Raw genomic sequence first — 59,640 nt, 5'->3', positions numbered from 1 at the left:
ACACAGAATGCACACAGAATAGATATAATAACAGTCTTACATGTTCAGTAACTCCAGTAATGACATGATGACACTTACCCAGAACAGCTAAAAGCACAAGTAGATAACAAAGAGAAATCATGTTTACACTGAAACAAAGTGAAAGAATGTATCAGAAATAAATGTCAGTCAAGCTCCACCCACATCTCAATGTTACCTCACACACACACATTTCCCACATAGCAAACAAACATTTAATCAATGTTAAAATTTGTAATTACATTGAATTAATATCACTTTGCACCCACAATGAATTTCGAAAAGATGCTTAAATTTCATCAAACCACCATTATAGTAAAGTTTATAGGAATCATTGTGTACCTGTTGAGAGGGAAATGAACCACAAACTAAATATCAAAACCATGTCTGACAGGATCTAATAAGCAACTAGTTTATTAAAACTTCTACACACATGCAGTTATGAATTCTCCACCTTTTTTTGACTTTGTAAGATTTCATTGTAAGAATCATTTATAAGGTGAATTCTGCCCTCTTGTGGTTATGTATTGTGATGACATCAAAAATATCCATAAACCAAAGCTTCCTAACTCCAGTCCTGTGAAACATTGTGTGAGGAGGCTAATAATGTACCTCAGGTGTTTTATAGGGAGACATCTGAAGCTGTTCTAGGAGAGGGTGACCTGAGGAATGGACTAGAGAACTACTGCCTCAAACTGCGTCTATAATTATACTGGAGGTTTTTCTCTTTTAGTAAAATAACCAAATACTGTGAGTGTTTTAAGTTACTTCACCTCTGTAATACTTTCAGTTCCATACATGTCAATAACTCCTTCAATATATAACACAGAGATGTCTTCCCATGAAACGCTGCTTTCATTTAGCTACAGTTATTCACAAAATAAGTAACTGAGACAAAATATTGCTTAAGTTTACAAAGTGTATTTTATTACATTGAATAATGCATTTTATATACAATAAATTATTAATATAATTTATTCAGTAAGAAACGACGAGTGAACGTCAAGTTAAACATTTATTGGAAATAGTGATTTTATATAAAAAGCATTTATTTCTTGCTGAGAAATATAAAAAATGACACCGATGACCATATAAAGTGTATTAATATATTCATGGAGGTTTTTGTAGAGTGTTGTTGTGTTTTGTGTCACTGTGGGCCTCAGGGCGCAGTAATACAGAGCAGAGTCTGATAGAGACACAGAGGAGATCTCCAGATACACATGATTATCTGTCATATTCACTTCACCATCCAGTCTGGGGACACGAGGATCTGCGTACATTACATTTCTTGTTTTTGACTCAAAGATAAGAAGCAGAAATGTAGGTTTGACTCCAGGATACTGTCGATACCAGTGTAAACTATCTGCACTGACATCATATCTGCATGAGAGATTGACAGTCTTCCCCTCAATGACACATTCATCCGTTTGTAGTTGTTTTATTGACTGAGCAAAACATGAATCTGCATATTGAAAAGAAAACTATTCAGTTAGAAGTCAAGATCATATGATGTTAAAATGTCAATCAAACAACAGATGAAGAAAAAGTTACATACACTATAAAAGCTTGTTGTTAAAGTAAAATAATATATCAGGTGTTCAGTATATCACTTACCGTATGTTACTAACACAAGCAGACAGCACAGAAACATCATCTCTGAACCTCATACAGCACATGAATGCTGGAGACACGTGTGTGTTTGTGTTTATGTGATTCTTTACAGCTCCACCCATAAACCCCATGTGTACCGTAACGCTTACATACAGAGAAATGATCAGAGATATCACAGACTGTGTGTTTCACTGCTGAAATATTTATCTGAAGTAAAAGTGTGTTATTATATGATCAACTGTGTGTTATTTCAGTAATATAAGATTACAGTCATACAGAAGATAAACACAGAGATGATGTGCTGCTCTCTTCTATGTTTTCCTGTATGTTTTTGTACAGTGTGTCTGCTCTTTCAGTCACTGTGGGCACCAGTGAACAGTAGTATAATGCTGAATCTGTGACTGAAGCAGAGGAGATGATCAGATCCACTTGATTCTCCTTCACTGAAGCGTTCAGTCTTGGGAAAGGAGGATCTGCATGTGTGACACTGTTTGACTTATAAACAAGCAGCAGAAATTCAGGTCTGGATCCTGGATATTGTCGATACCATTGTAAATTGGTTACTTGTCCTTCATATTTGCATGAGAGAATGACTGAGTCTCCTTCAGTGAAATTTGTTTTGTTCTGCAATGGTTTTATTGTCTGTCCTGAAGATTTCTCTGAATTAGAGAATAAAATACATACAAACATTAACACAGAATGCACACAGAATAGATATAATAACAGTCTTACATGTTCAGTAACTCCAGTAATGACATGATCACACTTACCCAGAACAGCTAAAAGCACAAGTAGATAACAAAGAGAAATCATGTTTACACTGAAACAAAGTGAAAGAATGTATCAGAAATAAATGTCAGTCAAGCTCCACCCACATCTCAATGTTACCTCACACACACACATTTCCCACATAGCAAACAACCATTTAATCAATGTTAAAATTTGTAATTACATTGAATTAATGTCACTTTGCACCCACAATTAATTCCGAAAAGATGCTTAAATTTCATTATTATGAACAGTGTTTGATTTATTTGGACTCTTGACTCTTGTTTTGATAGCAGTTTTCTATAACTGACCAATAATCTTCAAACTTTAAAACAGTAATGACATGTGCTTGCATATTTTATTTTGTTTAATAACATGTATCGGGGGGGGGGCACGGTGGCTTAGTGGTTAGCACGTTCGCCTCACACCTCCAGGGTTGGGGATTCGATTCCCGCTTCCGACTTGTGTGTGTGGAGTTTGCATGTTCTCCCCGTGCCTCAGGGGTTTCCTCCGGGTACTCCGGTTTCCTCCCCTGATCCAAAGACATGCATGGTAGGTTGATTGGCATCTCTGGAAAAATTGTCCGTAGGGTGTGAGTGTGTGAGTGAATGAGTGAGTGTGTGTGCCCTGCGATGGGTTGGCACTCCATGACTCCTGAGATAGGCGCAGGCTCCCCGTGACCCGAGGTAGTTCGGATAAGCGGTAGAAAATGGAATGGAATGGAACATGTATCGGATCACAATTCAACATTTGAATGTCAAAGTTTGCGCAAGTTCATTGCAGAGACTTTAAACTAGAGGTACTTGAGTATTTTATTCTTGGGGATCAAGAATCTTAACTTCGTTTTTACTTTGGAAATATTTAGTTCTATACATAATGAGGCATATAACTCATCAACATTTGAAAAATACAGAAAAATTAAAAGTACTTTCTTACTTTTACGCAAGTAAGTTACTCAAAAATTATTTAACTTAAATAAAAGTAAGATTGTAGATGTACTTAAGTATTAAAGGTTAAAAATAAATAAAAAAATGCATGCTTCATAATCTCTTAAATAAACTTTTCCCAAAGTAAAACACTCAAGATACTCAATAAATGTCATATAAAATACTCAAGTATTATACACCTCTGCATTAAACCAACACTATAGTTATACTATAGCTATATTTGTTGTTCATGAGTTTTTGTGCATCATGTTTCTGTTTTGTGTGACTGTGGGCCTCAGAGCGCAGAAATAAAGAGCAGAATCAGTGAATACAGTGGAGGAGATCTCCAGAGAAACACCAGTTTTCTCTTCATTTACTTTAGCAGAAACTCCAGGAATTACAGGATCAGCCGGCTGCTTAAAATCAGCTTCATTTACCAGAAACATGAACTCTGGTCTGGATGTTGAGTACTGACGGTACCACAGAAGAGTATCTACACCACCTGATCTATTATAAATACAGGACAGAGTGACTGAATCTCCTTCTGAGATAAATTCATCATGAGATACAGCTGCTATTCCCACACTAGAGACATCACCTGATAGAAGAAAGAAAGAAGAGAGAGAGAGAGAGAGAGAGAGAGGAAAAAATAGTGAAGAAGAGAAAAAATACTTAACAAAAGACAAGTAAGATATTATTTCTATCAACAACATGTTGCATTACCAGCCAAGTTTATCTTATTTATTGTCTTACCTGTTGTGAGAGAAATAAGCCACAAACTTAACAGCAAAATCATATCTGTCAAGGAACTAAGTGAACAAAAGTCTGTATCTTACTAACCTTCCTCCTCCCCTTACATGACTGAAGATCTTCATTTTATTTTTGTCAAATTTGGGTGAAGTCTGACCTCTTGTGGATTGTTTCAGCTGTTACATCAAAAGTGTCACAAGGAATTTCCCATTTGGCTGGTAAAAAAGAAATTTCAGTAAAATAGCCTATTCAATACTATGAGGATGAATAATGTTTTGAGAGACAAGAACACACAACATTTCAAACTATCTAGACTTTCTTATCATGCTGGTTCATCATTTATACATTTCATAACAGTACATTAAATTATAGAGTAAATATTAAATATAATGTGTATTTGATCATTCAGACATACAGTGCGTTTGAATATTTGGGATAGTTATTCATTTCCTTTACATTTATTTTTATGTATTTGGCAGAAGCTTTTATCCATAGCGACTTACATTGCATTATCCTATGCATTTGTTTTTTAATTTTTTGCAATCCCCTGGGATCAAACCCACAACCTTGCGCTCTTAACACAATGCTCTTACCACTGAGCTACAAGAAATCTCAGGAGTAAGTATTATGACTCATTTAGAATTTTGTGTGTTATATAGTAGTACACATATAGCCTATAATACAGTTTTACTGAGTTTTTAATTTAATACAATGTAAACAAATTAAATAACCCTGAACTTTCGAACAGTTTCATGCAAGACACATGCAATTTAGATGTAAATGTTTGATTAAAACAGTAATAAACTTATATACTGATGGCCATAGTGTATTGATATATTCATGGAGGTTTTTGTTCAGTGTTGTTGTGTTTTGTGTCACTGTGGGCCTCAGGGCGCAGTAATACAGAGCAGAGTCTGATAGAGAAACAGAGGAGATCTCCAGATACACATGATTAGCTGTCATATTCACTTCACCATCCAGTCTGGGGACACGAGGATCTGAGTGTATTACACTTTTAGTGGATGAAGGATAAACAAGAAGCAGAAATTCAGGTCTGGATCCTGGATATTGTCGGTACCACAGTAAATTATCTACACTGCCTTCATATTTGCATGACAGAATGACTGAGTCTCCTTCAGTGAAATATGTTTTGTTCTGCAATGGTTTTATTTTCTGTCCGGAAGATTTCTCTGAATTTGAGAATAAAATACATACAAACATTAACACAGAATGCACACAGAATAGATCTAATAACAGTCTTACATGTTCAGTAACTCCAGTAATGACATGATGACACTTACCCAGAACAGCTAAAAGCACAAGTAGATAACAAAGAGAAATCATGTTTACACTGAAACAAAGTGAAAGAATGTATCAGAAATAAATGTCAGTCAAGCTCCACCCACATCTCAATGTTACCTCACACACACACATTTCCCACATAGCAAACAACCATTTAATCAATGTTAAAATTTGTAATTACATTGAATTAATATCACTTTGCACCCACAATGAATTTAGAAAAGATGCTTAAATTTCATCAAACCATCATTACAGTAAAGTTTATAGGAATCATTGTGTACCTGTTGAGAGGGAAATGAACCACAAACTAAATATCAAAACCATGTCTGACAGGATCTAATAAGCAACTAGTTTATTAAAACTTCTACACACATGCAGTTATGAATTCTCCACCTATTTATGACTTTGTAAGATTTCATTGTAAGAATCATTTATAAGGTGAATTCTGCCCTCTTGTGGTTATGTATTGTGATGACATCAAAAATATCCATAAACCAAAGCTTCCTAACTCCAGTCCTGTGAAACATTGTGTGAGGAGGCTAATAATGTACCTCAGGTGTTTTATAGGGAGACATCTGAAGCTGTTCTAGGAGAGGGTGACGTGAGGAATGGACTAGAGAACAACTGCCTCAAACTGCGTCTATAATTATACTGGAGGTTTTTCTCTTTTAGTAAAATAACCAAATACTGTGAGTGTTTTAAGTTACTTCACCTCTGTAATACTTTCAGTTCCATACATGTCAATAACTCCTTCAATATATAACACAGAGATGTCTTCCCATGAAACGCTCCTTTCATTTAGCTACAGTTATTCACAAAATAAGTAACTGAGACAAAATATTGCTTAAGTTTACAAACTGTATTTTATTACATTGAATAATGCATTTTATATACAATAAATTATTAATATAATTTATTCAGTAAGAAACGACGAGTGAACGTCAAGTTAAACATTTACTGGAAATAGTGATTTTATATAAAAAACATTTATTTCTTGCTGAGAAATATAAAAAATGACACAGATGACCATATAAAGTGTATTACTATATTCATGGAGGTTTTTGTATAGTGTTGTTGTGTTTTGTGTCACTGTGGGCCTCAGGGCGCAGTAATACAGAGCAGAGTCTGATAGAGAAACAGAGGAGATCTCCAGATACACATGTTTATCTTTCTCTTCACCATCCAGTCTGGGGACACGAGGATCTGCGTATATTACACTCTTAGTTGATGATTGAATAACAAGAAGCAGAAATTCAGGTCTGGATCCAGAATACTGTCGGTACCACAGCAAATTCTGTACATTGCCTTCATATTTGCATGAGAGAAGAACTGAATCCCCTTCAGTAGTGTTTACAGTGTTCTGCAATGGTGTTATTGTCTGAGCGAGACATTTATCTGAAATAATGTGTGAAAGAAAAATGAAATAAACAAATCTGTTGATGTGAAAGATGCAAATATACTAAAAAACTCTCACAAAATTGATTCTTAAAATTACAGGTGAAAATAACAGATCACATTTAAAAATAGTCAAACAGTAAAGGATTGTTAAAAACAGTCTTACCTTGTGTTACTGAGAGCAGAAGCAGAAAACACAGTAACATCATGATTGTACAGTAAAAAAACACAAATGAAGATCATGATGAAGTCTTCATGTGTTTCGTATTAAAGCTCCACCTACAGTACATTTCTTGTTGTGTTACAGATCGTGTCTGAATGAAGTTCACCAATATTACTATTGTTATTTACTATTGAAATTATCTTTCAAATATTGAAATATTGCACAAAAGTGGATTTTGTAATGTAGAATGATCAACAAATGCTTTTAAACAATTTTTTAAGTTTCTGTGCACAATAATAAGTGAACTCTGTCACTGCTGCTTTGTTGAAATCTCCATATTTTGCTGTTTTTTATTGTTTTGTCAGAGTTCTTTTACATTTGTGAACCAGAGTATTTTCATCAGTCATAAAAGACGTCCTCAACATTATTCAAAGTAACTTCTTGTTTTAATATAATTTTATAGTATGAAATATTCTAGTATTATAATAGTATGACGTACTCAAACTTATTTTTTCCAATTCATCTCTTTGTTTATTAATGCATAGAAGTGCATCTGTGTTTAAATCTTTCTCACTCAGCGGTTATGAGCCAGTGACCACTGAAACCTCCACAATTGTCTTCTTTCTTCTGGACAGCCCAGAATTGTGAAGTCTGAACCCAGCTTCAGTCAATGGTATTTATAGTCTTTTATATAACCTCATCCTCATTATAACATTTATTAGTCTGTGTAAATACTCAGTGTTTATTATTGTCCTGCAATGTTTTTTTGTGGTGGTATAATTTCACATGGATTTTGCTGCGTGGTTTGGAAATAAAGTTTAATCAATGTCCCAATAAATAGCTGAAAACCTAAAAGCCAATGGACAGAAAACAGTAATCACACATCTGCTAAATGCATTGATGAGCTTTAATGTTTCTCATGTGTAGCTCACCCACAGTCTCGTGCAAGTTTTTATTATTTTTAAATATGACATTTCTTGAAAGTACGGCGAAATGGCCATAACATTAACAGATGATTATGATTAATAAATAGGGAAATAATAAAATAAATATTTGTTTCTTTACTTAATATTTACATTATTAATTATAAACATAATAATAAGCATTTATTAAATCTTGTTTCTATAAATTCTCATCTCTAAAATCAATTTCTGTAAATGTAATGTACAACATTTAAAAATATCAAGGTAAAATTTAAGGTGTAGTTTACAAAATGGTGGGAATGGACGGTGAAAGCGTGAGAACAATTTATATTTGTGGTACAGATTAAAACAATCAATGGTACTACAAAACTGAGACAAGGATTAGAAAATCATGGTTATGGTTTATTGATCTATATAGACACGATTTATTAGTTTTCCTGTAGCTTAGTGGTTATTGGATGGGGCTAGCAGCGCTGAGGTCATGGGTTCGATCACAGGGATTGTATGTCCTCAGAATCAAATGTACCGTCTCATGCAATGTAAGTCACTTTGGATAAAAGTGTCTGTCAAATGCGTAAATGTAGTATAATTTATTAATACAGTAAAGTATGGTTAGGATATAAGACATTCAAAACAAAACCTATGGCTGTAATGAACCGACAGGTATTCACTTTAAGTTTTGTCTCTTGATGGAGGTTTTTGTTTAGTGTTGTTGTGTTTTGTGTCACTGTGGGCCTCAGGGCGCAGTAATACAGAGCAGAGTCTGATAGAGAAACAGAGGAGATCTCCAGATACACATGATTATCTGTCATATTCACTTCACCATCCAGTCTGGGGACACGAGGATCTGCGTACATTACATTTCTTGTTTTTGACTCAAAGATAAGAAGCAGAAATGTAGGTTTGACTCCAGGATACTGTCTATACCAGTGTAAACTATCTGCACTGACATCATATCTGCATGAGAGATTGACAGTCTTCCCCTCAATGACACGTTCATCAGTTTGTAGTTGTTTTATTGACTGAGCAAAACATGAATCTGCATATTGAAAAGAAAACTATTCAGTTAGAAGTCAAGATCATATGATGTTAAAATGTCAATCAAACAACAGATGAAGAAAAAGTTACATACACTATAAAAGCTTGTTGTTAAAGTAAAATAATATATCAGGTGTTCAGTATATCACTTACCGTATGTTACTAACACAAGCAGACAGCACAGAAACATCATCTCTGAACCTCATACAGCACATGAATGCTGGAGACACGTGTGTGTTTGTGTTTATGTGATTCTTTACAGCTCCACCCATAAACCCCATGTGTACCGTAACGCTTACATACAGAGAAATGATCAGAGATATCACAGACTGTGTGTTTCACTGCTGAAATATTTATCTGAAGTAAAAGTGTGTTATTATATGATCAACTGTGTGTTATTTCAGTAATATAAGATTACAGTCATACAGAAGATAAACACAGAGATGATGTGCTGCTCTCTTCTATGTTTTCCTGTATGTTTTTGTACAGTGTGTCTGCTCTTTCAGTCACTGTGGGCTCCAGTGAACAGTAGTATAATGCTGAATCTGTGACTGAAGCAGAGGAGATGATCAGATCCACTTGATTGTCCTTCACTGAAGCGTTCAGTCTTGGGAAAGGAGGATCTGCATGTGTGACACTGTTTGACTTATAAACAAGCAGCAGAAATTCAGGTCTGGATCCTGGATATTGTCGATACCATTGTAAATTGGTTACTTGTCCTTCATATTTGCATGAGAGAATGACTGAGTCTCCTTCAGTGAAATTTGTTTTGTTCTGCAATGGTTTTATTGTCTGTCCTGAAGATTTCTCTGAATTAGAGAATAAAATACATACAAACATTAACACAGAATGCACACAGAATAGATATAATAACAGTCTTACATGTTCAGTAACTTCAGTATTGACATGATAACACTTACCCAGAACAGCTAAAAGCACAAGTAGATAACAAAGAGAAATCATGTTTACACTGAAACAAAGTGAAAGAATGTATCAGAAATAAATGTCAGTCAAGCTCCACCCACATCTCAATGTTACCTCACACACACACATTTCCCACATAGCAAACAACCATTTAATCAATGTTAAAATTTGTAATTACATTGAATTAATGTCACTTTGCACCCACAATTAATTCCGAAAAGATGCTTAAATTTCATTATTATGAACAGTGTTTGATTTATTTGGACTCTTGACTCTTGTTTTGATAGCAGTTTTCTATAACTGACCAATAATCTTCAAACTTTAAAACAGTAATGACATGTGCTTGCATATTTTATTTTGTTTAATAACATGTATCGGGGGGGGGGCACGGTGGCTTAGTGGTTAGCACGTTCGCCTCACACCTCCAGGGTTGGGGATTCGATTCCCGCTTCCGACTTGTGTGTGTGGAGTTTGCATGTTCTCCCCGTGCCTCAGGGGTTTCCTCCGGGTACTCCGGTTTCCTCCCCTGATCCAAAGACATGCATGGTAGGTTGATTGGCATCTCTGGAAAAATTGTCCGTAGGGTGTGAGTGTGTGAGTGAATGAGTGAGTGTGTGTGCCCTGCGATGGGTTGGCACTCCATGACTCCTGAGATAGGCGCAGGCTCCCCGTGACCCGAGGTAGTTCGGATAAGCGGTAGAAAATGGAATGGAATGGAACATGTATCGGATCACAATTCAACATTTGAATGTCAAAGTTTGCGCAAGTTCATTGCAGAGACTTTAAACTAGAGGTACTTGAGTATTTTATTCTTGGGGATCAAGAATCTTAACTTTGTTTTTACTTTGGAAATATTTAGTTCTATACATAATGAGGCATATAACTCATCAACATTTGAAAAATACAGAAAAATTAAAAGTACTTTCTTACTTTTACGCGAGTAAGTTACTCAAAAATTATTTAACTTAAATAAAAGTAAGATTGTAGATGTACTTAAGTATTAAAGGTTAAACATAAATAAAAAAATGCATGCTTCATAATCTCTTAAATAAACTTTTGCCAAAGTAAAACACTCAAGATACTCAATAAATGTCATATAAAATACTCAAGTATTATACACCTCTGCATTAAACCAACACTATAGTTATACTATAGCTATATTTGTTGTTCATGAGTTTTTGAGCATCATGTTTCTGTTTTGTGTGACTGTGGGCCTCAGAGCGCAGTAATAAAGAGCAGAATCAGTGAATACAGTGGAGGAGATCTCCAGAGAAACACCAGTTTTCTCTTCATTTACTTTAGCAGAAACTCCAGGAATTACAGGATCAGCCGGCTGCTTAAAATCAGCTTCATTTACCAGAAACATGAACTCTGGTCTGGATGTTGAGTACTGACGGTACCACAGAAGAGTATCTACACCACCTGATCTATTATAAATACAGGACAGAGTGACTGAATCTCCTTCTGAGATAAATTCATCATGAGATACAGCTGCTATTCCCACACTAGAGACATCACCTGATAGAAGAAAGAAAGAAGAGAGAGAGAGAGAGAGAGAGAGAGAGAGGAAAAAATAGTGAAGAAGAGATAAAATACTTAACAAAAGACAAGTAAGATATTATTTCTATCAACAACATGTTGCATTACCAGCCAAGTTTATCTGATTTATTGTCTTACCTGTTGTGAGAGAAATAAGCCACAAACTTAACAGCAAAATCATATCTGTCAAGGAACTAAGTGAACAAAAGTCTGTATCTTACTAACCTTCCTCTCCCCCTTACATGACTGAAGATTTTCATTTTATTTTTGTCATATTTGGGTGAAGTCTGACCTCTTGTGGGTTGTTTCAGCTATTACATCAAAAGTGTCAAATGTAATTTCCCATTTGGCTGGTAAAAAAGACATTTCAGAAAAAAAAACTTTTCAATACTATGAGGATGAATAATGTTTTGAGAGACAAGAACACACAAAATTTCAAACTATCTAGACTTTCTTATCATGCTGGTTCATCAGTTATACATTTCATAACATTACATTAAATTATAGAGTAAATATTAAATATAATGTGTATTTGATCATTCAGACATACAGTGCGTTTGAATATTTGGGATAGTTATTCATTTCCTTTACATTTATTTTTATGTATTTGGCAGAAGCTTTTATCCAAAGCCACTTACATTGCATTATCCTATGCATTTGTTTTTTAATTTTTTGCAATCCCCTGGGACTTTTAGTGGATGAAGGATAAACAAGAAGCAGAAATTCAGGTCTGGATCCTGGATATTGTCGGTACCACAGCAAATTATCTACACTGCCTTCATATTTGCATGAGAGAAGAACTGAGTCTCCTTCAGTGAAATGTGTTTTGTTCTGCAATGGTTTTATTTTCTGTCCGGAAGATTTCTCTGAATTTGAGAACAAAATACAAACAGACATTAACACAGAATGAACACAGAATAGATATAATAACAGTCTTACATGTTCAGTAACTCCAGTATTGACATGATGACACTTACCCAGAACAGCTAAAAGCACAAGTAGATAACAAAGAGAAATCATGTTTACACTGAAACAAAGTGAAAGAATGAATCAGAAATAAATGTCAGTCAAGCTCCACCCACATCTCAATGTTAACTCACACACACACATTTCCCACATAGTAAACAAACATTGAATCAATCTTAAAATTTGTAATTACATTGAATTAATATCACTTTTCACCCACAATTGATGTAGAAAAGATGTCGAAATTTCATCAAACCACGATTATGGTAAAGTTTATAGGAATCATTGTGTACCTGTTGAGAGGGAAATGAGCCACAAACTAAATATCAAAACCATGTCTGACAGGATCTAATAAGCAACTAGTTTATTAAAACTTCTACACACATGCAGTTATGAATTCTCCACCTGTTTATGACTTTGTGAGATTTCATTGTAAGAGTCATTTATAAGGTGAATTCTGCCCTCTTGTGGATATGTGTTGTGATGACATCAAAAATATCAATAAACCAAATCTCCGTAACTCCAGTCCTGTGAAACATTGTGTGAGGAGGCTAATAATGTACCTCAGGTGTTTTATAGGGAGACATCTGAAGCTGTTCTAGGAGAGGGTGACGTGAGGAATGGAGTAGAGAACTACTGCCTCAAACTGCGTCTATAATTATACTGGAGGTTTTTCTCTTTTAGTAAAATAACCAAATACTGTTAGTGTTTGAAGTACTTCACCTCTGTAATACTTTCAGTTACATACATGTCAATAACTCCTTCAATATATAACACTGAGATGTCTTCCCATGACACACTGCTTTCATTTAGCTACAGTTATTCACAAAACAAGTAACTGAGACAAAATATTCCTTATGTTTACAAAGTGTATTTTATTACATTGAATAATGCCTTTTATATACAATATATTTACCAGTATATTTATCTATATATTTATTTTATATACAATATATATATCAGTTTCATTTATTCAGTAAGAAATGAAGAGTGAACTGGAAGTTATACATTTACTGGAAATAGTGATTTTATGTAAAAAGCATTTGTTTATTGCTGAGAAATATTAAAAATTTCACTGATGACCATATAAAGTGTATTAATATATTAATGGAGGTTTTTGTTCAGTGTTGTTATGTTTTGTGTCACTGTGGGCCTCAGGGCGCAGTAATACAGAGCAGAGTCTGATAGAGAAACAGAGGAGATCTCCAGATACACTTGTTTAGCTGTCACATTCACTTCACCATCCAGTCTGGGGACACGAGGATCTGCGTATATTACACTCTTAGTTGATGATCGAATAACAAGAAGCAGAAATTCAGGTCTGGATCCAGAATACTGTCGGTACCACATCAAATTATCTACATTGCCTTCTTATTTGCATGAGAGAAGAATTGAATCCCCTTCAGTTGTGTTTACAGTGTTCTGCAATGGTGTTATTGTCTGAGCGAGACAGTGATCTGAAATAATGTGTAAAAGAAAAATGAAAATAAATAAATCAGTTGATGTGAAAGATGCAAATATACCAACAAACTCTTACAAAATAGTTTCTTAAAATTACATGTGAAAATAACAGAGCACATTTATAAATAGTCAAACAGTAAAGGATTGTTAAAAACAGTCTTACCTTGTGTTACTGAGAGCAGAAGCAGAAAACACAGTAACATCATGATTGTACAGTAAAAAAACACAAATGAAGATCATGATGAAGTCTTCATGTGTTTCATATTAAAGCTCCACCTACAGTACATTTCTTGTTGTGTTACAGATCATGTCTGAATGAAGTTCACCAATATTACTATTGTTATTTAATATTGAAATGATCTATCAAACAATATTGAAATATTGCACAAAAGTGGTTTGTCACTGCAGCTTCAGTATTTTTAATCTCCATGTTTAGCTAATTTTCTTATTGTTTTGTCAGAGTTCTTTTACATGTGAACCAGAGCATTTTCATCAGTTGTAAAAGACCATCGTCAACATTATTCAAAGAACCTTCTTGTTTTAACACAATTTGATAGCTGTTTTAAAAAACAATGTCCTCAAACTGATTGTTTCCAATTCATCTCTCAGTTTATTAATGCATAAACTGTGTCCGTCCTTAAATCTTTCTCACTGTACGAACAACAGATAGGAACCAGTGACCATAGAAACCTACACATTTGTCATCTTTTGTCTGGACAGCCCAGAATTTAAAGTCTTTAGTTTCATGTCGTGTTTTTAGCTCATGGTTTAGTAGTCTTTTATGTTACCTCATCCTTATTGTTACACTGATTAGTCTGTGTAAATACTCAGTGTTTACAATTGTCTTTTTATAACGTGTTTACTCATTGTCTCATGTATATAATTTTAGGAACTGTGGCCGTTGATGCTTTTAGCACAACTCAAGCTTATTGTTCCTTGTTCTTTTGAGTTTCATCTTAATGAAAAACATGTGGAAGATCAGCGGAAGGCAGCTGGAAAGGCTGATAAGGATGTCCTGGTCCACCATGAGCCCTAGAAGAGTAGGCCCTTTGCAATAGAGAGGACACAGATTCATACACAGGTCAAATAAAGTCTCTATGTCAACTATTTGTAAAGAGGGCCCACAAACCTCCTACTGAAGCTGAGTTGTGTTCAACAATGGTTGGAGTTAACTCTGAGATTTAACGCAAATAAATCTTCCAGATGTCAAAAAAACTGAGGTAGTTAAAAATGGAGGTAGGAGGTAGCTGCAAATGGGCGAGTCAGCTGCAACTGATGGGACTTTAGCTGAACCTTTTACAATGACCCATACACAATGTGTTACTGCCCCCCGCTGGACAAAGGTCAATATCCACATACAAGTGTTGGTGGCAGAATATTTTGTTTTTGCATAAAAAAATACAAGTCTTACCCCTTTCCCAAACCTTACTCAAGTGAGAAGGCAGCACAATCTGATGGTAACAAAAAATGTCAGAATAGCAGCGAAATATCGTTTTAATAATGGACCTTTTTCACAAACCTGTGATAATGTATTCAATGGCCATCACCTTCGTAAATACGTAATCGTAAATTATATTTCATTTTTTTATTTAAATGTATTAATTTGGCAAACACTTTTATCCAAAGCGACTTACAAGTAGGAGAGCATATACACTTTTTTTATCTTGCCAAGACATTAAACGGTACCTGTACAGTAAAACATGTAGTTTATAACACTATACTTGGTATTATATTACATTTGCATCAAATTACAAAAAAAGAAAATCCGCTAATGCGCAATGTTTTTTATGCAGCGTCTCATTCACTGCTATGGAAGTTTACCCAACTTCGATGACTTCCGTTTCTGAGAAACATGGAAACGTGAAAAAGGTCCATTAGTGACACAAATAGAAACTGTCACTGCGTGAAAATCCAGCCTTCTTGTGGCCTGAGCTCATCTCACTTGCAGTTTGTGGCATTAATATGGAAGCAAATAAGAGACATAATGTTTTGAAATTTAACAGCCTATGAATACTTGATTGTGAATTATTTTACTTTGGAAACCATGTATCTGAATTTATTTGTTTCAAATTTACCTCTATGAAATTTAAATATGAAAATTCTTGATTTCCAATTTAAAAACCTGAATTTAATGCTCAAAAATTCAGATACAAAAAAATCAACTTACAGAATTTCAGATAAAATACATTCAGATTGATCAAATTTGATTGCTCTTATTCAGATCTCAAATTTCAAGTTAATACTTTTCAAAGAAAACATATGTCCAATTCGACTGCTCAAATTCAGATCGAAAAATTCAAGTTAAATATTCACATGGTAATATCCGGGCTACCCAGGATAGGAAAAACAATGGTTCGGTTCAATGGTTCGGTTCAATTACAGACGGGCTCTTGGCTCAACTGTTTTTCCTATCCTGGGTAGCCCGGATGTTACCATGTGAATATTTAACTTTAATTTTTCGATCTGAATTTGAGCAGTCGAATTAGACATATGTTTTCTTTGAAAAGTATTAACTTGAAATTTGAGATCTGAAGAAGAGCAATCAAATTTGATCAATCTGAATGTATTTTATCTGAAATTTTTTTGTATCTGAATTTGTGAGCATTAAATTCAGCTTTTTAAATTTGAAATCAAGAATTTTCATATTTAAATTTCATAGAGGTAATCCATCCATCCATCCATTTTCTACCGCTTATCCGGAGCCGGGTCGCGGGGGCAGCAGTCTAAGCAGGGATGCCCAGATGTCCCTCTCCCTAGACACTTCCTCCAGCTCTTCCGGGGGGACACCGAGGCGTTCCCAGGCCAGCCGGGAGACATAGTCCCTCCAGCGTGTCCTAGGTCTTCCCCGGGTCTCCTCCCGATGGGACATGCCCGGAACACCTTCCCGGGAAGGCGTCCAGGGGGCATCAAGAAAAGATGCCCGAGCCACCTAAGCTGGCCCCTCTCGATGTGGAGGAGCAGCGGATCTACTCTGAGCTCCTCCCGAGTGACCGAGCTTCTCACCCTATCTCTAAGGGATCGCCCAGCCACCCTGCGGAGAAAGCTCATTTTGGCCGCCTGTATCCGGGATCTTGTCCTTTCGGTCATGACTCACAGCTCATGACCATAGGTGAGAGTGGGAACGTAGATTGACCGGTAAATCGAGAGCTTCACCTTGCGGCTCAGCTCCTTCACCACGACAGATCGGTACAGCGACCGCATTACTGCAGAAGCTACACCGATCCGTCTGTCAATCTCCCGTTCCATCCTTCCCTCACTCGTGAACAAGACCCCCAGATACTTGAACTCCTCCACTTGAGGCAGAAACTCTCCACCTACCTGAAGTGAGCAAGCCACCCTTTTCCGACTGAGAACCATGGCCTCAGATTCGGAGGTGTTGATTCTCATCCCAGCCGCTTCGCACTCGGCTGCAAACCAGTGCATGCTGAAGGTCATGGTCTGATGGGGCCAGCACGACGACATCATCCGCAAAGAGCAGAGATGAAATTGTGTGGTCCCCAAACACAATGCCCTCCGGCCCCTGGCTGCGGCTAAAAATTCTGTCCATAAAAATTATGAACAGAACCGGCGACAAAGGGCAGCCCTGCCGGAGTCCAACATGCATCGGAAACAAGTCTGGCTTACTGCCGGCAATGCGAACCAAGCTCCTGCTCCGGTCGTACAGGGACTGGATGGCCCTTAGCAAAGGGTCCCGAATCCCATACTCCCGGAGCACCCTCCTGAATCCGAGGTTCTACCATCGGCCGGATTCTCCTCTCCAGTACCCTGGCATAGACTTTCCCGGGGAGGCTGAGAAGTGTGATCCCCGATAGTTAGAGCACACCCTCCGGTCCCCCTTCTTAAAAAGAGGGACCACCACCCCTGTCCAGCTTCCTCCCCCGCCATCGGATCCAACTCACCACCAGGTGGTGATCAGTTGACAGCTCCGCCCCTCTCTTCACCCGAGTCTCCAAGACATACGACCGTAGGTCAGATGAAACAACCACAAAGTCGATCATTGACCTCCGGCCAAGGGTGTCCTGGTGCCATGTGCACTGATGGACACCCTTATGATTGAACATGGTGTTCGTTATGGCCAAACTGGGACTAGAACAGAAGTCCAATAACAGAACACCACTCGGGTTCAGATCAGGGGGGCCGTTCTTCCCAAACACACCCCTCCAGGTGTCACTGTCATTGCCCACATGGGTGTTGAAGTCCCCCAGCAGAACGACAGAGTCCCCAGTCGGGGCGCTTTCCAGCACCCCTCCCAGATTCTCCAAGAAGGCCGGGTACTCTACACTGCCATTTGGCCCATAGGCGCACACGACAGTGAGAGACCTATCCCCGACCCGAAGGCGCAGGGAAGCGACCCTCTCGTTCACCGGGGTAAACTCCAACACATTGCGGCTGAACTTGGGGGCTATAAGCAAGCCCACACCAGCCCGCCGCCTCTCACCATGGGCAACTCCAGAGTGGTGAAGAGTCCATCCTCCCTCGAGAAGAGTGGTTCCAGAGCCCAAGCTGTGCATAGAGGTGATCCCGACTATTTCTAGTCGGAATCTCTCAACCTCACGCACAATCTCAGGCTCCTTCCCCGTCAGAGAGGTGACGTTCCATGTCCCTAGAGCTAGATTCCGCGTCCAGGGATCGGGTTGTCGAGGCCCCCGCCTTCGACTGCCGCCCGATCCACTTTGCACCGGCCCCTTACGGTCCCTCCTGCAGGTGGTGGGTCCACGGGAGGGTGGCCCCACGTCGCTCCTTCGGGCTGAGCCCGGCCGGACCCCATGGGGGAAGGCCCGACCACCAGGCGCTCGCATACGAGCCCCAACCCCGGGCCAGGGTGGGGCCCCGGCTGCGCCATACCGGGCGACGTCACTGTCTTCCAATTCCTTGTATTCATAAGGGTTTTTTGAGAGGTAAATTCGAAACAAATAAATTCAGATACATGGTTTCCAAAGTAAAATAATTCAAAATCAAGTATTCATAGGCTGTTCAATTTCAAAACATTATGTCTCTTATTTGCTTCCATACATTAACTCCTCCCATTTGTAGTTCCCAGGGCTGCACAACCACTACACTGCAAAAAATTGACAGGAAATAGCTGGCAAAAAAGTTTTTAATAAAGTCCTGTAAAAATTCCTTTTCATTTTTATAAAATGATTTGCAATATAATACTGTACAGTAATTTACAGTTAATTGTTGTCAGTTAATGATGAACTGCATGAGATTTGAGTTAAGTGTCTGATGTTTCATAAATTAAAAATATATATTTTAAGTGGACTCAAATGAATAAAATTCACAATACTACACATTACTGCCTTTAGGTAAAGCAACATTCAGCAGAACACCAATGACTGTCTACTAGAGGTCTTCTCGGGTCAAAAGATCTTTACCTGACTAAATTATGCATGTAGTTACATATATCTATGGGCTCTTCACCCTGATTATGTGAAACAGCATTTTTAGAAAATGTGATCAGATGAATCTGACTTTCAGTTACAATAGAGTAGGTGAATGAGCAACTCGTTTTCTCACACCCTTCAGGACTTCATTGGTCTTTGTAACAATATTAATGAGCTTCAGCTTGAAAATCAGCTTTGTTTCAACAGTTTTTATACACATTTTCTGAACATGTGTTCAAGATTTAATCACATGGACAACAAGTGTTCAGTGTGTTTTTACAGTGTAGAAAATACATTTAAGTAATGCTTAGAAATATTGTGTTAGTCAATCAAAAGGCTTGACTTTGGTGACTGTATGATTTGCAGGTGTTTCCTCATAATGTACCGCACTGTACAAGTGGTTTTAGATAATACATTTTGGTTTGGCTGATGCTTGAATGTTTTTAAGTTCAAAGTCAATAGTTAATGTGTGAGTTTTTGTACAGCTGTTATGAAACTTTGTATCACTGGGTCTATCCAAAGAGCACAGTAATAAAGAGCTGAATCTTTCAGAGCAGATTTTTTAATGATCAGTTGTGTGGATGTTCTGGATGTAGAGGAATCAAATTCATTAGGATTTGGTATGTCTTTCTCGCCATCTCTTGATCGGGCACCTTTCCACAGTATATACTGAGGTTCATGGTCTGGATACTGTCTGTACCAGTAAAGGTCAATATCAAAGCTGTCTGTTTCATATGTGCAGGTCAGTGTGACAGAATCTCCTTCACGACTGATTATATACGTGTCTCCTTCTGGTCGGATTGTATCTGCAAATGAGCCTGAAATGAAACAAATTATATTTTTTACTAAACACTGTAATCAGAATTGTTTTAATGAAACATATTACAATTAAGTCTGATAAATATATCAAGTGATTTAGTGATTATTACTTTTTATGTAAAATGTGGTAATTGTTTGTTTAATCTGCTACTTTGTAACGTAAGAATATATTTACCTGAAACTGCAGTGAAGATCATGAGTAAAGTCATCCGTGTCTCCATTTTGACAGACCAGACCAAATAAAATACAATTTGAATTGTTTACCACTTATGTCTTAGAATGTGAATTAACTGTAGATTATGAAATGCGAAATGAAATTCTAGTGGTTTGTAGAATACTAAAGTAATTGAAGATATGTTGCAGATTATGATGTAGGTGGGTGTGGTTAATGAAATTACACTCAACACCCTTATTCACTTTCTTAAACCACAACTGACTTAAATTCACAGCCTTATTTAAATGTACAGGATCTCCCAACAACCTCATCTTTATATTTATTTATTATTTTATTTTCTTATGCAACTACAATAAATCAACATATTTTGCAGTGGTACAGTGAGTACTCAACAAAGACTACCCATCAAGTAAACTGTTAGACTTTATCAGCCATTTTTACAGTAATATATTGGCCAGCTAGTTACTGTAGGTCAGATCTAGTCAACTCGGCTCCTGAAGGGCCGATGTCCTGTAGAGTTTAGTTTCAACCCTTGTCAAATACACATGACCAAGATAATCAAAGTATTCAGGACAACTTGAAAATGAAGACCAGGGCCGTTTCTCAATATGTGTTCTTTTGTGGTCTTGTGTCCTTGTGTTCTCAATAACCGTCAAAAACTGGTTCCAATTCTAAAGAACAGAGAACGCATGAATGTACCCGAATGTGTTCTACATATCAAGGAGGCATATTGAATGCAGTCTTGAAGGCCCACGAAATCCACTTGAAGTCCAAGAAGAAAAAAAAAACACTTAGGTCCACAATTCAAATTTCTACAGTTACTAACCGTTTTAATGAAAAACTGATAGAAAATAGTTGGCCGATATTACTTGTCTTATTAGATATCAAAAATATAAATGAAACTTTATTGAAATATTGCCTAGTGTACTTTGCAAGTTAGCGTCACATCATGTTTTTGTACGTTGTCAAAGGGTTTCCTGTCACTTCAGTGTTAGAGATCTCCAGGTCCAGCTGTTTCTCGTCCGTTTGAGCTTTAGAAAGATGACGGCCCTTCTGATGTGGAGCCACATTCTCAACAGTTTGCAAAAGAAATTCAGGTGCAGTGTTGACATACTGTCTGTACCACTGTAAACTTCTTATATCAATTCCACTGAAGTTACATGAAAGAGTGACTGTTTCTCCTTCCAGCACATGCTTTTCATCAGATACAGGTGTTATTGCATTTGCAAAAACATTTTCTGAAAAAACCCAAGAATAATTGTTTTTCTTCACTGTAAGTTTATGCAAAATATTTTGTAACAAAGTTCTTATTGACAAGATATATATTAACAAGTAAACATTCTATTTAAATACCTATGAGAAGCAACAAAACTGTGATGCAGAAGAACATTATTCTGACTGAAGCTCATGAAATAAAATGTGAAGTGATGTCCTGTAGTCTCGTGTGAGGTTGTGTTAACTGTTCTGTATGTTCTCTCAGAGCTCCTCCTCAAAGATCAAAACACTCTTTTAGAAGGTTAGAAGCAAAGCTCACAGCTCAACAATGTCAACAGTTTTTTCTCTTGTTTTTGTTCAGTGTTGTTGTGTTTTGTGTCACTGTGGGCTTCAGGGCGCAGTAATACAGAGCAGAGTCTGATAGAGAAACAGAGGAGATCTCCAGATACACATGAGTTTTCCCTTCATTTAGTTTAGCAGATATTCCATGTATTGGAGGATCAGCTGGCTGTTTAAAGTTGTTTTCACTAATGAGAAACAGAAACTCTGGTCTGGAGCTGAAGTATTGACGATACCACAGGAGATTATCATTGTTATAAGAGCTGGTGAAGTTACAGGACAGGGTGACAGAGTCGCCACTGACAGCAATTTCAACAGAAGAGAGAGAAGTTATTCCTTCTCCACTCACAGCACCTGAAACAGACTAAAAACATTGCTTTTGTTATTATTTTAAATCATTCAACAAACTTTGATTCATGTCTGATTTGTGATTGAGAAATATTTACTTCTACCACATGTAGGTCTAAGTCGTGTATCTAACCTGCAAGTTAAGAATGAGCCAAACACTGCAAAGAAACATCATGACTGATCGTCTTCAGTAGTTTAACCACCATAAATATCTTGTGTGACCTACTGCTTCACATATACTGAAGGGTTAGAATCAATGAAACAAACAATTTCTGTGTTAACACTGCCCTCTAGTGCACATTTACATCACATTTACTTCATCACATTAACTGTGCATCTGTCAAATTACTGCTATAGTACAAATTTGGGATCATCTCTTAACAAGAAATATCAGGCCTATTATTATGTATGTTTTCGTTAAAGTCACTTTCACTGCATCTTTAAAGGTACATTTACATTTGATTTACTTGTTTAGCAGACGCTTTTCTAAACAACGACACTCGAGGAGCAGTGTTCATTAAAAAGCATTTTTGAGTATTTGTGTTCTTTTCAAAACACACCAAATATCTGTGAAGACAAAGGATTGTTTTATTATGTACAATATAAGTGATGGTCTTTCATCACTTTTAAGACTATTATCATGCCTTTCTATCTGTCTTATACAGTATACTACATAAAATATAGGATGCATAAGACACAAAACATGATGCTATGATAAACAGACATATTCACTTATGTTTTGTGTCTTCATTGAGGTTTTTGTATAGTGTTGTTGTGTTTTGTGTCAATGTGGGCTCCAGGGCGCAGTAATACAGAGCAGAGTCTGTGACTTTAACAGAGGAGATCTCCAGATACACTTGTTTATCATGAAGTCTGATGCTCATATGTGCTTGAGGTGGAGTGGCAAGTATTACAGTTTGAGAAGACTCAACAATAAGCACTAGAAACTCTGGTGTTGATCCAGACGTCTGCCAGTACCAGTGAAGACTGATAGCTGATCCATCATATGTACAGGACAGAGTGATGTTGTGTCCTTCAGTTATAGACACAGATGTGTGGTCTGGTCTGATGGGATTCACATTAGCATCACCTGATAAACAACATAAAGAGAAGTAATGTAATCAATTGAAATTTCGAATTGAACATGGAAATTAGATTTCTGAGATGCACAATATGAATAGTACTTACCATACCATAGGATCAGTGTAAAAATGAAGCAGAGTAACAAGTCTATGGTTTTCCTGTAGAATGGTGCTATTTTTAAATTGGGTTTGTGTTGTTGTTTTATTTGCATGTCAGAAGTGAAAGTTTCTTTTTTTTACATTTATGCATTTGGCAGACGCTTTTATCCAAAGCAACTTACATTGCATTATCCTATACATTTATACTTAGGCATATGCAATCGCCTGGGATCGAACCCACAACCTTGCATTGTTAACAAAAGGCTCATACCACTGAGCTACAGGAAAGCTTTTGTTTACCTGTTAATATTATAATTATTGTATTTAGCAGAATTTGTTATATTATTTGACTAGAGAGACATTAGGCTCGTGATAAATGATTTTGTTTCAGATTGGCAACCCTGCCAATCCAGTCTTTTTAACTCTTCAGAGCAAGCTGATATATACAATTTCTGAATATGTGTTCATGATAAAACCACATGGACAATAAGAGATCAGTGTGAGAGATCAGTGTGTTCTTACAGTGTAGAAAATACATTTAAATAATGCTTAGAAATATTGTGTTAGTCAATCAAAAGGCTTGACTTTGGCTACTGTATGATTTGCAGGTGTTTCCTCATAATGTACCGCACTGTACAAGTGGTTTTAGATAATACATTTTGGTTTGGCTGATGCTTAAATGTATTTTAGTTCAAAGTCAATAGTTAATGTGTGAGTTTTTGTACAGCTGTTATGAAACTTTGTATCACTGGGTCTATCCAAAGAGCACAGTAATAAAGAGCTGAATCTTTCAGAGCAGATTTTTTTATGATCAGTTGTGTGGATGTTCTGGATGTAGAGGAATCAAATTCATTAGGATTTGGTATGTCTTTCCTGCCATCTCTTGATCGGGCACCTTTCCACAGTATAAACTGAGGTTCTGTGTTAGGAAACTGTCTGTACCAGTAAAGATCAACATATTGATTGTCTGCTTCATATTTGCAGGTCAGTGTGACAGAATCTCCGTCACGTCTGATTATATACGTGTCTCCTTCTGGTCGGATTGTATCTGCAAATGAGCCTGAAATGAAACAAACTATATTTTTTACTAAACACTGTAATCAGATATATCAGAAACATATTACAATTAATTCTGATAAATATATCAAGTGATTTAGTGATTATTACTTTTGCTGTAAAATGTAGTAATTGTTTGTTTAATCTGCTACTTTGTAACATAAGAATATATTTACCTGAAACTGCAGTGAAGATCATGAGTAAAGTCATCCGTGTCTCCATTTTGACAGATCAGACCAAATAAAATACCATTTGCATTGTTTCTTTTTGATATATAAAATCTTTACCACTTATGTCTTAGAATGTGAATTAACTGTAGATTATGAAATGCGAAATGAAATTCTAGTTGTTTGTAGAATACTAAAGTAATTGAAGATATGTTGCAGATTATGATGTAGGTGGGTGTGGTTAATGAAATTACACTCAACACCCTTATTCACTTCCATAAACCACAACTGACAGACATTCACAGCTTTATTTAAATGTCTAGTGTCTGCTATCAACCTCATATTTATATTTATTTATTATTTTATTTTCTTATGCATCTACAATAAAAGTAACATATTTTGCAGTGGTACAGTGAGTACTCAACAAAGACTACCCATCAAGTAAACTGTTAGACTTTATCAGCCATTTTTACAGTAATATATTGGTCAGCTAGTTACTGTAGGACAGAGCTAGTCAACTCAGCTCCTGAAGGGCCGATGTCCTGTAGAGTTTAGTTTCAACCCTAAACAAATACACATGACCAAACTATTGGAAGTATTCAGGACTTGTGTCTTCGTGTTCTCCATAACCGTCAAAAACCACATGAATGTACCCGGATGTGTTCTCCATATCAAATCGAATGCAGTCTTTGATTTTTGTAACCATAGTTGAGATTTGTGTGAATCTTTTATATGTGAATCATCTCGGGTCGAATCTCTGTGTTTTGGATCTAAGTGGACCTGTGAAGATATCTAACCATCAGAAACAGTCGACTGTTTTACAGTACAATGTTATTTCACAAAAAAACACCGGCAACAGAGTTGCCAATACATTACTGTTTTCCTTTAACATTTATTCATTTGACAGACGCTTTTATCCAAAGTGACTTAACAAGCAGTGTTGCCAAGTCCGCTTATTATAAGTGGCTTTGGGCTGTTTTTCTGTAAAGTCACTCATAGATATTGGAAGTAATATACAGGAAGAAATATAACAAAGACTGGGAGATAGAGAGAGGAGTAAATAATGAATTCAACCCGTCATGGGGGGATGACTTTTAGACCAAAGCCTCATCCTCACGTGTTCAAATGGTTTTGAATTGAATGTTTTTTTAGTCTAGTTTATTTAAGTCTTTTCTAACTCACTCATTTCTTTATCAGAGCAGGAGCCACGTTATTGCTGCACACTAAGATTGTCAATAATGTTCCTGATTCTGGGTTATAGTTATTTAAAAATGGGATATTCCACAGTCCCTAAAATAATAAATCAAGAATTTATGAATTCAGGATGATATTTATTTGTGTGTACAAATTTTTATAATCCGAGGTTTACTGTGTAGCGTACATAATGCACTTGTTACATCAGTTTTCTAATGTTAAATAATGTTAAAAGGTGGTTTAACTCTCTCTTGTAGTCATTGTCCTGAAGCTCAGGGGGGAGAAAAATAAATAAACTCTAGCGTGTCTACAGTTTTTCAAAACTGCGCACAGTCCACATGGATGTAAATTGACAATCTGTACCCAGAGTTTAAAATCCGTCCCCAGGGATTCTAAAATCGTGCACACAGTTTATTTATTTTTCTCTTCCCGGAAAAAGTTGCTTGTTTTGGGCTTGTTTTCACAGGCCTGGTTGCTTTTTTGACAGACAGACAGACATTCAGAGTTATTGGTTACTCAAATAAATGCAGAACAGGTATGTTTTGAGCTGTTTTTTGAAGATTCTGAAGGATGCTGTAGTTCAGATGGAGGCTGGTAGTTCATTCCACCAAAGGGATGTAAAGTATAAGTAAAGGTTTTTGCAAGCGATTTAGTGCCTCACAGTAATGAAACAACCAGACGTCGCTGAATTTCAGAACGAAGATGACGGGAGGAGATGTAGACCTGGAGCATTGAGTTAAGGTAGATGGGCGAACTTGCCGTTGTCGTTTGATTTGACAGTTTATTATTGTTAAAACTTAGTTTTCCTGTGTGCTTTTCATCTTTTTCAATAATTTTTTTACAGTTTATTACTGTTTAATTGAAATGCTGTAGTAAACTGTCCCTTCTCTGCCATTTTCTTTGTTTTTACAGCATTCTTTTACAGGTCATGATTGTAGAATGAAGATCATGATGAAGTCTTTATGTGTTTCTCTATTAAAGCTCCACTCACACTCTCTATCTGAATATCTAAGTCTTACAGAAAGTGTGTGAAGTTGATCCACATAACTTCTCTTATTAAACAATAGAAGTTATTCCTTCTCCACTCACAGCACCTGAAACAGACTAAAAACATTGCTTTTGTTATTATTTTAAATCATTCAACAAACTTTGATTCATGTCTGATTTGTGATTGACAAATATTTACTTCTACCACATGTAGGTCTAAATCATGAATCTTACCTGCAAGTTAAGAATGAGCCAAACACTGCAAAGAAACATCATGACTGATCATCTTCAGTAGTTTAACCACCATAAATATCTTGTGTCACCTACTGCTTCACATATACTGAAGGGTTAGAATCAATGAAACAAACAATTTCTGTGTTAACACTGCCCTCTAGTGCACATTTACATCTATCACATTTACAGCTATCACATTTACATCTATCACATTTACAGCTATGACATTTACATCTATCACATTTACAGCTATGACATTTACATCTATCACATTTACAGCTATGACATTTACATCTATCACATTTACATCTATCACATTTACATCTATCACATTTACGTCTATCACATTCACATCTATCACATTAACTTTACATCTAATACATTTACATCTATCAAATTACAACTTTAGTACAAATTTGGGATCATCTCTAGCAAGAAAATAAGGCCTATTATTTATTATGTTTTTCGTTAAAGTCACTTTCACTGCATCTTTAAAGGCACATTTACAATTAATTTTCTCATTTAGCAGATGCTTTTCTAAACCATGACACTGGAGGAGCAGTGTTCATTAAAAATGCATTTTGGTGTATATGTGTTCTTTTCAAAACACCAAATATCTCTGAAGACAAAGGATTGTTTTAATATGTACAATATAAGTGAGGGTCTTTCATCACTTTTAAGACTATTATTATGCCTTTCTATCTGTCTTATACAGTATACTACATAAAATGTAGGATGCATAAGACACAAAACATGATGCTAAGATAAACAGACATATTCACTTATGTTTTGTGTCTTCATTGAGGTTTTTGTAGAGTGTTGTTGTGTTTTGTGTCACTGTGGGCTGCAGGGCGCAGTAATACAGAGCAGAGTCTGTGACTTTAACAGAGGAGATCTCCAGATACACTTGTTTATCATGAAGTCTGATGCTCATATGTGCTTGAGGTGGAGTAGATTTGGTGATATATTTATCGGACTCCCTAATAAGCACTAGAAACTCTGGTGTTGATCCAGACGTCTGCCGGTACCAGTGAAGACTGTAAGCTGATCCATCATATGTACAGGACAGAGTGATGTTGTGTCCTTCAGTTATAGACACAGATGTGTTGTCTGGTCTGATAGGATTCTCATTAGCATCACCTGATAAACAACATAAAGAGAAGTAATGTAATCAATTAAAATTTCGAACTGAACATGGATATTAGATTTCTGAGATGCAAAATATGAATAGTACTTACCATACAATAGGAAAAGTGTAAAAATGAAGCAAATGAATAACATAGTTTTTTATTATTTAGAATACAGGATCATCAGTTGTGTACATGAACGTGTAAGTAATGAACTGTAATGTGTCGTAGATTTTCTTCAGCTAGAGTCTAGAGTAACAAAACTCCACCTACACAAACACACATACACACCTCACTCATCATATTCACACAGAGGCTTTTGTGACCTTAATTCTCTTTACATTGACTGAAGAAATTGATGTTATAAATTATTTTCTCATTTATGTGTCTAAATTAAAGTTTTTAAAAGTGCTTAATTGATGGTGAGAATAATTTAAGTTCATGCATGAAGACAACGAAAACACAATAACACCGTGCTTTAAAATTATGGAAGTTATGTTAAATGTTTTTACTGTTCTTTCGTTTATATACATGACTGTAGATGTATAGTGGTCACATAACTATATTTCGTCTGTGAGAGGAGTAGAACCCAAAACATTTCGCCCAATCAAACATTCTGGCCGAACGCTGTGACTGGACACATCACACGAGGAAAAACTCAAATTTTCATCGGTTCAGCTTTTACATGATGAACACAGCTCCGGCAGGGAAAGGCTCTGAAAGACGATACCATGGTTACTCGCTTTCTTTTAGACAGATATGAACATGCTTCGAGAAGAATTTAATGGATTTAGTTTGTAATTCATTACGTGGATTTGTTTGGAGGATGCGTGGCTTTGAAAAGCGAATGGCACATATAGGGTGGAAATATTTCAATGCTAGCAGGCCAAAGTTAGCACCTTTCCAATTCAATCACACCACCTTCAAGACAGATAAACCAAGTGTGTATATAGTAAAGATAAAATGAGAGCGTATACATAGATGCCTGCGTGTACTAACAGTGGCAAACGTTATCAAATGCATTTACTTGAACACAAACCTGACACATAACATGAGCCTTAACACTGTTCCCTCTTCCTTTATACTAATGAACATGTGAGGAACTGTTTCCTTTATGTCTAGTTTTCTGGACGATATTTGACTGCTAGTTGTATAACTAACAAAGTTAGCTACAATACCCAATGCCTTCAAAAGTTAACTCTACCTGAAAAATAATCTTGTACCCCAGTTTCTGATATGAGCATAAGTGAGATATTTTTAGAAACATACTCCAAATCATCATCCACACCAACAAAAGACAGAAGTTTTTTTATCTTAAATGTTATGAAGTGAAACGCGAGTATTTTTGATGATCGTTATTGTTCAGTCTGCAAGTTTTATTGAGTTAAACTAAAGCTTTCATCAGTGTTTTTGTTTGGCAATAACATATTATAATGATTTTATTTGTCAACATTAGGTTCTATTATTTGACCAAAGGGACATTTGGCTCCTGATAAATTATTTTGTTTTAGATTTGCAACCCTGTAATCCAGTCTGTTAACTCTTCAGAGCAAGCTGACTGTGTGTTTGCAATTGTAGTTACACGAGTGTATGGTCATGAAACATATTTTTCAGGAATTTAAATTTTCACAGATATGGCTGCGCAGTGTTGAGGAATTCTAGCAAAGACCGTTCCAGGACAGCGTACACATCTAATTGTCTGAAGCACTTAAATTATGCATCTAGTACAATTATATCTATAGGCTCTTCACCCGGATTATTTGAAACAGCATTTTTAGAAAATGTGATCAGATGAATCTGACTTTCAGTTACAGTAGAGTAGTTGAATGAGCAACTCATTTTCTCACATCCTTCAGGATTGAGCTTCAGCTTGAAAATCATCTTTGTTTCAACAGTTTTCATACACATTTTTTGAACATATGTGTTCAGTGTGTTTTTACAGTGTAGAAAATACATTTAAATAATGCTTAGAAGTATTATGTTAGTTAGTCAATCAAAAGGCTTGATTTTGGCGACTGTATGATTTGCAGGTGTTTCCTCATAATGTACCGCACTGTACAAGTGGTTTTAGATAATACATTTTGGTTTGGCTGATGCTTAAATGTATTTTAGTTCAAAGTCAATAGTTAATGTGTGAGTTTTTGTACAGCTGTTATGAAACTTTGTATCACTGGGTCTGTCCAAAGAGCACAGTAATAAAGAGCTGAATCTTTCAGAGCAGATTTTTTAATGATCAGTTGTGTAGATGTTCTGGATGTAGAGGAATCAAATTCATTAGGATTTGGTATGTTTTTCTTGCCATCTTCTGCTCGGGCACCTTTCCACATTATAAACTGAGGTTCTGTGTTAGGAAACTGTCTGTACCAGTAAAGCCAAACATAATTGCTGTCTGCTTCATATTTGCAATTCAGTGTGACAGAATCTCCTTCATGACCGATTATATACGTGTCTCCTTCTGGTCCAATTGTATCTGCAAATGAGCCTGAAATGAAACAAATTATATTCTTTTTAACAAAAAACTGTAATCAGAATTGTTTTAATGAAACATATTACAATTAAGTCTGATAAATACATCAAGTGATTTAGTGATTATTACTTTTGCTGTAAAATGTGGTAATTGTTTGTTTAATCTGCTACTTTGTAACGTAAGAATATATTTACCTGAAACTGCAGTGAAGATCATGAGTAAAATCATCCGTGTCTCCATTTTGACAGACCAGATAAAATACAGACGAGTTTGTATTTCTTCTTTTTTATATATAAAATGTTTACCACTTTTGTCATAAAATGTGAATTAATTGTAGATTGTGAAATGTGAAATGAAGTTCTAGTGGTTTGTAGAATACTAAAATAATTGAAGATATGTTGCAGATTATGATGTAGGTGGGTGTGGTTAATGAAATTACACTCAACACCCTTATTCACTTCCATAAACCACAACTGACTTACATTCACAGCTATATTTAAATGTCTAGTGTCTGCTAACAACCTCATCTTTACATTTATTCATTATTTTCTTTTCTTATGCATCTACAATAAAAGCAACATATTTTGCAGTGGTACAGTGAGTATCTCAACAAATACTACCCATCAAGTAAACTGTTAGACTTTATCAGCAATTTTTACAGTAATATATTGACCAGCTAGTTACTGTAGGTCAGAGCTAGTGAACTCGGCTCCTGAAGGGCCGATGTCCTGTAGAGTTTCAACCCTTATCTAATACACATGACCAAACTATTGGAAGTATTCAGGACAACTTGAAAATGAAGACCAGGGCCGGTTCTCAATTCTTAAGCGGTCTTGAGTTCTCGCTCTACGTCATCATTAACTGTCAAAATCCGCTTGCAATTCAAAGACCAGAGAACACATGAATGTACCCGGATGTGTTCTCGATATCAAGGATGCATATCGAATGCACTTGTGTGTGCCTATGGAATCCGCTCAAAGTCCTAGAAGTCACTGCGGCCCGTCCATACAAGTTTTGTTCTTACAAAGCTGCCTTGCAAGACCGGTCTCCACAAGAACACAAACCCGTTCTTTGCGTTCTTGAAATTGAGAAAAGGCCCAGGTGTGTTGGATTTGGGTTCCCTGATAATAAGAAACAATTGATTCAATGTATAAAATGTATGAGTTGTCAATGTTAATACAAATTAGTGAGATTAAAGTGGTGGTATTCCTGACTTCTATGAACTAACAGAAAATACTCAAAAGTCATTAAACTATTAAATAAGACATCAAGAATCAATGTATGAACTTTGACAAGGGTGACAATTAACAACAGACAACTTCTATGTGCAGAGCATGCTGGGTAACAACATACAACAAAGCTCATAAATGACTCCCAGCATGCATTGCAGTTTGTTTATCAGAACTACTTGATGTTTGTCACCATTTTTGAGATCTGTGTGAATCTTTTAGATGCTGTGAATCGTTTAGATCCGAACCATCTCTGGTCGGACCTCAATTTTTTTATCTTAGGAACATGTGAAGATCTACTCTCTAAATATATCTACACATCAGAAACAGTCAAGTGTTTTACAGTACATTGTCATTTTATATAAATCTACTGTCAACAGAGTTGCCAATACATTATTGTTTTACATTTACATTTATTCATTTGACAGACGCTTTCATCCAAAGTGACTTACAAGTAGGAGAGCATATAAACCTTCTGTCAACACGCTTAACAGTACCATTAGTTTACAAGGCCATGCTACTAGGAGGATTAAAGCTGGAGTTAGCAAAGGAGAGAATGAACAACAAGGTTTTTTTCTGACAGACAGACATACAGAGTTATTGGTTTGTCAAATAAATGCAGAACAGGTATGTTTGAGCTGTTTTTTGAAGATTGTGAAGGATGCTGTAGTTCAGATGGAGGCTTGTAGTTCATTCCACCAAAGGGCAAGTAAAGTATAAGTGCCTCGATTTAGTGCCTCGCAGTAATGAAACAACCAGACGTCGCTGAATTTCAGAATGAAGATGACGGGAGGAGATGTAGACCTGGAGCACTCAGTTAAGGTAGATGGGCGAACTTGCCGTTGTCGTTCTGAACGATCGTTCTGTTTAACAACATTCTCTTGCTATAAATTGAATTGACAGTTTATTACTGTTAAAACTAAGTTTCCCTTTGTGCTTGTCATCATTTTTGTGTAATGAAATTCAGAATTCTTATTTCTGCAGTTTATTTTACTGTTTTAATGAAAAACTCTAGTAAACTTTACCTTTTCTGCCATTTGCTTTGTTTTTACAGCAATCTTTTGCAGGGCAAGATTTTGGAATGAAGATCATGATGAAGTATTTATGTGTTTCTCTATTAAATTTCTCTATCTGAATATCTAAGTCTTACAGAAAGTGTTTGAAGTTGACCCACATTAAACTTCATTGAAATATTGCACAGTGTACTTTGCAGGTTAATGACACACCAAGTTTTTGTATCTTGTCAAAGGGTTTCCTGTCACTTCAGTGTTAGAGATCTCCAGGTCCAGCTGTTTCTCGTCTGTTTGAGCTTTAGCAAGATGACGGCCCTTCTGATGTGGAGCCACATCCTCAAAAGTTTGCAAGAGAAATTCAGGTGCAGTGTTGACATACTGTCTGTACCACTGTAAACTTCTTATATCAATTCCACTGAAGTTACATGAAAGAGTGACTGTTTCTCCTTCCAGCACATGCTTTTCATCAGAGAGAGGTGATATTGCATTTGCAAATTGGTGTAAAAGGTGTAAGAACATTTTCTATAAAAAAAACAAAATAGTTGTTTTTCTTCACTGTTAGTATTCTTGTATTTGACAAGATATACTGTATATATTAACATGTAAAAATTCAATTGAAATACCTATGAGAAGCACCAAAACTGCGATCCAAAATAACATTAAGCTCATATGAAGCTCATATGAAGTAATGTCCAGTCTCGTGTGAGGTTTTGTTAACTGTTCTGTATGTTCTCTCAGAGCTCCTCCTCAAAGATCAAAACACTCTTTTAGAAGGTTAGAAGCACAACTCACAGCTCAACAATGCCAACTGATTTTTCTCTTGTTTTTGTACAGTGTTGTTGTGTTTTGTGTCACTGTGGGCTGCAGAGCGCAGTAATACAGAGCAGAGTCTGATAGAGAAACAGAGGAGATCTCCAGATGAGTTTTCTCTTCATTTAGTTTAGCAGATATTCCATTTATTGGAGGATCAGCTGGCTGTTTAAAGTTGTTTTCACTAATGAGAAACAGAAACTCTGGTCTGGAGCTGAAGTATTGACGATACCACAGGAGATTATCATTGTTATAAGAGCCGGTGTAATTACAGGACAGGGTGACAGAGTCGCCACTGACAGCAAATGCAAAAGAAACAATAGAAGTTATTCCTTCTCCACTCACAGCACCTGAAACAGACTAAAAACATTGCTGTTGGTTATTATTCTAACTCATTAAACAAACTTTGATTCATGTCTGATTTGTGATTGAGAAATATTTACTTCTTCAACATGTAGGTCAAAGTCGTGTTTCTTACCTGCAAGTTAAGAATGAGCCAAACACTGCAAAGAAACATCATGACTGATCGTCTTCAGTGGTTTAACCACCATAAATATCTTGTGTCACCTACTGCTTCACATATACTGAAGGGTTAGAATCAATGAAAAAAACAATTTCTGTGTTAACACTGCCCTCTAGTGCACATTTACATCTATCACATTTACAGCTATCACATTTACAGCTATCACATTTACAGCTATGACATTTACATCTATCACATTTACAGCTATGACATTTACATCTATCACATTTACAGCTATGACATTTACATCTATCACATTTACAGCTATCACATTTACATCTATCACATTTACATCCATCACATTTACATATATCACATTTACAGCTATCACATTTACATATATCACATTAACTTTACATCTATCACATTTACAGCTATTATTTCGTATGTTGTCGTTCAAGTCACTTTCACTGCATCTTTAAAGGTACATTTACATTTTATTTTACTCATTTAGCAGATGCTTTTCTAAACAATGACTAAACAAAGCATTTTTGAGTATTTGTGTTCTTTTCAAAACACACCAAATATCTGTGAAGACACATGATGGTTTTATTATGAACAATATAAGTGAGGGTCTTTCATCACTTTTAAGACTATTATTATGCCTTTCTATCTGTCCATGTCTTTCAATATGTACTCCATATTGGATGCATAAGACACAAAACATGATGCTATGATAAACAGACATATTCACTTATGTTTTGTGTCTTCATTGAGGTTTTTGTAGAGTGTTGTTGTGTTTTGTGTCACTGTGGGCTGCAGGGCGCAGTAATACAGAGCAGAGTCTGTGACTTTAACAGAGGAGATCTCCAGATACACGTGTTTATCATGAAGTCTGATGCTCATATGTGCTTGAGGTGGAGTAGATTTGGTGATATGTTTAGTGGACTCCATTATAAGCACTAGAAACTCTGGTGTTGATCCAGACGTCTGCCGGTACCAGTGAAGACTGATAGCTGATCCATCATATTTACAGGACAGAGTGATGTTGTGTCCTTCAGTTATAGACACAGATGTGTTGTCTGGTCTGATAGGATTCACATTAGCTTCACCTGATAAACAACATAAAGAGATGTAAATGTAATCAATTGAAGATTGAAACTGAAAATGGATATTAGATTTCTGAGATGCAAAATATGAATAGTACTTACCATACCATAGGATCTGTGTAAAAATGAAGCAAATGAGTAACATAGTTTTTTATTTAGACTACAGGACCATTAGTTGTGTACATGAATGTGTAAGTAATGTACTGTAATGTGTCGTTGATTTTCTTCAGCTCGAGTCTAGAGTAACAAAACTCCACCCTCACACACATACACACCTCACTCATCATATTCACACAGAGGCTTTTGTGACCTTAACACAATCTCTTTACATTAACTGAGGAAATTGATGTTACAAATTATGATCTCATTTATGTGTCTACATTAAAGTTTTTTACTGTTCTACTGTTGATATAAATGACTGTAGATATAGAAAAGTGTAATATTATTAAAAATATTATAAAACTTTGATAAACATTTATGTAACTATATGCTGCATTAGCGGCTGTTTCTGTAGGCCACTAAAGATGCCTTTACTGTTAATAAACATTGTGATGTGTATACCCAATGCATTCAAAAGTTAACGGTAAATTAAAAATAATCTCGTACCCCAGTTTCTTATTGAGATATTTTTAGACACATACTACAATATCATAATCCACACCAACAAAAAACTGACGTTTTTGATGATTGTTTTTGTTCAGTCTGCATGTTTTATTGTGTTTAACTAAAGCTGTCGTCAGTTATTTGTTTGGGAATAGCAGCAGGAATGTGTGACAATATCACATTGTAGACTGTATTTTGTCGACTGTGGCACTAAACAACACAACATGATGACAGTTTTCCTTCCAGCTAATGCCATGATGTAAGCGTTACGTAGGTGCAAAAGAGGTTGTTATTGTCCCTCATATTGTAATGTTGTGAGCCAGTCTGTGTTGCCAAGTCTATGGTTTTCCTGTACAATGGTGCTATTTTTAAATTGGGTTTGTGGAGTCTTTTTATTTGCATGTCAGAGGTGAAAGTTTCTTTTTATTTACATTTATGCATTTGGCAGACGCTTTTATCCAAAGCGACTTTGTAATATCCTATACATTTATACTTAGGCATTTGCAATCGCCTGGGATCGAACCCACAACCTTGCGTTGTTATTGCAATGCTCATACCACTGCTACAGGAAAGCTGTCGTTTATCTGTTAATCTTATAATTATTGTTTTTATCAACATTTGGTTCTATTATTTGACGAGAGACATTAGGCTTGTGATAAATGATTTTGTTTCAGATTGGCAACCCTGCTATCCAGTCCTGTTAACTCAGAGCAAGCTTGTCAGGAGACTCAGGTGGAGACATGGCGTGGGAACCCAATTGCAGGCAGACACAGACGGTAGTGGTAACAAAGGTTGTTTATTAAATAATAAATACAAAACAAGACTTGATAAAAGCTAAACTAAAACACTTACTGAGACGAGGGAACAGAAACAGGAACAAGGTAACAAGTAACAGGAACAACGGCTTAGCTTAGAGCTACAGGTACACTGAACAGGATACAGGCAAGACGTACAAGAACAAGAACAATGCACGAACACGAGGGTGTTTTAAAGGGAACAAACACAGGATCATAACGAGGAACAGGTGCTGGGGATTAGCACTGAGGAGAGGCTGACGAGGAACGAGATGTAGGGAACAATGACGAGACACGAGAAAGAATTATTCAATCTCACATAAAACCATAGGTTATGCCATGACTCCACTCAAATAACACGAATTAACATGACATGATAGTGGAATCATGAGATAAGCCCCCCCCCCCAAATGAACACCTCCAGGTGTTCATCAAGGGGTAACTAACAAGACAAGACTGACTGGGAAACAGACAAAAACCAGACAGACAAGGTGAACATGAAAAGAGGCATACATGACAAAATAATCAATGGGTTAGGGTGAGATAATAAAAATAACAAACATAGGGAGAAGTCCAGAAAGGACAGGGCTTGGCGCCAGGGGGAAGTCCAGAAGGGGCAGGGCTTGGCCCCAGGGGGAAGTCCAGAAGGGGCAGGGCTTGGCGCCGGTCGGAAGGCCGGCTGGACAGGGCTTGGCGCCGGTCGAGAGGCCGGCTGGACAGGGCTTGGCGCCGGTCGAAAGGCCGGCAGGACAGGGCTGAATGCCTGCTGGGATGCCAGACTTGACAGTGGCTGGGCAGCGCTCTCTGGCGGCTGGGCAGCGATGTCTGACGGCAGCTGGGCAGCGCTCTGTGGTGCCAGTTACTGGGAGGAATCTGCGGTCGGGCTGTCCGCTCGGACCGACACCTCTCCAGGGCGCCCCCCCAAAAAATATATGGGGTTAGACACCTCCGGAACTGTTGCCAGTTGCTGCACTGACTTGCAGGACAGCAACTTCGGCCTGGAACGTCCTCCACGTGCCCTTCTCCTCCCTCTATAGTTGGTCTGGACCACGACTGCTTCAGCCGGGCCAGAGGAGAACCGAGGGAGAACTTGGAGGGAGGTTTCCAGCGACGTCGCCCCAGAGTCTCTAGCCACCCACTAATCTCGGACTCCACCAGAAGGACCGGCAGCCGTGGAGCTCGAGCCAGAGGGTACTGAGCCCCCCCAGGCAGCGGCGGCCAGGACAAGATCATCCGCAGCGCTCGACCGTGGGGTGAAAGTCCCATGTGGAAACCTCACCGTAAGGATTGCTCCGGTTGATCACTTACCTGACCATGTCCGCAGACCCTGGGGGGGGGCAAGGAGCCTCTTCTCCGACGGTGTGAGGCGCCGAGTGAGGCAGCAGCTGAAGATGGTCTTCAACTCCGCCTCACCAAACTCGGTCACCTCCGCCACCGCCGAGAATGCCCTGGCGAACTCCTGGTCACCGAAAGTCCCCTGGCGGAATCCAAGCAGCAAGTGGGCCTGGCGAGACCGCAAGGGTACTGGGTTCGTTTGTGGTTTGTGCATTCTGTCATGAGACTCAGGTGGAGACATGGCGTGGGAACCCAATTGCAGGCAGACACAGACGGTAGTGGTAACAAAGGTTGTTTATTAAATAATAAACACAAAACAAAGACCCACGATGGGGTAAAACCAAACAAACAGAATAAGGGTACAAGACTAACTAACACAATACTGAACTACACAACACTTGATAAAAACTAAACTAAAACACTTACTAAGACGAGGGAACAGGAACAGGAACGAGGTAACAAGTAACAGGAACAACGGCATAGCATAAAGCTACAGGTACACTGAACAGGATACAGGCAAGACGTACAAGAACAAGAACAATGCACGAACACGAGGGTGTTTTAAAGGGAACAAACACAGGATCATAACGAGGAACAGGTGCTGGGGATTAGCACTGAGGAGAGGCTGACGAGGAACGAGATGTAGGGAACAATGACGAGACACGAGAAAGACTCATTCAATCTCACATAAAACCATAGGTTATGCCATGACTCCACTCAAATAACACGAATAAACATGACATGATAGTGGAATTATGACAAAGCTGATATATATAATTTCTGAACATATGTTCATGATAAAATCACATGGACAATAAGAGATCAGTGTGTTCTTACAGTGTAGAAAATACATTTAAGTAATGCTTAGAAATATTGTGTTAGTCAATCAAAAGGCTTGATTTTGGCGACTGTATGATTTGCAGGTGTTTCCTCATAATGTACCGCACTGTACAAGTGGTTTTAGATAATACATTTTGGTTTGGCTGATGCATGAATGTTTTTAAGTTCAAAGTCAATAGTTAATGTTTGAGTTTTTGTACAGCTGTTATGAAACTTTGTATCACTGGGTCTATCCAAAGAGCACAGTAATAAAGAGCTGAATCTTTCAGAGCAGATTTTTTAATGATCAGTTGTGTGGATGTTCTGGATGTAGAGGAATCAAATTCATTAGGATTTGGTATGTCTTTCTCGTCATCTCTTGATCGGGCACCTTTCCACAGTATATACTGAGGTTCATGGTCTGGATACTGTCTGTACCAGTAAAGATCAATATTATTGCTGTCTGTTTCATATGTGCAGGTCAGTGTGACAGAATCTCCTTCACGACTGATTATATACGTGTCTCCTTCTGGTCCTATTGTATCTGCAAATGAGCCTGAAATGAAACATATTATATATTTTTTTCCAGATTTTTTTATGAAACATATTACAATTAAGTCTGATAGATACATCATACATTAAGTGATCTAGTGATTATTGCTTTTTCTGTAAAATGTGTTAGTTGTTTGTTTAATCTGCTACTTTGTAACCTGAATATTGTATATTTACCTGAAACTGCAGTGAAGATCATGAGTAAAGTCATCCGTGTCTCCATTTTGACAGACCAGACCGATACAGAAGAGTTTATATTGTTTCTTTTTGATCTATAATATGTTTACCACTTATGTCTTAAAATGTAAATTAACTGTATATTGTGAAATATTGTGAAACGAAGTTCTAGTGGTTTGTAGAATACTAAAGTAATTGAAGATATGTTGCAGATTATGATGTAGGTGGGTGTGGTTAATGAAATTACACTTAACACCCTTATTCATTTCCATAAACCACAACTGACTTAAATTCACAGCTTTATTTAAATGTCTAGTATCAGCTAACAACCTCATCTTTATATCTATATGGTTTTTTTTTTATGCAACTATAATAAATGCAACATATTTTGCAGTGGTACAGTGAGTATCTCAACAAAGACTTCCCATTAAGTAAACTGTTAGACTTTTTCAGCCATTTTTACAGTAATATATTGGTCAGCTAGTTACTGTAGGTCAGATCTAGTCAACTCAACTCCTGAAGGGCCGATGTCCTGTAGAGTTTAGTTTCAACCCTTATCAAATACACATGACCAAGATAATCGAAGTATTCAGGACAACATAAAAATGAAGACCAGGGCCGTTTCTCAATCTGTGTATTTGGCTGTCTTGTGTTCTCGCTCTACGTCATCAATAACCGTCAAAATCTGCTTTCAATTCAAAGACCAGATAACACATGAATGTACCCAGATGTGTTCTCCATATCAAGGATTTATATTGAATGCAGTCTTGTGTGCCTAAAGGCATTGCTGTTGGTTATTATTCTAACTCATTAAAAAACTGATCACCTTCTGTAGTTTAACCACCATAAATATCTAGTGTCACCTACTGCTTCACATATACTGAAGGGTTAGAATCAATGAAACAAACAATTTCTGTGTTAACAATGCCCTCTAGTGCACATTTACATCACATTAACATTATCACATTAACTTTACATCTATCACATTAATTGTGCATCTGTCAAATTACTACTATAGTACAAATTTGGGATCATCTCAACAAGAAATATCAGGCCTATTATTTTGTATGTTTTCGTTAAAGTCACTTTCACTGCATCTTTAAAGGTACATTTACATTTTAATTTACTCATTAAGCAGATGCTTTTCTAAACAATGACACTCGAAGGAGCAGTGTTTATTAAAAGCATTTTGTGAGTATTTTTGTTCTTTTCAAAACACACCAAATATCTGTGAAGACACATGATGGTTTTATTATGAACAATATAAGTGATGGTCTTTCATCACTTTTAAGACTATTATTATGCCTTTCTATCTGTCCATGTCTTTCAATATGTACTCCATATTGGATGCATAAGACACAAAACATGACGCTATGATAAACAGACATATTCACTTATGTTTTGTGTCTTCATTGAGGTTTTTGTAGAGTGCTGTTGTGTTTTGTGTCACTGTGGGCTCCAGGGCGCATTAATACAGAGCAGAGTCTGTGACTTTAACAGAGGAGATCTCCAGATACACGTGTTTATCATGAAGTCTGATGCTCATGTGTGCTTGAGGTGGAGTAGATTTGGTGATATGTTTAGTGGACTCCATTATAAGCACTAGAAACTCTGGTGTTGATCCAGACGTCTGCCGGTACCAGTGAAGACTGTAAGCTGATCCATCATATTTACAGGACAGAGTGATGTTGTGTCCTTCAGTTATAGACACAGATGTGTTGTCTGGTCTGATAGGATTCTCATTAGCATCACCTGATAAACAACATAAAGAGATGTAAATGTAATCAATTGAATATTGGAACTGAACATGGATATTAGATTTCTGAGATGCAAAATATGAATAGTACTTACCATACCATAGGATCTGTGTAAAAATGAAGCAAATGAGTAACATAGTTTTTTATTTAGACTACAGGACCTTTAGTTGTGTACATGAACGTGTAAGTAATGAACTGTAATGTGTCGTAGATTTTCTTCAGCTCGAGTCTAGAGTAACAAAACTCCACCCTCACACACATACACACCTCACTCATCATATTCACACAGAGGCTTTTGTGGCCTTAACACAATCTCTTTACATTAACTGAGGAAATTGATGTTAAAAATTATGATCTTATTTATGTGTCTAAATTAAAGCTTTTAAATATGTTAAATTGATGGTGAGAATAATTTAAGTTAGTGTATGAAGACAACAAAACACATTAACACTGTGCTTTAAAATTATAGAAGATAAGTCAAATGTTTTTACTGTTGTACTGTTGATATACACCACTTTTGATATAGAATAGTGTAACATTATTAAAAATATTATAAAACTTCCATAACCATACAGTGTAAATGTGCTGCATAAACGGCTGTTTCTGTAGACCACTATAGATGCCTTTACTGTTAATAAACATTGTGATGTGTTTACCACATGCATTCAAAAGTTAACGCTACGTTAAAAATAATCTTGTACCCCAGTTTCTGATATGGCCATACGTGAGATATTTTTAGAAACATACTCCCAAATTATAATCCACACAAACAAAAGACAGAAGTTTTTCTAACTAAAATTTTATGAAGTGAAACTTGAGTTCTTTTGATGATCGTTTTTGTTCAGTCTGCATGTTTTATTGTGTTTAACTAAAGCTGTCGTCAGTGTTTTTGTTTGGGTATAGCAGCAGGAATGTGTTAAAATATCAAATTGGAGACTGTATTCTGTCGATTGTGGCACTAAACAACACAACAAGATGACAGTTTTTCTCCAGCTAATGCCATGACGTAAGCGTCACGTAGGCACAACAGGGGTCTTTATTGTCCCCCATATAGAAATGTTGTGAGCCAGTCTGTGTTGCCAAGTCTATGGTTTTCCTGTGCAATGGTGCTATTTATAAATTGGGTTTGTGTTGTTGTTTTATTTGCATGACTGAAGTGAAAGTTTTTTTTTATTTACATTTATGCATTTGGCAGACAGACGTGTTTATCCAAAGCGACTTACATTGCATTATCCTTCACATTTATACTTTGGCATATGCAATCGCCTGGGTTCAAACCCACAACCTTGCATTGTTATTGCAATGCTCATACCACTGAGCTACAGGAAAGCTTTTGTTTACCTGTTAATCTTATAATTATTGTATTTATCAACATTTGGTTCTATTATTTGACTAGAGAGACATGAGGCTTGTGATAAATCATTTTGTTTCAGATTGGCAACCCTGCCAATCCAGTCCTGTTAACTCATTAGAGCAAGCTGACATATACAATTTCAGAATATGTGTTCATGATAAAATCACATGGACAATATGAGATCAGTGTGTTCTTACAGTTTGGAAATACATTTTAGTAATGCTTAGAAATATTGTGTTAGTCAATCAAAAGGCTTGACTTTGGCGACTGTATGATTTGCAGGTGTTTCCTCATAATGTACCGCACTGTACAAGTGGTTTTAGATAATACATTTCGGTTTGGCTGATGCTTGAATGTTTTTAAGTTCAAAGTCAATAGTTAATGTTTGAGTTTTTGTACAGCTGTTATGAAACTTTGTATCACTGGGTCTATCCAAAGAGCACAGTAATAAAGAGCTGAATCTTTCAGAGCAGATTTTTTAATGATCAGTTGTGTGGATGTTCTGGATGTAGAGGAATCAAATTCATTAGGATTCGGTATGCTTTCATGACCATTTCTTGATCGGGCACCTTTCCACAGTAGATACTGAGGTTCTTTGTTAGGATACTGTCTGTACCAGTAAAGATCAACATATTCATAGGATGTTTTATAAGTGCAGCTCAATGTCACACTGTCTGTTTCACTTCTACCAACAACAGCTTCATCTGGTTCAATTTGATCCCCATAAGAAACTGCAATAAAAATAAACAGTGATGTCATCTTTAATAAATATACTTTTAATGTTTTTTTATAAAATGTAAATAAGTTTATATACCTGTTGCTGCAATGAGAACTAGTAGCAGTGATGTCCACATCATAAATTGATGGATCTGTTATGTGCTTCCGTCAGTATTTCTCTGAGGTATTAAGGTGGTGCTTGTGTTGAGTCTTGTGGTTGGCTGCAAATGTAAGAAACAGGAAATAATCAATTCATAAACTATCTCTCTCTATGTGAGTTAAAAGTAGTTCTTCAAGTAGGTCTACAAACCCCGCTCCTAAAGAGTAAACATCCTGAAGATTTCAGCTCACACCAACAGAAAAAATTGCCAAATTAAACAGAGGCAACATGTTTATTTTCAAACTTGGGAAAGTCATCAATAATTCTAGTTAAGCATTCTGTCACCATCACACGAGTTGTTTTTTATAGATTAACTGACATATAAGGAATTAAACATTAAAATGCTAAACGTCAATCTGATGTGCCATATGTAACGTTTTTATAATCTCTTAAATTCACAGGTGCTCTTATTTCCAGAGCTGTGGTTTACACAAAATAATAGTGGTTTGATGTGGTTTGATTAAACACAGTTTAAAGCACATTGAGTTTTTGTAAAGACATGCAGGCTTTTAATATCACTGGGCTCCAACTCTCAGAGCACACTAATATAGAGCTGAATCTGACAGAGACACACGGTCTGTTATCAGTTTAGTGGATGTTTGAGATGTTTCAGATTTAAATCGATTGTCTTGTATATGCTGAGCGGTTGAGTATCGAGCACCTTTTCGAAGTAAATACTGAGGTTCTGTGTTAGGAAACTGTCTGTACCAGTAAAGCCAAACATAATTGCTGTCTGCTTCATATTTGCAGGTCAGTGTGACAGAATCTCCTTCATGACTGATTATATACGTGTCTCCTTCTGGTTCAATTGTATCTGCAAATGAGCCTGAAATGAAACATTTTATATTCTTTTTAACAAAAAACTGTAATCAGATTTTTTTTTATGACTGATTACTTGCTGAAAAATGTGGTGGTTGTTTGTTTAATCTGTTACTATGTAACCTAAGAATATATTTACCTGAAACTGCAGTGAAGATCATGAGTAAAGTCATCCGTGTATCCATTTTGACAGACCAGACCGATACAGAAGAGTTTGTTTTGTTTCTTTTTGATATATAAAATGTTTACCACTTATGTCTTAAAATGTAACTAAACTGTATATTGTGAAATGCGAGACGAAGTTCTAGTTGTTTGTAGAATACTAAAGTAATTGAAGATATGTTGCAGATTATGATGTAGGTGGGTGTGGTTAATGAAATTACACTCAACACCCTTATTCACTTCCATAAACCACAACTGATTTACATTCAGAGCTTTATTTAAATGTCTAGTATCTAACAACCTCATCTTTAAATGTATTTTTTATTTTCTTGTCCAACTACAATGAAATCAACATATTTTGCAGTGGTACAGTGAGTATCTCAACAAAGACTACCCATTAAGTAAACTGTCAGACTTTATCAGCAATACATTCACAGGAATGTATTGGTCAGCTAGTTTCTGGAGGTCACAGCTAGTCAACTCGACTCCTGAAGGGCCGAAGTCACTGCGGCCCGTCAATCCCCGTTTGTTCTTCCAAGGCGCCCTCGCAAGACCGGTCTCCACAAGGACACAAACCCGTTGAGAAACAGCCCAGGTGTGTTGGATTCTGTTTCCCTGATAGCAAGAAACAATTGAATCGAACTTAATGCAATTTAGTGAGATTAAAGTAGTGGTATTTCCTGATGTAACGGAGGCAAGCTAGTGTAGAGCTGTGGAGTATGTAAACCTCACTTCCCGACCTCAAGGACTCTCTGGCGACAGACGCTAGAGACTGCGGTCTTTAGGCTCCTCGCTAGAGCGCCTGACTCCCAAGCCGAACTGACCCGGTTCAAAGCCCGCCTGGTGTAGGTGTGGTTCGTTCCGGTTACACTGACTTCTATGAACTAACAGAAAATACTCAAAAGTCATTAAACTAGTAAATAAGACATCAAGAACCAGTGAATGAAATTCAAAAGGGTGACAATTAACAAAAGACAACTTCTATCTGCAATGCATGCTGGGTAACAACATACAACAAAGCTGATTAATGACTCCCAGCATGCATTGCAGTTGATCTGTCTATCAGAATTACTTTGATGTTTGTCACCATTGTTGAGATTTGTGTGGTGAGCGTTGATGTCTAAGTGTGTCAATAAATCTTTCAATCTTGTTTCGTGTCAGTATCGTTGCTCTTGTGAACTAGAACATTCAAATCAGTCATGAAAGATCAACTACAATTACTTTTATATATCATCTTTGTTACAGCTTGACAGCCATTACAAACATCAATCTACTCATATTAACATTTCCGAATCAAAACATTTTAATATTGATTTAAGGGTTTCTTGCTTTCAGATTTTCTATTTATCTTTGTAATTTTCAACAACAGGTAAAACCGACATCTCTCTGGCTTTATTTTTTTTAAATAGACATGAGAAACACTTTAATATTGTTACATATCTGAGAAATAAATTTGATCTTATTTTAAATTCAACTGTTGTGTGCCTGTCTATCAATGTGTGTTTATACTTAAAATTAAATAAATCTTAAGTGTTTTCAAACATTCTGTCGCGTTTCATAAAGTTATTAAGTTGGCTCATGCAATTTTGGTTAAACAGACTAAAAAAATAGCATGATTTCCGATCAAATTCAACTTAATTTAAAACTAATTTCTCATTGACATCCATGCTAAAATGTTACTTAAACTGTAAGTTAAACCTAACTTTTAAACATTTCGTCCTTAATTTTAACAATTATTTTTGAAACATTATTATAAGCACTTAAAGAGGGAATTCTGTCATCAGAGGGAATTCGGTACACACATCTGTATACATTTCTTTGTTCTGATGAACACAGAGAAAGATATTTTTAAGAATGCTAATAACCAAACAGATTGGCTCCCATGGAAGGAAAAAAATGTTGAATACAAAAGAAGAGATTTTGAAGAATGTAGGACAGCAAACGGTTCTTGGGAACTTTTAACAACCAAAATATCTTTTTCTTTGTTCATTAGAACTAAGAATTGTATACAGATTTGGAACAACTCGGAGGTAAGTAAATAATGACAGAATTTTCCATTTTAGGTGAAGTATCTCCTTAATGTACTGCTGGACAATCTACATCATCGCATCATATCCTCTCAAATAAAATTTCATTTTTCTAGCACCGCATTTGTTTTAAAAAGTCTCCGCTGTGTCTCTCGCTGCTGTCACCAGGCAACAGCAGCAGCAGGTGATGCAATTAGGAAATCCTCTGCATGGTTAGACTGTCTCATATCAGCTTGCTTCTAAGACTTATGAGTCTGCGTGCTTTAAAGACCAAGTCCTTGTTTTTAAGTCCTTAAAAGGCAGTTGCAAGGAGGTTTGATGTGTCTCCCAGCAGGAATGCTGGACAGGGTCATAGAAGAGCAACAACCCAGCATATTCTGGTGTGAATATTTATAACAAAACTGTCGGAAAGCGTCTTCATGAGGGTGGCATGAGGGCCAAACCTCTGGTATGTCCTGTGCTCACAGCTCAACAAAGTGCAGTTCGATGGGCACTTGCCACAGAACACCAGAATTGGCATGGCCGACACTGGCACCCCGTTGACTTCATGGATAAGAGCAGGTTTGATGGTGGGTCAGTAATGCATTGCACAAACCTCCATGTGCTAGCCAGTGGTTGCATTGAATTCAGCCCTGGTTTCCATTTATCGTTGTCACAATTTTGTTGTAAACAAATTATAGAATGTATATAAATAAAATTTTCAAATTTAGTATTTCATTGATTGAGAACCCATGAGTGTTTCAAATATTTGGAGCAGTGTAGATTCTGTCAAGCTGCTTTGCAACAAATCATATTTTGAAAAGCACTAAAGAAATAAATCTAATCACAAAAAAACACAGAAAATGCTTCAACGTTTTTGTGCATCATGTTTGTGTTTTGTGTGACTGTGGGCCTCAGAGCGCAGTAATAAAGAGCAGAATCACTGAATACAGTGGAGGAGATCTCCAGAGAAACACCAGTTTTCTCTTCATTTACTTTAGCTGACACTCCAGGAATTACAGGATCAGCCGGCTGCTTAAAATTAACTTCATTTACCAGAAACATGAACTCTGGTCTGGATGTTGAGTACTGACGGTACCACAGAAGAGTATCTACACCACCTGATCTATTATAAATACAGGACAGAGTGACTGAATCTCCTTCTGAGACAAATTCATCATGAGATATTGATGCTATTCCCACACTAGAGACATCACCTGATAGAAGAAAGAAACGATAGAGAGGATCATTTTTTGAAGAAGAGAAAAATATAAAATACTAAGATGAGCTGAATAGAAACACAACCAGCTTATGTTATATACAAATTAAACAAAGTATCACATCAGTAATTGTGATTTATTATCTTACCTGTTGTGAGAGAAATAAGCCACACACTGAGTAGCCAAATCATGTCTTACAGAATCCAACAAGCAACTACTTTGAACAAAATTCTAAAACTTACAATTGACTTATTTCTCCACCCCTCACATGCCGATTTTATGCCGTATTTTGATTTTTATGGGTGAAGCCTGACCTCTTGTGGAATAGTATAACTATTGCATCAGAAGAGTCAGAGGAAATTTTGCATAGCCTATAAAGGTGTATTTTGGTCAGTGCATCAGTACATTGCATAACATTAAAGTATTTAGTCTAATCTTATATATAATACAGAAAAAAACTGATGAATTGGTCTTTAAACAACATTTAATACATTGTTTGTGGAGTATTTGATAATTTAATCAGAAGACGTCTAAATATTTGAGGATAGTAATTCTGATTGATTTTTTATTGTTTTAAGGTGAAAGATGATTTTATTTTGTGTATAAAATGGTTTTATAGTAATAGTATAATTAAAAAAAAAAAATTAATAAACAAGTGACCGTTAACCTTTATATCATATGGAGTAATTTCTATCAGAAATGAATTAGAGTTTACCAAATGCAACAAATTAAATTGAGATTTGTGACACAATTATTATTCATTAAAAAATGTGTTGTTTGAATATACTAGGCCTTATACTAGGCTGGTTGGACATGGGAGGATTACATACTATATTAGGCAACAAGTTTTCCAGAAATTGTAACATGTCTCGGTTTATTTGTTCCATTGTATTTTAGTTTTGTTTCGTTCCCTCATTTGTTGTCTTGGCTCCTCATTCATTCCTTATTGGTTAATTAGGTTCACCTGTGTCTTGTTTCATTTGTTCTGGTGTATATTTTCTGTAACCAGAGTTCAGTTCCTTTGGTTAGTGTGCGTTTTTGTCTTCTGAATATTAAAGTAAAGTTTAAGGAGTTCATCTGCCTGTGCTTGAATTCACCTTAACCACGCTTGACATAAGAACTGACCCCCCCCCAAAATAATTGTGAATTGGCCAACTGTACACCTCATGATGGTGCAAGAGGATCATTGTCTGGAGGATCATACCCTGTCCATACGAACACAAACCGGAGCTTTTATGTACATTTTACATTTATTAATTTGCCAGACCCTTTTATCCAAATTGTTCGAAAAGTAGGAGAGCAAGGGGAGGATTAAGGTGGTCAGGGGACTCTAGGCTGTTCTTTGGATGATCCTTACATAGTGAAGAAAAAGTGTGAATGAATGAAGTCAGTGAAATAATGTAGGAATGAATGAATAAGTAGAACAAATGAGTATCACTACCAGAGAGAGAGATGTCAATTAAAAATGATCTTTTATTAAATTAAATGAGAGGGTAGCTACAATCCTCAAGGTCAAACCAGACCTTAACAGTAAACAAAACCTCTATTTTTAAAACCTCTTTACATTACCTGAAATAAAATGAATAAACCAAAGTACAAACATAATTTCCCTCACTCCCTTAACACAAGGCTGTCATCAACCAGAAAGTCACAGATGTTAAAATATTTCCAACGTGCAACATCCACGGTCTCTCATACGAGATTTACAAAGTATCAAACTCATAATCCATCACACAAACCATGTCATGGAGGAGTGGTCAAACAACTCCTTCCGGAGAAAGAGAGAGGACCAATGGTCGTTGGCAGCGAATTAGCCAGGATGTGTCTCGTGAGATCTGGAAACACTGCTTACAAGTAGGAGAGTTATTAAACATTTTGTCAACACGTTTACGGTAGCGTTAGTCTACAAGGCCATGCTACTAGGAGGATTAAAACTGGAGTTAACAAAGGAGAGAATGAACAAAATTTTATTTTTTTGACAGACATACAGAGTTATTGGTTAGTCAAATAAAAGGTATGTTTGAGCTGTTCTTTGAAGATTGTGAAGGATGCTGCAGTTCAGATGGAGGCTGGTAGTTCATTCCACCAAAGGGATGTAAAGTATAAGTAAAGGTTTTTGCAAGCGATTTAGTGCCTCACAGTAATGAAACAACCAGACGTCGCTGAATTTCAGAACGAAGATGACGGGAGGGGATGTAGACCTGGAGCATTGAGTTAAGGTAGATGGGCGAATTTGCCGTTGTCGTTTGAATTGATAGTTTATTATTGTTTAACTTAGTTTTCCTGTGAGCTTTCCATCTATTTCGTCTAATGAAATTCACAATTCAATTTTTTACAGTTTATTACTGTTTAATTGAAATGCTGTAGTAAACTGTCCCTTCTCTGCCATTTGCTTTGTTTTTACAGCATTCTTTTACAGGTCATGATTGTAGAATGAAGATCATGATGAAGTCTTTATGTGTTTCTCTATTAAAGCTCCACTCACACTCTCTATCTGAATATCTAAGTCTTACAGAAAGTGTTTGAAGTTGATCCACATAACTTCTCTTATTAGATATCAAAAATATATATTAAACTTTATTGAAATATTACATAGTGCATTTTGCAGGTTAGCGTCACATCATGTTTTTGTACGTTGTCAAAGGGTTTCCTGTCACTGTGGGCTGCAGGGCGCAGTAATACAGAGCAGAGTCTGATAGAGAAACAGAGGAGATCTCCAGATACACATGAGTTTTCCCTTCATTTAGTTTAGCAGATATTCCATGTATTGGAGGATCAGCTGGCTGTTTAAAGTTGTTTTCACTAATGAGAAACAGAAACTCTGGTCTGGAGCTGAAGTATTGACGATACCACAGGAGATTATCATTGTTATAAGAGCTGGTGAAGTTACAGGACAGGGTGACAGAGTCGCCACTGACAGCAAAAGCAAAAGAAACAATAGAAGTTATTCCTTCTTCACTCACAGCACCTGAAACAGACTAAAAACATTGCTTTTGTTATTATTTTAAATCATTCAACAAACTTTGATTCATGTCTGATTTGTGATTGACAAATATTTACTTCTACCACATGTAGGTCTAAATCATGAATCTTACCTGCAAGTTAAGAATGAGCCAAACACTGCAAAGAAACATCATGACTGATCATCTTCAGTAGTTTAACCACCATAAATATCTTGTGTGACCTACTGCTTCACATATACTGCAGGGTTAGAATCAATGAAACAAACAATTTCTGTGTTAACACTGCCCTCTAGTGCACATTTACATCTATCACATTTACAGCTATCACATTTACATCTATCACATTTACAGCTATGACATTTACATCTATCACATTAACTTTACATCTATCACATTAACTTTACATCTATCACATTTACATCTATTACATTGACTTTACATCTATCACATTAACTTTACATCTATCACATTTACATCTATCACATATACATCTATCACATTAACTTTACATCTATCACATATACATCTATCACATTAACTTTACATCTATCAAATTAACTTTACATCTATCACATTAACTTTACATCTATCACATTTACATCTATCAAATTACAACTTAAGTACAAATTTGGGATCATCTCTAGCAAGAAAATCAGGCCTTTTATTTATTATGTTTTTCGTTAAAGTCACTTTCACTGCATCTTTAAAGGCACATTTACAATTAATTTTCTCATTTAGCAGATGCTTTTCTAAACAATGAAACTCAAAGGAGCAGTGTTCATTAAAAATGCATTTTTGGTGTATTTGTGTTCTTTTCAAAACACATAATATCTCAGGACACAAAGGATTGTTTTAATATGTACAATATAAGTGATGGTCTTTCATCACTTTTAAGACTATTATTATGCCTTTCTATCTGTCTTATACAGTATACTACATAAAATATAGGATGCATAAGACACAAAACATGAGGCTATGATAAACAGACATATTCACTTATGTTTTGTGTCTTCATTGAGGTTTTGTATAGTGTTGTTGTGTTTTGTGTCACTGTGGGCTCCAGGGCGCAGTAATACAGAGCAGAGTCTGTGACTTTAACAGAGGAGATCTCCAGATACACTTGTTTATCATGAAGTCTGATGCTCATATGTGCTTGAGGTGGAGTAGATTTGGTGATATATTTATCGGACTCCCTAATAAGCACTAGAAACTCTGGTGTTGATCCAGACGTCTGCCGGTACCAGTGAAGACTGTAAGCTGATCCATCATATTTACAGGACAGAGTGATGTTGTGTCCTTCAGTTATAGACACAGATGTGTGGTCTGGTCTGATAGGATTCTCATTAGCATCATCTGATAAACAACATAAAGAGAAGTATTATAATCAATTGAAGATTGACACTTAAAATTTATATTAGATTTCTGAGATGCAAAATATGTATAGTACTTCCCATACCATAGGATCAGTGTAAAAATGAAGCAAATGAGTAACATAGTTTTTTATTATTTAGACTACAGGACCATTAGTTGTGTTCATGAATGTGTTAGTAATGAACTGTAATGTGTCGTTGATTTTCTTCAGCTCGAGTCTATGAGTATACAAAACTCCACCCACACATACATACACACCTCACTTATCATATTCTACACAGAGGCTTTTATGACCTTAATTCTCTTTACATTTACTGAGGATTTTTTTGTTTTAAATTATAATCTCATTTGTGTGTCTAAATTAAAGCTTAAAAATATACTTAATTGATGGTGAGAATCATTTATATTTGTGCATGAAGGCCACAAAATAACAATAACGCCTTGCCTTAAAATTTTAGAAGATATTTAAAATGTGTTTACTGTTCTACCATTGATATACACGACTGTATACATAGAATAGTGTAATTTTATTAAAAATATTATAAAACTTACAGTTTTATTGTTGTTTAAAGTCACCATATAAATGTTTGCTTTAGCTGGACTCATCCATGAATATAAATGTAACTATATGCTGCATTAGCATCTGTCTCTGTAGGCCACTATAGAAGCCTTTCCTGTAAACATTTTGATGTGTGTTTGTGGATGAAGCTAAGGTGGAGGCCGTAGAATAGCATGCACGATTGTTTTTGAAAAAGTTAACTTCAACGCAGGGAACGTGGCCGACCTGAACGTCCTCACTCACAAACTGACAGGATTATCTCTATAAGTGGCCTGAATGTCGGTGCAAAAGGGCTCTTTATTGTCCCTCATATTGTAATGATGTGAGCCAGTCTGTGTTGTCATGTCTATTGTTTTCCTGTGCAATGGTGCTATTTTTGAAAGTGGTTTCTGTAGTTGTTTAATTTGCATGTTAGAATTGAAAGGTTTTTAGCTGTAAATCTTATATTAATTTATTTGTCAATATTAGGGTCTATTATATGACTATATGGACATTAGGCTCATGATAAATGATTTTGTTTCACATTGGCAACCCTGTAATCCAGTCTGTTAACTCTGGCTGCGCAGTTGAGGAATTCTAGCAAACTATGAATCACCGTTCCAGGATGGCGGACACATCTAATTGTCTGAAGCACTTAAATTATGCATGTAGTTACATATATCTATGGGCTCTTTACCCTGATTGTGTGAAACAGCATTTTTATAAAATATGATCAGATGAATCTGACTTTCAGTTACAGTAGAGTAGTTGAATGAGCAACTCGTTTTCTCACATCCTTCAGGATTTCATTGGTCTTTGTAACAATATTAATGAGCTTCAGCTTGAAAATCATCTTTGTTTCAACAGTTTTCATAACACATTTTTTGAACATATGTGTTCAGTGTGTTTTTACAGGGTAGAAAATACATTTAAAAAATGCTTAGAAATATTGTGTTAGTCAATCAAAAGGCTTGACTTTGGCGTCGGTGTGATTTGCAGGTGTTTCCTCATAATGTACCGCACTGTACAAGTGGTTTAAGATAATACAATTTGGTTTGGCTGATGCTTGAATGTTTTTAAGTTCAAAGTCAATAGTTAATGTGTGAGTTTTTGTACAGCTGTTATGAAACTTTGTATCACTGGGTCTATCCAAAGAGCACAGTAATAAAGAGCTGAATCTTTCAGAGCAGATTTTTTAATGATCAGTTGTGTGGATGTTCTGGATGTAGAGGAATCAAATTCATTAGGATTTGGTATGTCTTTCCTGCCATCTCTTGAACGGGCACCTTTCCATAGTATATACTGAGGTTCTGTGTTAGGAAACTGTCTGTACCAGTAAAGATAAACATAATCACTGTCTGTTTCATATGTGCAGGTCAGTGTGACAGAATCTCCTTCACGTCTGATTATATCCGTGTCTCCTTCTGGTCCAATTGTATCTGCTAATGAGCCTGAAATGAAACATATCATATTTTTTACCAAAAACTGTAATCAGAATTTTTTTAATGAAACATATTACAATTAAGTCTGATAAATATATCAAGTGATTTAGTGATTATTACTTTTGCTGTAAAATGTGGTAGTTGTTTGTTTAATCTGCTACTTTGTAACATAAGAATATATTTACCTGAAACTGCAGTGAAGATCATGAGTAAAGTCATCCGTGTCTCCATTTTGACAGACCAGATAAAATACAGACGAGTTTGTTTTGTTTCTTTTTGATATATAAAATGTTTACCACTTATGTCTTAAAATGTGAATTAACTTTAGATTGTGAAATGAAATTCTAGTGGTTTGTAGAATACTAAAGTAATTGAAGATATGTTGCAGATTATGATGTAGGTGGGTGTGGTTAATGAAATTACACTCAACACCCTTATTCACTTCCGTTAACCACAACTGACTCACATTCACGGCCTTATTTAAATGTCTAGTGTCTGCTAACAACCTCATCTTTATATTTATTTATTATTTTCTTGTCCAACTACAATAAAATCAACAGATTTTGCAGTGGTACAGTGAGTACTCAACAAAGACTACCCATCAAGTAAACTGTTAGACTTTATCAGCCATTTTAACAGTAATATATTGGTCAGCTAGTTACTGTAGGACAGAGCTAGTCAACTCAGCTCCTGAAGGGCCGTTGTCCTGTAGAGTTTAGTTTCAACCCTAAACAAATACACATGACCAAACTATTGGAAGTATTCAGGACTTGTGTCTTCGTGTTCTCAATAACCGTCAAAAACCACATGAATGTACCCGGATGTGTTCTCCATATCAAATCGAATGCAGTCTTTGATTTTTGTAACCATAGTTGAGATTTGTGTGAATCTTTTATATGTGAATCATCTCGGGTCGAATCTCTGTGTTTTGGATCTAAGTGGACCTGTGAAGATATCTAACCATCAGAAACAGTCGACTGTTTTACAGTACAATGTTATTTCACAAAAAAACACCGGCAACAGAGTTGCCTATACATTACTGTTTTCCTTTAACATTTATTCATTTGACAGACGCTTTTATCCAAAGTGACTTAACAAGCAGTGTTGCCAAGTCCGCTTATTATAAGTGGCTTTGGGCTGTTTTTCTGTAAAGTCACTCATAGATATTGGAAGTAATATACAGGAAGAAATATAACAAAGACTGGGAGATAGAGAGAGGAGTAAATAATGAATTCAACCCGTCATGGGGGGATGACTTTTAGACCAAAGCCTCATCCTCACGTGTTCAAATGGTTTTGAATTGAATGTTTTTTTAGTCTAGTTTATTTAAGTCTTTTCTAACTCACTCATTTCTTTATCAGAGCAGGAGCCACGTTATTGCTGCACACCAAGATTGTCAATAATGTTCCTGATTCTGGGTTATAGTTATTTAAAAATGGGATATTCCACAGTCCCTAAAATAATAAATCAAGAATTTATGAATTCAGGATGATATTTATTTGTGTGTACAAATTTTTATAATCCGAGGTTTACTGTGTAGCGTACATAATGCACTTGTTACATCAGTTTTCTAATGTTAAATAATGTTAAAAGGTGGTTTAACTCTCTCTTGTGGTCATTGTCCTAAAGCTCAGGGGGGAGAAAAATAAATAAACTCTAGCGTGTCTACAGTTTTTCAAAACTGCGCACAGTCCACATGGATGTAAATTGACAATCTGTACCCAGAGTTTAAAATCCGTCCACAGGGATTCTAAAATTGTGCACACAGTTTATTTATTTTTCTCTTCCCGGAAAAAGTTGCTTGTTTTAGGCTTGTTTTCACAGGCCTGGTTGCTTTTTTGACAGACAGACAGACATTCAGAGTTATTGGTTACTCAAATAAATGCAGAACAGGTATGTTTGAGCTGTTCTTTGAAGATTGTGAAGGATGCTGCAGTTCAGATGGAGGCTGGTAGTTCATTCCACCAAAGGGATGTAATGTATAAGTAAAGATTTTTGCAAGCGATTTAGTGCCTCACAGTAATGAAACAACCAGACGTCGCTGAATTTCAGAACGAAGATGACGGGAGGGGATGTAGACCTGGAGCATTGATTTAAGGTAGATGGGCGAACTTGCCGTTGTCGTTTGATTTGACAGTTTATTATCGTTAAAACTTAGTTTTCCTGTGTGCTTTCCATCTTTTTCGTCTAATGAAATTCACAATTCAATTTTTTTACAGTTTATTACTGTTTAATTGAAATGCTGCAATAAACTGTCCCTTTTCTGCCATTTTCTTTGTTTTTACAGCATTCTTTTACAGGTCATGATTGTAGAATGAAGATCATGATGAAGTCTTTATGTGTTTCTCTATTAAAGCTCTACTCACACTCTCTATCTGAATATCTAAGTCTTACAGAAAGTGTTTTAAGTTGATCGACATAACTTCTCTTATTAGATATCATAAATATATATATAACTTTATTGAAATATTACATAGTGCATTTTGCAGGTTACCGTCACATCATGTTTTTGTACGTTGTCAAAGGGTTTTCTGTCACTGTGGGCTGCAGGGCGCAGTAATACAGAGCAGAATCTGATAGAGAAACAGAGGAGATCTCCAGATGAGTTTTCCCTTCATTTAGCTTAGCAGATATTCCATGTATTGGAGGATCAGCTGGCTGTTTAAAGTTGTTTTCACTAATGAGAAACAGAAACTCTGGTCTGGAGCTGAAGTATTGACGATACCACAGGAGATTATCATTGTTATAAGAGCTGGTGAAGTTACAGGACAGGGTGACAGAGTCGCCACTGACAGCAAAAGCAAAAGAAACAATAGAAGTTATTCCTTCTTCACTGACAGCACCTGAAACAGACTAAAAACATTGCTTTTGTTATTATTTTAAATCATTCAACAAACTTTGATTCATAACTGATTTGTGATTGACAAATATTTACTTCTACCACATGTAGGTCTAAATCATGAATCTTACCTGCAAGTTATGAATGAGCCAAACACTGCAAAGAAACATCATGACTGATCGTCTTCAGTAGTTTAACCACCATAAATATCTTGTGTGACCTACTGCTTCACATATACTGCAGGGTTAGAATCAATGAAACAAACAATTTCTGTGTTAACACTGCCCTCTAGTGCACATTTACATCTATCACATTTACAGCTATCACATTTACATCTATCACATTTACAGCTATGACATTTACATCTATCACATTTACAGCTATGACATTTACATCTATCACATTTACAGCTATGACATTTACATCTATCACATTTACAGCTATGACATTTACATCTATCACATTTACAGCTATGACATTTACATCTATCACATTTACAGCTATGACATTTACATCTATCACATTTACATCTATCACATTTACATCTATCACATTTACATGTATCAAATTACAACTTTAGTACAAATTTGGGATCATCTCTAGCAAGAAAATAAGGCCTATTATTTATTATGTTTTTCGTTAAAGTCACTTTCACTGCATCTTTAAAGGCACATTTACAATTAATTTTCTCATTTAGCAGATGCTTTTCTAAACCATGACACTGGAGGAGCAGTGTTCATTAAAAATGCATTTTGGTGTATATGTGTTCTTTTCAAAACACCAAATATCTCTGAAGACAAAGGATTGTTTTAATATGTACAATATAAGTGAGGGTCTTTCATCACTTTTAAGACTATTATTATGCCTTTCTATCTGTCTTATACAGTATACTACATAAAATATAGGATGCATAAGACACAAAACATGATGCTATGATAAACAGCCATATTCACTTATGTTTTGTGTCTTCATTGAGGTTTTTGTTCAGTGTTAATGTGTTTTGTGTCACTGTGGGCTCCAGGGCGCAGTAATACAGAGCAGAGTCTGTGACTTTAACAGAGGAGATCTCCAGATACACGTGTTTATCATGAAGTCTGATGCTCATATGTGCTTGAGGTGGAGTAGATTTGGTGATATGTTTATCGGACTCCCTAATAAGCACTAGAAACTCTGGTGTTGATCCAGACGTCTGCCGGTACCAGTGAAGACTGATAGCTGATCCATCATATGTACAGGACAGAGTGATGTTGTGTCCTTCAGTTATAGACACAGATGTGTTGTCTGGTCTGATAGGATTCTCATTAGCATCACCTGATAAACAACATAAAGAGAAGTAATGTGATCAATTAAAATTTCGAACTGAACATGGATATTAGATTTCTGAGATGCAAAATATGAATAGTACTTACCATACAATAGGATAAGTGTAAAAATGAAGCAAATGAATAACATAGTTTTTTATTATTTAGACTACAGGACCTTTAGTTGTGTACATGAACGTGTAAGTAATGAACTGTAATGTGTCGTTAATTTTCTTCAGCTCGAGTCTAGAGTAACAAAACTCCACCCTCACACACATACACACCTCACTCATCATATTCACACAGAGGCTTTTGTGACCTTAATTCTCTTTACATTGACTGAGGAAATTGATGTTATAAATTATTTTCTCATTTATGTGTCTAAATTAAAGTTTTTAAAAGTGCTTAATTGATGGTGAGAATAATTTAAGTTCATGCATGAAGACAATGAAAACACAATAACACCGTGCTTTAAAATTATGGAAGTTATGTTAAATGTTTTTACTGTTCTTTTCACTATACATGACTGTAGATGTATAGTGGTCACATAACTATATTTCGTTTGTAAGAGGAGTAGAACCCAAAACATTTCGCCCAATCAAAACATTCTGGCCGAACGCTGTGACTGGACACATCACACGAGGAAAAACTCGAATTATCATCGGTTCAGCTTTTACATGATGAACACAGCTCCGGCAGGGAAAGGCTCTGAAAGACGATACCATGGTTACTCGCTTTCTTTTAGACAGATATGAACATGCTTCGAGAAGAATTTAATGGATTTAGTTTGTAATTCATTACGTGGATTTGTTTGGAGGATGCGTGGCTTTGAAAAGCGAATGGCACATATAGGGTGGAAATATTTCAATGCTAGCAGGCCAAAGTTAGCACCTTTCCAATTCAATCACGCCACCTTCAAGTGGCCTGACATCTACACCTACAAGACAGAGAAACCAAGTGTGTGTATAGTAAAGATAAACTAAGCCTTTAACATAACATGAGCCTTTTCACGGTTCCCTCTCCCTTTATAGTTTATACTAATGCGCTTGTGAAGAAAAGTTTCCTTTATGTCTAGTTTCTGGACTATAATTGACTGCTAGTTGTATAACTCACAAAGTTAGCTAACATACCCAATGCCTTCAAAAGTTAACTCTACGTGAAAAATAATCTTCTACCCCAGTTTCTGATATGAGCATAAGTGAGATATTTTTAGAAACATACTCTCAAATCATCATCCACACCAACAAAAGACAGAAGTTTTTTATCTTAAATGTTATAAAGTGAAACGCGAGTATTTTTGATGATTGTTTTTGTTCAGTCTGCAAGTTTTATTGAGTTAAACTAAAGCTGTCTTTTGTTTGGCAATGGCAGCACGAATGTGTTAAAATATCAAATTGGAGACTGTATTCTGGCTATTGTGGCACTAAACAACACATCAAGATTACAGTTTTTCTCCAGCTAATGCCATGACGAATCGTCACATAGGCACAACAAGGGTCTTTATTGTCCCCCATATAGTAATGTTGTGAGCCATCTGTGTTGCCAAGTCTTTGGTTTTCCTGTGGAATGGTGCTATTTTTAAATTGGGTTTGTGGAGTTGTTTTATTTGC

General features: G+C 36.3%; 1 protein-coding gene and 3 gene segments (V, D, J or C); all 4 read right to left on the bottom strand.

Annotated features, from left to right (window-relative positions):
* Positions 1 to 19,630: 19,630 nt before the first annotated feature.
* Positions 19,631 to 20,298, bottom strand: LOC130416418 (T cell receptor alpha variable 14/delta variable 4-like). The segment is given in 2 exon segments: positions 19,631 to 19,986; positions 20,163 to 20,298. Coding segments are annotated over 2 exon segments (402 nt in total).
* Positions 20,299 to 24,982: 4,684 nt separating this feature from the next.
* Positions 24,983 to 30,764, bottom strand: LOC130416402 (uncharacterized). Its single transcript, XM_056742270.1, has 4 exons — positions 30,672 to 30,764; positions 30,172 to 30,492; positions 27,747 to 28,023; positions 24,983 to 25,031 (listed from the first exon to the last, which is right to left on the bottom strand). The coding sequence occupies exons 1-4, from the start codon at positions 30,715 to 30,717 to the stop codon at positions 24,983 to 24,985; spliced, it is 693 nt and encodes a 230-aa protein (XP_056598248.1). The 5' UTR covers positions 30,718 to 30,764.
* Positions 30,765 to 38,852: 8,088 nt separating this feature from the next.
* Positions 38,853 to 39,518, bottom strand: LOC130416386 (T cell receptor alpha variable 14/delta variable 4-like). The segment is given in 2 exon segments: positions 38,853 to 39,208; positions 39,382 to 39,518. Coding segments are annotated over 2 exon segments (402 nt in total).
* Positions 39,519 to 40,849: 1,331 nt separating this feature from the next.
* On the bottom strand, positions 40,850 to 41,414 carry LOC130416370 (T cell receptor alpha variable 17-like). The segment is given in 3 exon segments: positions 40,850 to 41,133; positions 41,233 to 41,245; positions 41,406 to 41,414. Coding segments are annotated over 3 exon segments (306 nt in total).
* Positions 41,415 to 59,640: the final 18,226 nt, after the last annotated feature.

Source organism: Triplophysa dalaica, chromosome 3 (genome assembly GCF_015846415.1).
Source record: "Triplophysa dalaica isolate WHDGS20190420 chromosome 3, ASM1584641v1, whole genome shotgun sequence".
NCBI classification, from domain to species: Eukaryota; Metazoa; Chordata; class Actinopteri; order Cypriniformes; family Nemacheilidae; genus Triplophysa; species Triplophysa dalaica.
The sequence above is the reverse complement of the archived record's forward strand: the minus strand, read 5'-3'. Positions and strand labels throughout refer to the sequence as shown.

Coding starts and splice junctions, on each gene's coding strand:
- LOC130416402 (XM_056742270.1), bottom strand. CDS start 30,717: ATGGAGACACGGATGATTTTACTCATGATCTTCACTGCAGTTTCAG. Junction 28,024..30,171: donor GACAGACCCAGTGATACAAA/GTTTCATAACAG, acceptor GTTGTTTATCAG/GTGATGCTAATGAGAATCCT. Junction 25,032..27,746: donor AAAGTCACAGACTCTGCTCT/GTATTACTGCGC, acceptor GTATTTGTTTAG/GGTTGAAACTAAACTCTACA.